Source organism: Pipistrellus kuhlii, unplaced genomic scaffold, assembly GCF_014108245.1.
Source record: "Pipistrellus kuhlii isolate mPipKuh1 unplaced genomic scaffold, mPipKuh1.p scaffold_m20_p_7, whole genome shotgun sequence".
Taxonomy (NCBI): Eukaryota; Metazoa; Chordata; class Mammalia; order Chiroptera; family Vespertilionidae; genus Pipistrellus; species Pipistrellus kuhlii.
Window position 1 is genome coordinate 23,057,619 of NW_023425573.1, and position 69,693 is coordinate 23,127,311.

The window sequence follows — 69,693 nt, forward strand, 5'->3', positions numbered from 1 at the left end:
GACACCCTACTTATCAGATGCAGAAACTGTATGAAGGTGTCAGCCATGAACCTATTAAATTCAGAACAGACCCAGATGGCTCTTGTGTTTATTTACATACTGATGTAAATTCTTTACCCTTCAACTCAGATCAGACTATCCCTATGATATTTAACTATTACTTTAGCCACGCAGTCTTCCAACTTTCAAGGAACATAGTTGATACCCAAAGAGGGGTGAGCATTTAAAGGAATTTGGGCACAGATGTGGTCTCCCTTGGTCATCAATGGGAAGCAACTGTCTGAGTTGGAAGGTTGGATGGGCTTCCATTCTCATTTATACCTCAAGCTTTCGAAGGTGCTTTTGGAATAAACTATCCTTCCACCTTTACTTTGTGATTTAAGTTCATTATAGACATTTCCATTATCACTTGCATTTTTTTTAAGTACAGATTTTTGTTTTCTGTTATTTTGTTCTGTTTCCCCCCCCCCTACTTTCTATTTATGATAGAGTTGGATCAACAGAAGGAGTAAGATTAATGAGCATCTCAAGGTAAGACCTCAGTGAAAATGAAATCATAAAGTAGTTAAGTGAACAATGTTGGCATGTACTTTAAAAAGAGCCCCAAGTGGTACATTAAATACACTTCTCTTTGCTCATCCAACAACTGAGTAAAAGACATAAGTAAGGGCCTCTGTATCTATTAAGTTGTACCTTTTAGTCTGTCTATTTTTAAAGAATTATCTTTAATATTGCTTCTAATCTTGAATCTTATTTTCCTTCATTCTATGATATACTACTTTGAGATCTTATTCTGGTTATATTAACAACATCTGGAATGTTCTTTAAGCTAATAAAATATTATTAAAGAGCTTAGTAGTAGATGTCATTCTATTAAAATGTGGATTTTTAAGACACAATTTAACTTGGGTATTTACTTTACTATATAGTCTTGAAAGAGGTTATTTCATTTTCTTCTGTGAAGGTAGTTTTATAAACAGAGAATTCCTGATAACTTGATAAATTGCTGCAGACAATAATGTAATCTGTGGGAGAGGAAATATAAAAATGGCAGAATTGAGACTTGCATCAGATGGCCAATTTGGTCTCATGACGTCGATGAGCCTTTATAGCTTCAGTTTCGTCAGGCCTGTCCTTGTACTTCTGTGTTAAGCAGGTTTCATCATATGCATCTGGAAAGGTTTTAAAAATATATCCTAGGCTCCACCTAGAGAGATTCTTTTTCTGTAGGCTAGGGGTGGAGTCAGGTAATCTATTGTTTTCCTTAAGTGTCAAAGGTAGTTGGATGTTTCCGATTTAGAAATCCCTGCTCAAATATAAGTTCATGTTATCTCAAAACAGCTTATTTTTTAAATACTTGTTTTTCAGACCCACACAATGTAATCAGTCAGAGTTCAGTGTATAAAGTGAAAACCACTGAAGCTATTTTAATTAGGAAAGATTTTTAATAAAGGAAATTACCGTATTTTTCGGACCATAAGAAGCTCTGGACCATAAGACACACCAGTTTTTAGAGAAAGGAAATGAAGAAAAAAAGATTCTGAAACAAATAGTGTCCTAAAATATTTTATGTGCATTAAAACCCAACATCACAGTCATAAACACATGTAATCAACCCTGTAAAGTAAACAGCAGCATTTAGAACCATTTTATAGCCGGGCAAGCACACAGAGACCACACAGAGCCGGGCAAGTAAAAAAACTTTTTTTTTAAAAGTATATGTGTAGGCTATATTTGGACCATAAGACACAGGGACTTTTTCCCCCCACTTCTGGGGGGAAAAAAGTGCGTCTTATGGTCCGAAAAATATGGTAGATGTTAGAAAATTATTGCAAGGTCTGAGAAAATGGGTTTCAAGTTGGGCCTTCAGGAATGATTCTAAAACCATAAAGAATTGAGCCACCAGAATTTTAAAACCATAGAATTAGATTTCTAATTCTAAAACCATAGAATTAGAAATCTAATTCTACGGTTTTAGAATTCTTTATTCTAAAACCAATTCTTTATTCTAAGAATTGCATCCACCACTAGGCTGGATGCAAGACTCTTGACTGAATCACCAACAGCTAGTGATTCAGTCAAGGGTCTTGCATCCAGAAAAACTCATGTTTTTGTGCCTTTGCCATGTAACAAAAGTAAAGCTGACCCTGCCATCTTTCTACATCTCAAATCTTGAAATAGTATATCTAATAGGAAGATAACATTAGAACCTTAAATTCCAGGTGAAAGGAAGTTTGCAAACGTTGCTCTAGTTTTCCAAACTCTCCAAATAGAAAAAGAAATGTAATATGAAGGTTGAGTGAGCCAATTTGCAATATCCATCACATAGATGCCTTTGAGAAAACAAAGGAATCTTTGGTATCAAGGGCATTTATATGAAGTAAAACAAAGTCATTTGTCTGAGTCTTGTGGGGGAATATAAATGAGTATGTCAGGAGGCATGCAAAGGGATTTGGAATTTCATCCTAAATTACGGAGGGATGAATACAGTGGCCAGGTCTATTTAGAAAGGTCATGTTGATTACAGGACATAGGCTAGGTTAGAGTAGACCTGCATCCACCAGTTTCCAGTTGGGGTTACTATGAATAAGCTGCCACAAATATTCTTATAAAGTCTTTTTGTGGCCCTAACTTGTTATATCTCTTGGATAATAGTGTAATTGCTGGGTCAGAGAGCAAATGTATAGTTAGCTGTATAATGGACTGCCATACATTTTTCCAAAATGGTTATGGCATTTTAAACTCCCACCAACCAGGCTTGGTGTTCCAGTTGCTCCATCACCTTGCCAACATTTTATTTTTTGGTAGCCATTCAGGTAAGTGTGCAGTATATTTTTTTGTTTAGTTTTATCTCTTGAATATGTAAAGCATGATCTTTGATTTTAAAAAAGTTTTGGTTTTTTATTAATTCTGGAGACTTAGTATCAATCAATTACAGAAATTAATGCCTCCATGTGATTTTTTTTTTCTCTTAAGAACAAGAATTTGCTTCATACCATTGAGACTCTGAAAATCATTATTGGCTTTTACCTGAGAGTTTTTTTGAGTTACACATAGTTTAAAAAAAAGTAGGCACAATGGAATACTATGCTGCAGTGAAAAGAAGGAGTTCTTATCATTTGCAACAGCATGGATGAAACTGGAGAGCATTATGCTAAGCGAAATAAGACAGTCAGAAAAAGATAAATATCACATGATCTCACTAATTTATGAAAAATAATGAACAACATAAACTGATGAACAAAAACAGATCCAGAGACAGAGAAGCATCTTTCAGACTGTCAAACCTCAGAGGGAAGGCAGGGAAGGGTGGGGTAAGAGAGAGAGATCAACCAAAGGACTTGTATGCATGCATATAAGCATAACCAATGAACACAGACACCATGGGGGTGAGGGCATAAGTGGGGGGATTGGGGGTATTGGAGAGATAAGGACACATATGTAATAGCTTAATCAATAAAAAAATTAATTTAAAAAAAGAGGTAGAGTCTGGACTAACAAAACAAACCAAGAAACTAAGTTAGATATTACTTATTCACTCTTTTTACAGGTATACAAAATGAGGCTCAGGGATCTTGGTCAGGCATATACTGAGAACGTTCTAGAATATCTAGTTGATTATTCCTGACTTTAAAAAATTAGCATGGCTGATGAGGATAACAAATGTGATCGTTTTGAATGAAGTTTTAACCTCTTATTTCATTGACTCAACTGTAACTGACTAAGAAGGAGACATTCATCAATTAGGAAATGCCTTGTAGGGGCTGACAACTGAAAGGGTTAAAGCGTGGAGGTTCTTTCATTTTACACATCTCAAACATCACTTTTTGAGAATGTTAGGACAAAATTTCTAACAACAAATATTCCCTTTTCTTGTCAATTTTTTGGAAATTTCTTCTTAAAGGAATAACTTATCTGATACTCACATATCTACCATTCAATATTCAGATATTGAGATAAATTTGCAGTGATTTATGAGCATAAGGGAGCTTTCTGAATTAACCAATTCATGGGAACACTTTCCATACGTCAGTCACTGGGTAGTGCTAGGCAGCTGGAGATGATGAAAAAGTCCATTCGTGCCCATCAGATGGGCAAAGGTTGGTGAGTTTCTGGATCAAAAGGAATTCCCACAGACATCATACAGGTAAAAATGTAAATCATTACAACCTCTTTGGAAAAACAGCTTGGCACTTTTCACTAAAGCTGATCGTGACTCATCTGTTCTCTCTCACTCATGAGAAATGCATGCACAGGTGTATGCCAGGATCCTTGCCCAGGAATGTTTCTAGCAGCCCCAAACTGGTCCATCAACTTTGGAATAAATAAACGAATGGTGGAATATTGCATGTCATGGAAAACTAGACAGAGGGAAGATGCCATACAGCATCTAAATGTAATAGCTTGGAATCTTAAACACACCCTTGAGTGATGAGAAGACAAAAGAGAGCCGTCTTCAGAAAGATCCTATTTCTATAAAATTCAGAAACAGGCAAAGTTAAACTTTATTGCCTAGGAATGCATATAAAGTTGGTAAAAGTCTAAAGAAAAGCAAGGTTGTGATTAGTATAAAGGTGAGGCTGATGGTTATTTTCAGGAGAGTAAGCAGGGTGTGACTAACCCTAACTATTTAAGCTTTCAGGGAGTGATGACCTCAGAGGAGATTGGACAGATTTTTAAAATAATTATTTGATGTTCTGTATGTCCATTTTATGCACTTTTTTCATATGTTGCTATATGTGACATTTAAAAACCTTCAACACCTTTCTTAAAGGTTAAATTTATAGTCCCATTCTAAATTTTGATTGGTAAGGAGGTTAAACCCAGAAGCATGGATAATATTTGACTAACTGGGCTAGTGGTTGGAGAAGGTGACGGCCTGGATAATCTTGGAGGAACAGTGGGAGGTAAGAAGAGAAAGGGGAAAAGCATTTTAGTCAGAGGTAAGACTCAGCCTTTTTTAATTTAATTTTAAATTAATTTATTTGTTTTTATTGAATTTATTGGGGTAGCATTGGTTAATAAAATTATATAAGCTTCAGTGTTATAATTCTGTAATACAGCATCTGTATATTATACTCTGTATTTGCCACCTAAGTCAAGTTTCCTTCCATCACCATTTATCTCCCCTATACCTTTTCCTACCTCTCCCCCAGCCCTCATTCTATTAATCTGTTAATCATCATACTATTGTCTTCTCTATGAGATTTTTTCCATTTTCTTAACCTCTTTACCTTTATTATCTAGTCCCTCCCTTCTGACTGCTGTCAGTCTGTTTTCTGTATTTATGAGTCTGTTTCTATTTTGTTTGTTTATTTTGTTTATTAGGTTCCATATGTAAGTGAAATAATATGGTATTTATCTTTCTCTGACTGGCTTATTTCACTTAGCATAATGCTCTCCAGGTCCATCCATTCTATCACAAAGGGTAAGATTTTCTTTTTTATGCTGAGTAGTTTTACATTATGCAAATGTATCACAGTTTTTTAATCCACTCACTTACTGATGGCCACATAGGCTACTTCCAAATTTTGGCTACTGTGGGAAAAGGGAAGAAGCAAAGAAGGCCTTAGAGGACCCTGATGGTGGTGGGAATGCAGACTGGAGCAGCCAGTTGTCCTCAGAAAATTAAAAATTGAACAAAAGTGTTGTGACCCAGTGATCCCACTTCTGGAAATATAGCTGAAGAAAACTGAAGCACTAATCTGATAAGATATACACACCCTATGTTCATCACAGTGTTATCTACAATGGCCAAGATAGGGAAGCCACACAAGTGCCCATCAATAGATGAGTAGATAAAAATTGTGGTATATTTACACAATGAAATACCACTTGACTGTTCAAAAGAAGAAAATATTACATTTATGACAACATGGTTGGACCTAGAGGTTATTATGCTAAGTGAAATTAGCCAAAGACAAATACTGTTTGATTTCACTTGTATATCTTATGAATCTTTAGATTCACTTATGAATCTAAAGAAGAAGAACAACAGAATAAACAAGACAGAAACAGATGCGCAGATGCAGAGAACAAACTGATGGTTGCCAGAGAGAAGAGGAATTGGGGACTGGATGAAAAAGGTGAAGAGGTTAAGAAGTACAAATTGATAGTTACAAAATAGTCAGATGGATGTAGAATATAGCATCTCTCTCTATATATATAAAAGCCCAGTGACCTAACAGTGGAAAGACCACAAGGATTGGTTGACCAGTCGCTATGACGTGCACTGACCACCAGGGGACAGATGCTCAATGCAGGAGCTGCCCTCTGGTGGTCAGTGTACTACCACAGTAGGAGGGCCGCACGGCTGACTAGGATGAGTGACTGCTTCTGCAGTGGGCCAATCTTCGCAGGCCACACCCCACACCAGTGCATGAATCCATGTGCCGGACCTCTAGTAGTCAATATATTGTAAAAACTATCTATGGTGCCAGGTGGGTACATGAATTGTCAAGTAAATTATATGATTGTCTGACCAGTATACCAATACAAAATAATATTGAATGAAAACAGTAACTGAGAAATAAAATAAAGTATGTTAGAAGCTGGATTGATAAGAACATTTCCCTTCAGGTGAGGGAAGAAGAAATAGAAAAGAGAAGGAAAAAACAGAGTTTCAGTAGAAAAAAAGAGACAAAAAATTGATGAAAACAATGTCTAACAAGAGTGTGAAAGTTAAAAGTTCATGGGTGAGAACAGAATGAGGCTTATTTTAAAAAGAACAAATATTTATAGGAGATCAGAAGGGCTCCAATTTCAAATATCAACAAAACCAGGTAATGGGAAAACCTTTAGAAAAGAAACAAGCATGGTGTGAGAGAAGTCCTAATAATTAAATCATTTAAAATGCTAAGGGAAATAATCAGCTAAAAGGAGCCAAAAACATTGAAGAGTTATGATGCCGGTGAAAAAGAGAAGGAAAAAAAAAGGATATAAATGATTAGATTTTCTGAACTTCAGGCTTCTTTGTATCTTACTCAGCTAAAAATATAAGAAAAAGGGGAGAGAAGAGATGTAAAACAACACAAAATCACCCATTTTGGGTCACTCGGAATCATTGAAATGGGGGAAACCAACTGTTCTAGGAAAGAATGGGGAAGTTGGTCGAAGTCGGAGGAGGGCAGGAAAATAACGTAGAGGAATGTTAAAACCATGAGCTCACTGTTCCTCTGGGGTACGACACTCCCTCAACTGGAAAGGTGAGTTCCACCCCAGGTAGAGGAGCAGCTCAGAAGTGAGGAAGTGACCTCAGGACAATCTTGCTCTGCTCTGGGGCAATTTGTGTCTGTCACAATTTCACTCAGTCTGCCACATCTTGACCTAGTTGAAAACTGGGTCAGACTTTTTTTTTTTTTTTTAAACGGAAACCTAAAAACCACCCTCCTTTAAACATATTCATATTTTGCAGTATTTTCTAGGTTCAGTTTCTTTTCTACCTTTTTGGAGATGCTTAAAAAAACCTGCGTGAGCCTCTCAAAGACCCTGGACTGTGTGTCCATTCAGAATTGGAAAGAACCCAGGGATTGACTTAAATGACATTCAGCTCATTTCAGTTGTGACATGTTTTCTTCTCTGAGCAATTATGGAGGCCCCGGGTGAACTCCATTCTGGCTCCAAAATTAATATAAGAGGCCGAAGGAAGACAGCATGGCCAGAGCTGGGGTAGTGAAGAGAGGTAAATAATAGATGAGACTGCAGAAATAGGTCAAGGGCAGCGACTTCTAAGTAGCATTAAGGAGTTTGGGAGAATTATAAGGAGGCTGGTAATATGCTGAGATTAGCATCTTGAAGCAGAGTAGCAGGGACTAGAATGGCTGCTGGAGCAATGGGGAAGAAATTGGCCTGCATGTACAGTTAACATGGGAAGCTGCTCATTGATGAGCAAACTTCATCCTGGCCTGGACCATGAATGCCATGCTCTTTTCCCCACTTGCCTGGCTGGAATGAGTATGATCCCTGAGGAAGTTCGTCAGATAACATAGGAACTACCCAGTTAATTTTGAATTCCAGATAAACAACATAATTTTGTAGCATTATTATATCTCATGTGATATTTAGCACATACTTATATTCAGACTAGAGGCCCTGTGCACGAATTCGTGCATGGGTGGGGTCCCTCGGAGTGGCCTGTGGGGATTGGGTCAAAACTGGCAGACCAATGCTGCCTGCTACTCCCGCTTATCCTAGCCCCGCTGTGCCTGCCTTGGGCTGGTGCCCAGTCAGTTCTGATTGGGAGAGCCCTGCATCTGGCACCTGTCCAGAGGAGGGAGGGAGTGGGCCATGATGCGATCGGCCCTCTGGGCGGGTGGTGGGTCGCCCTTGCTGGCCTGGGACCTGGATCCATCCCATTGAAATTCGAGCTGATTGTTGGGAGACATCTAGCTGCGGGTTTTATATAGTTTCTTCCCTGCAGAGTGTCTAGGAAGGGGAAGCAGCTGTGCTGCCTGAGGCCGACTTCCAGGACACTGGCAGTGCTGCTGAGATTGTGCAGGTGGCGCTGGTTCCTTGGTGCCTGGCCAGTTCTCCAGAGATTGGACCTATAGGACTACTTAGGGAGTGAGTGGTGCTGCCAGACCAGTGGGCTACCCTAGACGGGTAGGCCAGCTAAGCAGCACTCCCACTGTGGGAGTGGACTGACCCCTGGGGCAGCTCCTGCATTGAGCATCTGCCCCCTGGTGGTCAGTGCACATCATAGAGTTTGGTTGTTCAGTCTTTTTCATATATAGATAATTAGTGCTATTTACGTGACGTGCAAAGTTTCCTGAAGCCTCTTGTTTTTTTTATTTTCTAAATCTGTCAAACCTGTCCTCAAGGCAATATCCTTGGGCACCAAGAGTAGAAGGAGGTAGAACCAGATGTGAAAAGGAGTCCTGCCTCTGTCTCAAAGGCTGTGAGAGGACTACACAGGCCGCTGCCCTGATTTCAGGACTCTGACCTCTAGATTTGTCAGAGAGTAAATGTGCTTTCAGCCACTAAGGTTGTGGTCATTGGTTACAGGAACCACAAGAAACTAATACGTAGTCTAATGCTTTGAAACATCTTTTCCTCTTTTTCTTCCTTTCCCCCTTCTTTGTCTACCCCATTCACACAGAGAATGCCACATCAGGAAAAGACACTGGAGCTAATCAGGACCAATTCTCTCCTTTTCAGATGAGGAAACTGAGGACATGATCACCTCTTAATTCATTTGTACAGTGACTCTCAGCATTCTGTCCTTGAAGCTACACACTCTCTTATACTTTCTCTTCCTCATCTTCCTCTTCATCTAATATCTCCCTGTTCCCAATTCTTTCCAGTCTTTCTGTTTCCAACCCCAATTCTTTTATCCATTATTTATCCTACTTCCTCCTTTTCCCCATCCATTTGTTTATTGTCCGTTTATATATCCATCCTCTCTCCTGCTTTGTCCATATTTCCAAAAGAGCACTTTTCATATTTGCTGGTCCCCACTTTCCAAAAATACTTAATTATTTTGTTCCTCCTTTCATTATGGTGCATCACTAATTATAGATCCATTGGAATAAATACATTTATTTGCACAATGCAATACTTCTAATTTAGTTATAAGATTTCCATATACAAGAAGCATCTGGAGCATTTTGGAGATACTCATTTAGTAGGTGTGGAGTATAGCCCCACCCTGCACCTACTATTTATATACTGTTTAAGTACTTTGTATACTTTCTATATTAGTATATTGCTTAATTACATTGCATACATTCTATATTTATATATACTAGATGCTGGGTGCATGAACTTTGTGGGGGAAAGGGAGTGTCCCGCAGCCTGGCCTGTGCCCTCTCTAAGTCCAGGAGCTTCAAGATCAATCACCCTGCAGAGGAAGGCCCTACTCACTTTCTGCAGCCTGCCAGTTGGTGGCCTGGGCCTCCCTCTGCAGGATGATCATGGGGCAATGGCGGGGCCCCTAACCAATCACATCGCACTCTCCTTGGCTGGCCTGGCACCAGTAGGTGTCATAGTGTGGTTATCCGGACAGTCATTCGGCTGTTTGGCCATTCGGTCGATTTGCATATTACTCTTTTATTATTATAGATGTACTTTGTATGTTTGTATATTATTTAAGTACTTTGGATGTTTGTATATTAAGTACTTTATATATTTGTATATTGTTTAATCCTTTGTATATTTGTATATTGTTGTTTAAGTACATGGTATACTTTCTCTGTTTGTATATTATTTAAAAACTTTGAAAAGCACTTTGCAGAAACCACCTGTTTCCCAGGCTCTGTGATTTCACAGACTGGTTTTTAAAAAGGGGTGGGGGATTTACAGTGAAGGGGTTGACTAATAGAAAGTTACTAATTCTTTATTTTTTCAAAACAAAGTCATTAAAAACAAGTGAACAAACACGCCATCACTTCATTAAAGAAAAGACATTTTCACACCTTGAATATGAAAGGAGCAATTTCAGATAAGGGAAACTCATCTTAAGAAAGCACAGGAAGTAAAGTTATGCTGATCATCTAAATGTGTGTGTGTGTGTGTTTTTAAAGAGAATATATTAAAGATATAGATAGATAAAAATAAATACAACACAACATTTTTATTTGAGTTTCTTTGAGTGTATTTTCCCCATCATGCCAGCTTGTCAATTTGCACGTCTATTTTTGGTGTGGTGTGAAATGAAGTGACAATATCCTATTTCTTCCTAGATTTAGTTTGGATTAGTTATTGTTGAAAATCTGTTCTCACATGCATGTGTTAACAGAAATAGACACAACTTTTACTTAATTTAAAATATTCTGGATAAAGAGAAAGAAGGAACCTTTAGAATATAGCTATTCCAACTGCTTTTTCTCACTCTTTGGGACAAAGCTGCTCCTAGTGGTGATTTGTGGATTTGAAAGGAAAGAACCAGAGGCTGCAGGGCTCTCTTCCTTCCCTGAAGCCACTTGTGCCCAGGGCTGGCCCCAGAGCTGAGTGCCAGCGTCTGGGACTAGAAAAGAGAAGTCTGGACCAGGGCAAATGTCATCCCCAGTAGATGCCACATCTCAGACCACTGTTTGGGAGCCAATCTGTCTTGGTTACCTTTGGAAAGGTGACAAAAATTTGGGGACTAGTGGTTCTCCAAAGCACATCAGAATTACTCAAATAGCTTAGAAATGTATAGAAATGTGGTCCCGCCTTAGTTCTATAGAACGAATCAGAGTTTCTGGGATGGTTGCCTTGGCATGTATATATTAAAACCACAGAAGTGATCTGACACCCACCCTCATTAAGAACCTGTTGTGCATCAGTGAATCTCACCAATGGCTGCCCACAGTGGTTATTTGGGGAGCAATGCCTAGGCCTCACCCAGACTACTTCTATCAGGATATCTGGGGAGGAGGGAGCCAGGGCATCAGTAGTACTTAAAGGCTCCCTAGATGATTCTCATATGTAGCCAAGGTTGAGAATTACAGGAGAAAATGCCATATCCCACATAATTTTGTCTATCATTTTAGGAGCCCAATTAAGGAATCCCACACAGGACCCTGAAGTCAATAGTCAGCCACCTCTAGGTGACATGTGATAAAAACAAACAAACAAAAACTCCCCAAAAAACACACAAAAAAAACATGGGCTGTCTTAGGAGGCAGAGCCTGAGAAAACGTTGGAATAGTAGCTAGTGTTTCCCAAGCACTTCCTGAGTGCCTTGTCCTGCTCTCTGGGTTGCATGTATTGTTGTTTCTCACAAGGACACCAGGTGCCTGGCACTGTTACTGTATCTTTATTTTACAAGAAGAGAGGTGAATTCAGTTGCCTAGACCCATGTAGTTGGGTCGTGATGCTGCCTGACTCCGCACTCGCCCTTTTTACCAGAATGCTGTGCAGGAGGGAGCAGTTGGGGTGAGAAAGGGTTCAAAGAGGATCAGTAAGGAAGGCAGCTAGCTAATGTAGAGGCTTGCAACCCTTTGGCAATGAGAACGAGCCCAAGGAAACCCTTGCTCATGGCAGGGTCTGAAGGAAAAGAGCCCTTGGGAACATCCATCGAAGGAAGGAAAATTGGTGCATGAAGGAAGCTGAGACTTGGCCAAAGACAAACTCTCTTATCCTGTTCCAACAAGTTCCCAGTTCTTTGTACCCTGAGAAGGGGGAAGAAAACTTGCTGAATGTGAGGCATGTAAGTCATAGTGTTCTTCTGTGATGATCTCTCCTATTATCAAAGAAAAGGCATCGGAATTGAAGGCACAGTATTAGACTTGCGATCACTAGGAAAAGGGCAGTAACAGCCCCGTTCCTTTGTGCTGTTCAGACATTTCTACGGGAATGGAAAAGAAAAAAGGAGAAGAAAAAAGAGGGAAATGTTTTCAGAGGGCACAGTCATGATGAAGAGGGGACTGGAAGGTGTGATGTGAGGAACGAGCAGGGTTTCAAGGTGACCTGAAGGACACGGGACTGTATGGGAGAAGAGGTCCCGTCTCAAGGGGAGAGTGTTTATCTTATTAGGAGAAAGCTACCCCTACCTGCCTTGAGAAGTGCATTCTTTTACTGGAAAGGACCGAGGCAGGCTGAACAATGACCCTATGGAGGTGAGGGCCTTGTCAGGCTCTGGCATTTGTGATAATTCCTCATGCTCTGAGCAAGGGCTACTGAGCAGGGGCTTATGCTCCATGGGCTAGGCACGAGGGCCACAGTGCTGGACACAGGCGTGGCAAGAAAGGAAGAGAGAAATAAACAGCTTTTCTCCTACACTGACCATCACTTGCCCCCAGGACCTAGATGCCAGATTATTGAGCACCGTGCTTCCTATTACATTTTAGAGTTAACGTCTCAATCTCTTTTTGTTCATATGCCCTATATTTTTATCTGACTCTCGTAATGCCTCCTTTTTAACCATATATTTCAGCCATTTTTCCTCTTTTGTCTTCTATTCTTCTCCTTACCTCCATTAATAAATGGATGGAATTAACACCTTTATTAAACAATATCTATGTACTACCTTTGCATAGGTATATACTTAAATACCTCTTCATTGTTTTATTCCTGGTTATATTAGAAGAATCAAATGAATACAGTGTGTAGATATTTAAGTATCACACATAACTTTCATCAGGCTCATGACATATTTTGCTAAAAGAAAATGGGTTTCACCTTGCTGGTGTAGCTCAGTGGTTGAGTGTTGACCTATGAACCAGGAGATCCTGGTTCAATTGCCAGTCAAGGCGTATGCCCAGGTCGCAGGCTCCATCCCCAGTAGGAGGCATGCAGGAGCCAACCAATCAATGATTCTCTTTTATCATGAACATTTCTCTCTCTCTCTCTCTCTCTCTCTCTCTCTCTCTCTCTCTCTCTCTCTCTCTCTCTTTCTCTCTCTCTCTCTCTCTCTCCCTCCCTCTCTGAAATCAATACAAATATATATTTTTAAAAGAAAATGGATTTCTTCTCTAAACCAATTCTCAAAGGTGAACTTCCTCCCTGGGAAGGTCTGAGCAGTTTAGAGCAGAAATACATCACGCATTGTGTATTTTGTTACTGGATGATGAATAGCTTTTTTGTTCTACTCCAGGTTGTCAAGCTCTGAGCACTTGTCGAACAATAGGCCCAGCAGGACAGATGGCCCCGAAAGCTAACCTCACTTTATTGTTTCCAAAGTGGTGGTTTCCACTGTGAAGAAACACAGTTTGAATTTTTATTCTTTTTACCTCTTAAAGTTAAGTCATGGGTGAATTTTAAGAACAAACCTTTCAAATAGTTTTGCTTTAACATGAAAGCAGAGAGCATGTAATAACATATTTTAGGAATTTTAACTCGGGAGGTGCCTTAAAAAACACACACAAAAACAAACAAACCAAAAAAACACACACGCTAGGCAATTGCTGTTAAATAGCACTTCCTGCTTCAAGGGAAAAACAACCCAAGGCGCCAGGGAGAGCGGGGGTCTTCAGGCAACCTGGTTCTACCACCTATAAACTGTTTAACAAAGTCCTCCGGGGAGTCAAAGTAGTCCAGGAGTTTTAGTGTGACATTGGCCCTGAATTTCAAAGAGGGCTTTGCCCAGATAACTTGCTGCCTAAAAAATAAATAAATAAATAAATAAATAAATAAATAATAAAATAAAATCAGATCTCAGTTGGAGTGATATTTCTCCTGGTTTCATGCCCCCTTACGTAATATCACAAGTTCTTTTATTATCATTTCTACAATGTTGGATTTTTTTTCCACTCATTCTATCTCCGGGAAAGATATGATCAATTACCAAAGTGCCAAACATGTGTCGATTGTTAAGGGATGAGGAACTAACTCTGGTGCTGTGTGCCAGGTACTCTATTAGGTGGTTTACACTCACCGCCTCACTTATTTTTTCAGTAATTTTCCCACGGAGGGGTTCTTCTTTCACCCGGGGGGATGCTGAGGCTCAGCTCTGAGAAGGTCAGGAAGTTGCCCACCTTCTTGTAAGATTTGGTGGCACAGTATGAATTGAAACTCCCATCTTTCTGACTCTAACAGCTCTGAAACTTCTATTGCAAGTGAAAACATAGCCCAAATTTGGCTTTAAATGCCTCTTTCTCATTCTGTTTCAGAGAGGACAGGGAGGCGAGGTCACGTGGGAAACCTGAGCTGACAGGATGTCTGGAAATGCCGTCTTTGGTTTCTCAGCCTCCAGCTTGCATGAAGGCCCAATTCGAGGGGTTTGGATGATCTTGGGGAAGCCAGTATCTGATTCTTGCCACAGACACACCTTTGGCTATGTAACAACCATGAACACCCTTCTTTAAGGATTTATCTTTCAAACCTCAACAGCCACAAAAAAAATGCTCCCGTTATTGTAATTGAAATCATCCCTCATGCAAATGAGAATGCATTCAACTTTGCCCCCAAAGAGGGAGACCCAAAATGTCATCTTTTGCAACATTCACCCCTGATGTTGGTCTCTCCTCCTTTAGTTTAATTCCAATCTTGAGTTGTTACAGTATAACCTGTGGACCAAACGATAATAAAGAGCTAATATGCTAATTAGACTGAACAGCCAAACGACCTTCCAGATGTCTTTCTGGGTGACCTTCCGGATGAAGATGGGGCTGTGAGGGCCAAGCCCCTTGCACAAATTTCATGCATCCGACCTCTGGTGTAAAGTAATAGGGAAAAGGAAGAGAGAAGATAAAAATATGATATAGCATGTCACTGGAGGGCTAGAAGTAGAGATTTTGAGTGAAAATTCCAGGGAGGAGTAAAAAAACAGCACTTCGGTGCTGAGCCAAGAGGTGAACCAAGTTGGTGGCCAGCTTAGCCATGACCTGGGAGCAGGCAAACAGAACCCCTGCACAGAGCTGATGGCTGTGCGCCTCACAACTGTAGGCATCCATGATGCTAGAAATTAAATGTGGGGAACTCTGTTGAATCTGCTGCAGGAAATCCACTCTGCTTCCATGGCTGAGTGACTAAACTTGGCAGCCTCAGCACTGACTGTGCCCGCCCCCCCCCCACCTTAACTCTGCTTCCGGGTGGCATGGGAGCCACCTGCCTCATGGGAGTTGGGGGACATATGGAACCTGAGCTTTGAGGACATCTGCAGTCTCCAGCAAGTGCTAGGACACCTAACAGGGAGATGAAATGGAGCTGCATAAGCCCACCTGCCAGATCTGCCAAAGTGGTAACAGTTTTGGAAATGAAAGGACTTATCAGCTGATTAAATAGGAGGAAAAGGGGAAAGAAAAGTCTAGGAATGCTGAAGAAGAGCTGGCTTGGGGAAAGGATGCTGTTACTTAGGTCAAGTTGGAAACAGCAATGGGACTAAATCAGGAGAAAGAGTGGAATAGATTAGAAAGACAGGAGAAAGTCAAAGAAGCTTCTAGAAGGAAAGAAGCACGAATGGGGTCAGAGAAAGAGAAGGGAGAAGGAAGACATTCAGAATGCCACTATGGGAGAGCATCTGAGATATACTCACTACACCTTCCTGGCGTCGCCCACTGTGAGATGCTGGGCAAGCAGGGGACTCAAGTCCTGGGGGAAAAGAACAACAGCAATGACAACAATAATAATAACACCATAGGTCTCAAAGTATTTATTTTTAAAGTGTTTTTTTAATATAATATATTCCCATGGAAAACAAAATGAAGTACAGGCAGTTTGACTTTCTCATTTTAAAATATTACTTTTGACAGCCATGTGTTCAGTTCAATCGACACACGTGACGACAAAATCCTGGGTATCATTGTCTTTGCCAGACTTTAGAGTGGGACATGCAGGGACTGTGTCCTGGCGAGCCCACACAATCTCATCTCAGTGAAAGTGTTACAAGCAAGTCTTCATATGCAAGTGAAGTGCTACATTCTTAAAAGAAAAGGTAGGATTTTAGATTTTCTTTAAAAAAAAAAAAAAACATTTAGACTAAAAGGCAAGCAAAAAAGTTGGTTTAAGTAAAAGAACTATTTACAAAGGCCATAAACATACCCCTGGAGCATATAACATTGTATGTTAACTGTGATTTAAAAAGGAAAAAAAGAAGAAAAAAAAAAACAAGACAAAAAATAAACATCCGGTTGTAAAAAAATAATAAAAGAATTAAAGGCCATAGAAAGGGAGTTGGAAGCTCAAGTTATTTCATCCTCTTGGCGACTCAGTTTCTCATCTATTAAATGGGGACAATAGTCCTTATTTCATAGAGCTTTTGTGAAGATTAAATCAGCTAATACTTTGTATAATACACTTTACCCACAGCATGGCATAGACTGAGCACCTGGTAAATATTAAATATCATTGTTCCCATTACTAGTAATTTGTGTTATTAGCAAGGCTATTTAAACCACATGTTTTGATTTTTTTTATAGCTATGCCACCTAAAATTATCATTTTTTAAATTATGTACTAAAAAGTAATGGTTTTTAAAAATCTCTTTCAAATATATTTAAGGATTACAAAAGGTGTCCCTTCATCCCTCCAGGGCCTCTGGGGCCAGGGTTAATGAGGCCAGAGCATGGGCCAGATCTCTCCCTACTCACCCTGCCTGGAACGGCTTAGTGAGCTGCCCAGACTAACCCCTGAATCCAGAAGAACACAGCAGCAACATACAAGAAAACTTAAATGCAGTAGAAAACAATAAGTAAATCTAGCTCACCAATTATTTTTCTGCAGCAGCTTTCAAATTATAAAACCTCAACAAAAATTACAAAATTATAAAAAAATAAAACAAACAAAAATCTGTCTTATGTACTGTTTTGGTATATTGGGGGGATGACCTTCAAAAACTAGTTTCAGGAAGCCAGAAGGAAGGCATGTACTCTGTGCACACCCTCAGCTTCTTTGTCTGACCCTCGCTCTGGACTTGGAAAGGGAGCAAGGTTATTGTACAACATGTGTACACTGCTGCCCCCTAGCGCAAGTAGGTTACTTAGCAGTTAAGTAACCATTACTAGATTGCAAAAATCTCTTGAAGTGATATTATATTTTGATTACATAGTTTGATATATTTTGCATCTATGTATTCCCTAGTTAGATAATTCAGTTATAGAGGCAGATAACTGCAGCATATTTTAAAAAAATATATTGTTATTGATTTCAGAAAGGAAGGGAGAAGGAGAGAGCTAGAAACATCAATGATGAGAGAATCATTATCGGCTACCTCCTGCATGCTGCCCACTGAGGATGGAACCTGCAACTTGGGTATGTGCCCTTGACCAGAATCAAACCCGAGCCTCTTCAGTCCATAGGCAATGCTGTACTCACTGAGCCAAACCAGCTAAGGCTAACTGCAGCATATTAGTTTAAAGGAAAAAAAATGGGTGCCTAGATACATCAAGGGGTATGCAGTGCACTCATATCTATATCTACAATATATCTATATCTATATCTATATCTATATCTATATCTATATCTATATCTATATCTATATCTATATCTATCTATATCTATATCTATCTATCTATCTACTATCTAAAGCCAGTGTCTGTGAAGACCAGGGCAACCAAACGACTGGTCACCATGAGGTGTATTGAGCATCTCTTGGTCCCTCCCCCGCGGCTCACAGGATCTGATCGCAGCAAGGCAGGTGGCAGGCACGCGGAGCAGCGAGTGAGGCGAGCAGTGACAGGTGGCTGGGCAGTGCTTCGAGCAGCAGTGGGCTACTGTGTGTGATTTTGCACTCTGGTATTTACATAATTTTATTTGTACAAGAATCCCACAATGTAGATATTATTATTGTCCCAACTATAAGTAGAGGGAACTGAGGCTCTAAAAGTGACTCTGCTAGTAAGTGGCAGAATGATATTCAAACTTCAAACTCCTCTGACTCATTTTATGTCATCTCTAGGCCATACTCCTGCCCTAAAGAAGTCACAGAGTCACCCACAGCACCAAGTTTGACTCTCTGCAAAGCTAACCTAATTGCATTACTCCATCTTTCCCCCATTTCTTCTCCATTTAATAGCAGCTTGCAAGCAAATACAGTAGAAATAGAGTACGAACCATATAGGGAAGTTTGTTTATTTATTATTATTTTTTTCATGGCAAATAGGGACATTTAGAGGGGTAAAGGCTTTTGTGTGAACAAGATTATAAACATCAGCGATCCTTTGGGCACTCGTGGAGGACTGCAGTGGCCCACTGGATTCAGGGGGCAGTCTGGGCAGCTCACTAAGCCATTCCAGGGAGGGTGAGTAGGGAGAGATCTGGCCCATGCTCTGGGAGTGCCCCATTAACCCTGGCCCCAGAGGCCCTGGAGTGGTGAAGGGTCACCTTTTGTAATCCTTCAACCCTGAATGGATGTAACCAAAACCAAGGTTTGGCTGCCTGCCACCATGGAAGTCCAATTCATGAGACAGGTGCTAGTGAAAAAGGAAAGAGATTTACTTCGGTGTCAGCCACCTGTGAAAGTGAGGGACTCTTGTTGCAAATCCCATCTAAGTGCAGGCAGAGGTTTTTGAGGAGGGAGAGGGAAAACAGAACAAAAAGATCGAGGAGAGGGGATTGAAAAGTTCTGTAGGTGCAGACCAATACAGTCCATTTTTATAAGGACCTTGAAATTGGTCAAGTGATGGTCTGCTGTGCATCATTCTGGTTCTATGATTGAAGGTCAGCAAATCTTGGAACTGGGATGGCAGAAGGGGGAAGTCTGTATCTTTTAAAATATATATATATATATATATATATATATATATATATATATATATATATATATTATTGATTTTTACAGAGAGGAAGGGAGAGGGATAGAGAGTTAGAAACATCAATGAGAGAGAAACATTGACCAGCTTCCTCCTGCACATCCCCTACTGGGGATATGCCTGCAACCAAGGTACATCCCCTTGACATGAATGGAACCTGGGATCCTTCAGTCCGCAGGCCAATACTCTATCCACTGAGCCAAATCGGTTTCAGCAGGAGTCTGTATCTTTTGAAGATAGTTCCTAGCATTCTTTTACAAACATGCTATTTATCTACTAGGTACACATTAGTCAGATCAGCATTTATAGAAACAATGTTAAAAGAATGGTGGGGTGGGTTACAGTGACATTTTTGTAATTTTCCCAAAGACATAGGTTCAAGTGAATTTACCAGAAAGTGGCCAGAGGCAGTCTTTAGGATGGGGGTTTGAGGCAGAAATGGGTTAATATGGATATTTTAGAGTCTGTGATATGAAACCCACATCCATCATGTATGCTTGTATGAAATGAAATAAGCATGAGGAGTATGTGATTCTAGCTTGATAAGACTTCAGAACAGATGGCATGGAAGGTTTATCAGGTGGAAGGAATGACGAGAATAAAAAGCCCAAAGCATGAACAAGCTAGTTGGGTGGTATGCTAGAAATGAATGGAATGAAAGAAAATGATTTACTGATGAGTAAGCAAAGGTTAGAAAGATAAATGTCTTGCTTAAAGGTCATTGATGAGAAGGCCAAGATAGGAACGTCTGTCTTCCTACATGTGATCCACTGCTATTTGTCTTTCCACCTTTATTCTCTTGTGAAAACACACAGACAGTACAAAATCATGGAATCATAGCATCAAGAGAGAAATGAAACCTCTTTTCTAGTCCTGTGTCTCATCCAACTTAACTTTGTATTCTATAGTAATCCTGGCAGCTGGTCAAACTGCCTCCTCAACCAGAATGCTTCCTGTGCTGGAAGTTCTCAGTACTTTTGGAGTCAGCCAGGCCCCTAACTAGATGGACACAGGTCCCAAAGTTCTTCATGTGAGTCCTGACCTCTACTTGCCCATGATCAGTTACTTCCTCTTCCAAATGGATCCCCAAATTCTCAAGCATCAAGCATGATTGGATCACCTACTAAGCACCAGGCATCAGAGGTGGTGTTGTATCCCCACCAGGTCCCCATGTCCATGTTCTTTGAACTTTGTTCAAGTCCTTTTAACCTCCCTTATTCTTCTCTGGAGGGCCTTTGGACTTGTTAAGATATAGAACCCTCTTCCCTCTTCTAAATTCTCACAGCCATTTCTTTAAGAAGATGATTTATTTGGATACACAGAGAAAATAGTTATGTCTTAAGGAATGTAAGCTAGTTTTAATATTTAAACTAATTGTTTTAACACTAATCAACAGAACTACTAAGGTACACCTAGATTATCAGCCTAGATTATCAATTTAAATGGAAACAATATGCATATACCCTTTTCCCAATCTCAAAAAAATAATCTTAGGATAACAAAAATGTATTGTCATCTCCACCATCCTTGATATGTGTGGAATGTTTATGAATGAGCAGAAGTCAACAATACCAAATCTATTAATTGGACTCTGCAATCATTTCTTTTCAATGAGGAACTGCTACAGAAGGGAACTTTGCCCCAGATCACATGGCTGGTAAATGGTAGAGCCAGGCTTCAGGTAAGGTGTTCTGCTCTAAGGGATTACGACAAATGGCAAAGTTACTGCTTATTGGCCCTACCAGTGTGACCTGAATGTGGTAGCCATCAGTGAATATAAATGCGGTCACACCTAGAGATGGGCCCCTCTCCATAACTTCAATAGTTCCAACCCCTTCCTCCCCCCTGAAGTCTGATTCTTTCTATGAATGATTTCCCTGGAATTTTTTTTCCTTCAGAATTGGGTCCCTTATAAACCTGGAACGTGCCTGGCACTGTAGGGCCTCAATACATATTTATTGAATGATTCTATTAGTGGCCTCTGGCCCCACCAGTCAATGGTCCCAGGTAAGATCAGATACTCTGTGGGTCCTTCAGTAGGGTGGGGGCAGGCACAGGAAGAAGATAATAGTGATGTACCATAAGTGTGCTCCTGAGCCTTTCTTCTTGGGAGGTTGCACAGCTGACCTCTATTGCCAGGATCTGGGCATCTAGATCTCCTCTCTTTGTCTTTCTCTCTGGGAGGAAACTGTACCTCTTTGCTTTTATCTACTACTTTCCATGAGGACCCCAAAGACAGCTGACAGTTTGGCATTGATTGATGCCATGGCTCTCTTCAGGAACAGCCACGTCATATGGAAACCACCAAGTCCCATTGTAGCTGGAATTGCTCTCAGTGCCAAATCTGAATCCCCAGGCTCATTCCTGCTTCCTTCCTTTGCCCTTCTCCCCTCTTCCTCTCTCCCTCTCACTTGTAGAAATCCCCCACCCTCTACCCCCGCTGGCCGTTTCTCATCACTTTCTTTCCCAGGGACCTTCTTTCCTTCCCATTGTTCTCTCTTGGTGCATTGGAGAAGCTAAAACTCAATTAGCTAGAGAATTCCACTTTCTTCCCACGCTGTTCCTGAGTCTTATTCACATCCTGGGATGTGGCAGAGCAACCAGCTTACTGCCCCGAGCAATCAAGGAATACTGTTCAGAGTACATGAAAGGGTATTATAGGGGAAGGGCACTCAATTTCTCTCAGTGCTGGCCAAGTCGATGTACCTTATTAAAACTACAGCAATTTTTTTTTTTAAACTTCACCATTCATTAGAATTACCAGAATGCTTGTTCAAACAGATTGTTGGACCTCACCACCAGCATTTCTGATTCTGTAGGTGGTGGGGTGGGGCAAGGATTTGCATTGCTAACAAGATGATAACCTAGGCTGTTGGCCTAGGGACACACTGTGAGAACTGAAGCCCAGAGTGGTTTCAATGCTCTAGATTGAATTGGTTTCGGGAGAAAAGTTAATGCTACTAATTTTTCATTTTCTGATTGTTTGAGGCAGTTCTCAGTAGGAAGAAACCCAAAACCAAATATTCCAGTTATCTGTTCAAATCAATATGAAAGGCAATTGTTGATGGAGTGTGCCAATGTTCTATTCAGCAGAGAATCCCATGAATTGGTGAAAAGTATTATACAGCTTTTAGGAAGGTCTTTACAGTAACCCTGTGAGGAAGTTATACTAAGTCAACCACTCAATGGTATGAGTGCCCATCACCTGGGTAAAGTAGGGATTTTGGTTTGCAGATTTCTGTACATCATTCATAACTGAACTGGGGCCAATTCAGAATAAAACAATCACTACTCAGTTGAGAGATTCACATAGAAGCTTCTCAAAAGGAGTCAATGGTGAATTAACTAAGCACAGATTAATGTCAATTTAAGTCAAGGCCCAAAAAGAAATTTGCCTGCTCTCATGAACTTCATTTGCTTCTCTTTGGATCACCATTTCATATGCCTACAACCCCACTGCTTTCCTAGAAAAGGGGATGAAGGACTTACACTGGGTAACTGAGGCAAAGATTCTGGGCTGGTAAGTTAGGACAGAAGGAGTCCTATTAGCAGAGAGGGGCCTTTCTTTCTTGACCTTGACAGTTATTTTGAACAATCATTTCCTACTTGGTTTGCTCTGATGTTTCCTTTTGATTCCAGGCAGGTAATGCCTTGTGGGCAGGAGTTCCAGGGAATTGGTTTGTCCTTTTCAAGGTATTGTAACTGGTGAGATGATGTCAGGTTGTCCTAATATTGGTGATATTAAATCTGATTGTGTGGTTAAATGGTATCTAACAGATTTCTCCACTGTAAAGTTACTACACTGAGAGGCCAGATTATTATGATCTCTGAACGCATAATAATCTGGCCACTCAGTATGTGTGTGTAAAATATTAAAGGCCTGGTGCATGAATTTGTGCATGGATGGGGTCTGGCCAGCGTGGCCAGGGGGAGGAGACATGGGCAGTTGGCTGGCCAGCCTGCTGGTCAAACTCCTGGTCAAGGGGACAATTTGCATATTAGCCTTTTATTATATAGGATATACATTGAGCGGCCAGATTATTATGCATTCAGAGATCATAATCATCTGGCCGCTCAGTGTATTTTTCTAATTTTAAATGGCATTAATTTTAAATGACACAAACTTAAGCGATAACATAGGTGAACAAAATCTGCTAAAGAGTCCCTTGTTTCTATAGATGAACTCTTTGCCTCTCTGTACTTGAACCTTTTCCAGCTTTTTAATGATTAGAGGGAAATTTTGAGGTAGAAGGTATGTTAGATTGCATCGGGTGGCAAGAGATGATTTTTATGTGCTGCCCATCTGTATTACTTAGTAACAAAGGCTTTCCAATATCCATCATCTCTCCAACCTCTCGAGTGAGTTACATGTCATTGAGTCAGCTCCCAAATCTGAATGAGTGATGTTCAATGTCCTGTCCATAACTGCCTTGTTCAGCTCCTGTGAACTCATGCTATGGCTTCTTTTAGGAGTCAATGTCTCTCATATTTGGTTTTCTTCCTTTCCTGCTGCCTTCTAATCTCAGCATCATTGTCTTTTCCAAAGAACCCTGCCTTGTCATGATGGACTCAGAGTAGGACAACCTCAGTACTCTCTGACTCCATGAAGTAATAAGGCTCAGTTAGGTGCTAGCCTGTCTTGAAAATTTCAAATAGTTGCTATTTTTTTCCTTTCTATAGAGAAGGAGGAGGAGGAGGAGAGGAGTGGAGGAGGAGGAGGAGGAGGAGGAGGAGGAGGAGGAGGAGGAGGAGGAGACCAATGTGGCTCAAACCAGGAGGTCACAGTTTGATTCTTGGTTCAGGGTACATGCCAGGGTTGTGTGCTGGATCTCCAATAGGGAGCATGCAGGAGGCAGCCAATCAATGATTCTCTCCCATCATTCGGGTTTCTATATACCGTATTTTTCGGACCATAAGACGCTCCGGACCATAAGACGCACCAGTTTTAGAGAAGGGAAATGAAGAAAAAAAGATTCTGAAACAAATAGTGTCCTAAAATATTTTATGTGCATTAAAACCCAACATCACAGTCATAAACACATGTAATCAACCCTGTAAAGTAAACAGCAGCATTTAGAACCATTTTAGAGCCGGACAAGCACACAGAGACCACACAGAGCCGGGCAAGTAAAAAAACTTTTTTTTTAAAGTATATGTGTAGGCTATATTTGGACCATAAGACGCAGGGACTTTCCCCCCCCACTTCTGGGGGGAAAAAGGTATGTCTTATGGTCCGAATAATACGGTATATCCCTCTCACTCTTCCTTCTACTCTGAAATCAATGAAAATATATTTTAAAAGAAGAAGAAGATAGGGAAGGTCTTTGTTTCACAGTATTTGGCAGGCCATAATATAGAGTAATTTAGTAGCATTTAAAAAAGTCACATGTATTTTTTAAAAAAGTACATTTTATTGATTTTTTACAGAGAGGAAGGGAGAGAGATAGAGAGTTAGAAACATCGATCAGCTGTCTCCTGCACCCCCCTACTGGGGATGTGCACAAAACCAAGGTACATGCCCTTGACTGGAATTGAACCTGGGACCTTTCAGTCTGCAAGCTGACACTCTATCCACTAAGCCAAACTGGTTTTGGCAAGTCACATGTAGTTTTATAGTTGCCTGCTTCTCTTCATTAAAAATTACTATGGAATATTCATTTATAGCACTGACAACAATTTTCTTTTAAATTATATTTTAAAATGTGGAGTAAAACAAGTGAGTAAGTCAATTTAGAGAAGTTGAAAGGACAGAGAAAAACTAGATATGGAGATAAGAAGATAACACAGGAATTGCTTAAGTTTGGGAAATTCCGAGTTTGGAACTTGGAGGTCAAAAACCTTAAAGGAAATTGACACTCTGACTATCCAACTGTCCACAGCGCTCCATGGAAACTCCAGGTGGCAGGTAGGGGATGATGCTGGCCCAAAATAGAACAGGCCCAAAGAGGCCTGGGAAGACTTAAACCTGTTTAAGAGTTTAGGTGTAGGCTTCCAGGTACAGGCTTCGGACACATCTCCTTCCCGTCCTCCACTGCTCACTAGACCTAGACCTGGGGTAGTGCCTCACCTTCTCTAAGCCTCAGCTGTCTCATTCTTGCGATGGGTGGTAATAAGCGGTGCATAGCTCACACCTTTCTTAAGACCACGAGCACAGGCGTATAACACATGCAGTGTACGGCACTGCGTCAGAAAAAAACCAGGCTATTACAGAGTCATTTTTCTTTTGTGGGGACAGGGGCAGGGCACGTGGAAAACGACACAGGGATTTTTCTCCCACCCCTGCTTTTTGGAACCCCATGGGTGCAGCCCAGGAGGTGGTGGCGTACCTGCCATTATGAGGTCACCTTTCCGAAGGCCAGGAGGGGACCTCGCCCCAGGCAAAGAAGGATGCGGATGCAGGTGGCGGGAACGCGGGCAGAAGCGCCGTCCCGGCCCTGCACCCTGCAGCCCCGGTGCACCCTGAGCCCCATTCATCCTGGGAGCCCAGAGGCAGGTGCTGGGGACTTAGAGGGCCTGGACTCAAGTAGCGCTCCTGGAACCCGGCCCCAAGCGCCCCACCCCCAGAGCGCGCCAGGTGCCTGCGCATGCGTCCTGGAGTCTCCCTGCTGTTTGGCAGTTTCCATGGCTACGAATCTGATCCGTGAGGGGTCCGGGAGCAAGAAAATGAAGCTCAAGAGCCTCCTGCTCCGTTATTACCCGCCAGGTACGGGCGGGTGCCCTCCGCCTTCGCTTGGGACCCGGACTCCGGCTCTGGGCGCTGGGCGGGTGTGCGGTGAAGCGGGTGCGGGGACCCTGAGGGCGGCTCGGGGCTGGAAGCAGGGCGCTCCCCAACATCCTCACTCTTTCAGATCCTGGGCTCTGTTCCTCCAAACTTTTATAAGGAGTCCCTTAGGGAGTCTTTGAACTTGTAAACTGCTTAGTTGTGCTTTCTGATTAGTTAAGAGTGTGGCCGATGTTGGGGGTTGGGGGAGTAAGGGAGGGGGTGTTTGGGGGGGTGGCAATGGGTGATGTCCTGGGACATTGATCTCTGCAAGGGCAGACATAGACAAGGGCCTCATGGGGTTTTATGGTCCAGGCACAGTGTGTTGAGTATGAAAAGAAAAATGTTTGCTCAGTATACATTACTTAAGTGACTGCTTTGCTCAGGTGCTTTGCGCTCTCTGCCCTGGGGCCTTAAAGAAGGTCTCAGGCCCGGCTCCCAATGAGTTGATGAAATAAGCCCAGAGTGCTATAGATAAACTTGCCTAGTTCTCCTTTTTTTTTTTTTAATTAATTAATTTATTTTTTTAACAGGTGAGGACATGGTCGCCTTTACAGAATATTTGAAGTCCACTGGTCACCCAGCTTGTTAGGGACAGAAACAGGAGCAGAACTCTTGGCTTTTAATTCAGAACTCACTTTAAGAAAAATATAAAGTAAAAAGTATGAAATCCTTGCCCCAAGGCTGTAGATGACCATGCATACCTGCCCAGTTTAAAGCTCAGGTCTCTGGCAAACGGGGGCCTGGACAGCCACTTCCTCCAGTGGGAAGTCAGCATTGGTAGGGAAGACATTCACTTTCTCCCTCTCAAAATTCCAATTAAAACACCAGGACAAGGCTCTAGATAGGAGAGGTAGTAATGGGAAATGTTAAGTTACGATGAATGCCTTGTTCTCTTTAAGCATTCCACCACCTCGTGGTGGCCCTGCTTGCACAGAGTCTGGGGCTGGTGCCCACAAATAGAATGATAAATGAATGTCTTGCTTTCATTCCTTTGCTGTGGAGTGTAGGTCAACGTTGTGAGCTCTGGAATCAGAACTACTCTCACCCTGTAAAAATTCAGCGACCTGGACAATTTGTTTTGATCTGTTGAGCTGTCAGACGGTGATAATGGCACCCAGGTCTACTGGCCCTTCCATTTATCTCCCTTTCTGCAGAGTACACCTCCTTGAAAGAATGTTGTTTTCAATTTCTCTTCTCCCTTCTGTCTTGAACGTACTTCTATCCTGCATTCGTCTTCATTGTTCCACTGAAACTGCCCTTTTCAAGGTCCCCAATGATCGCCAGCATGGCTGAATCCCTGGCTGCATCTCAGTCTTTGCCTTTTTGGACCTGACAGTAGCTTTGGACCCATCTGTTCATTCTGCCCTCCTTTGGCTTCCAGGACACACTGTTTTATTTCCTGCCTCACCGCCACTCCTTGGTCCATCTTGGCAGTTCCTTTTTTCTTTTTCCTAATCTTAATGATGGAGTGTCTCAGAGCTCTGTCCTTGGCTTTCTCTATCTATACACATATGCTAGGTCACCTCATCTATTCTCAAGGCTTACAGATCACCCCGACTACCTAACTGCCCACCCGGTTCTCTATTTCAGAGGTCCAATGCTCATTGTATGTGGGCCTCTGTGGTCTTCCTCAACTAAGTCTCCATTTCTCCACTACAGCTCATTCCAAAACCTTGGACTCACCCTTGCACACATGTGGTCCAGTAGCAAACCCTGCCAGCTCACCTTTAAAATACAGTCATTCACTGCTTCACAAGGAGATGCATTCTGATAAAAGTGTTCTTAGGTGATTTTGTTGTTGTGTGACCATCACAGAGTGCATCTACACAAACCTGGATGGTCTAACCTACTACACACCTAGGCTATATGGTACAGTCTATTGCTCCTAGGCCACAGTCTTCACAGCATATTACTGTACAAAACCACACAAGTTTAAATCAAGCACAAGAGAACATGATGCAATCAAGAAACATGGTAAACACAGATGTATGAAACTACTGCTGGCACAACACAGTGTACTATTTTACAGCAAAAGCTTTTTTTTTATTTAAATAGAAAGAGTACATTCTAAAATAATAATGAAAGTGCAGCCAATACATAAGCCAAGCCAGTATCAGAGCCATTTATTATTATTACCAAGTATTATGTACTATACATACCACACTTTTGTACAACTGGCAGCCAGTATATGTGTTTGCACCAGCAGCACCACAAATGTGTGAGGAATGCATTGTTCTACAACATTACAATGGCTATGATGTTACTAGGCAATAGGAATTTCCAGCTCCATTATAATCTTACTAGAGGCCTGGTGCATAAATTTGTGCATGGGTGGGGTCCCTCCCTTTGGCCAGCAATTGAGGCCGATGGGGGCCGTCTTGCCCAGTCCTGATTGGGGCTGATAGGGGCTGGAGGGAGGGGGAGGGAGGGACTGTGGGAGGTTGGTCAGTCAAGGGGAGGGATCTCGGGAAGTTGGCTGTGGGAGTGCAACTGACCACCAGGGGCAGCTCCTGCATTGAGTGTCTGCCCCCTGGTGGTCAGTGCACATCATAGTGACCCATTAACTGATCATTCAGTCTGTTGTAATGGTCGCTGAGGCTTTTATATACCGTATATAGATAGATGGGTCCACCTTCATATGTGCGGTCTAAAACATTATTATATGGTGCATGACTGGACAGAATTTAGCAACTTCCCACAACCATGGCTGACATTCTCTTTATTGCTAGAGTGCCTTGCCCCATTTTAGTTTATTTTCAACACAGCAGCAAGGTGACTCTATTAGAACATGAATTTGATTATGTTACTCTTGGCCCTCCAACAGCTTTTCATTTCACTTTAAGTGAAAGGACCATGATCTCTGAGGCCCTGCAAGATCCTTCTCTGCCTTTGCCTCCCTGACTTCATCTTGCTTCCTGGTTCAGACACACTGCTTTCCTTGGAAACACCTATTGTACCCCCCACTAGATCTCTGTAGTTGCTGTTATTTATTTAACATGGAATCAGTTCCCCTGGACATCTGTAAGCCAGCACACTTCCAACTTTTCAAGATATTCCATAGCTCATTCCCTGATTTATCTTTTCTTAGCATTATCTCAATTCAGCATCATTTTACTTATTTATCTTAGTCTCACCAACTAAAATAAAAGCTTTATGTCTATTTTGTCTATTGCCATACTCTAGCACCTAGAATTGAGCATGGTGAATAAATAAGCTCTTAAGTATTTGTTGAATAAATGAATGGGTTTAATGAGATGATGTGTGTTAAGTAGCATGCCTAGAACTCTGCCTGAACTGTGAATGGATTGTGTAGTGATCTCCCAGGTCCGCTCCAGCTCTAAAAGTCCAGGGTTCTAATAGTAAACTCAGATTCCAGTGAGGCTTTAGAGCCATGCTTTCAACTATTGCCTTAATGGTTATCTTCTAATGAGGACATAACGCTTGGCATCTGGACACAATTTCTGAATTCCAATCTTTGGTGAGCCGCGTATTATATGCAGATTTCCAAGCTACTCCTGAATAGCAGGTGGGTGGTGCAATAACATTATCTATTAGGGAAAAATCGCTCCCCACTGAGTCATCCCCATGCCACCTTTATCCCTTCTGTCTATAGAGCAATTTTTCTTCACCTCCTAATTCTCTCATTTCAGTCCTCCCACATTCTTTTGACTAATCAGGAGCATTGTCTTGTTGGCATCCATTGAATGATCCTTCTCCTTACTTAAATTCCTGATGACTAAAGACACAGAACAGCAACATGACTAATTAAACATAAGGCATTTCCTTTTTATCTTGGTCACATTAATCAATTAGTCAATTAATTAATTCACTGGAAGAGTCGGTATTGAATACATGCTTTTCAACTGACTCAGTTATGACAGCTTTTGTCTTTTATTGATCAGGTACAAGTCCTTAGGAGAAGGAGTGATAAATATTAATTAAACTGATTAATATTCAGGCCACTTTAAAGGTTTCTGTTGACTGAATATGACCCGGGTAAGGACTACTGACATCTTACGGAAGCTTGGCCTTTTAGTACATTGCAGAATTTGGGGGGGGGGGGGGGGGGGGGGTAGTGGCTCCTTAACTGTTTTGGGAATTATATCAATTGGATAATGATTTGCAACTAGAGGGAGGTCAGGAATATTTATACTGCAGGAAACATTACTGAGGAACTACATGTATTCAGAAGCATCTTTGTATATATTTTTAAAATCATCTTTGCAGCCTCTCTCACTCACTTTGGAGGTCAGTGATCATGGGAGAGGGACTATACTGCCTGATGTTTGTCACAATGGGAATGTCAATGTACATGTTTTATATTTTATTCTTCATTTTTGAGATTCCTTCTTTTCCCTTTTCAGCTGTTGAGTTTCACATCATGCTTGAAATGTCAACTATAAACACTAAGATAAAACTATGTTCTATTATTTAGACCATTTTATAATTTATTCTTAATTTAAAAAATTTCTAATCAGCCTAAAATACATTTTTGTACACTGTGTGGTAGAATTATAGTTTTATTACTTTTTCAAAATTTAGCTGATTATGAAATAATTATTTATTGAACAAACCATTCTTTTCCAATTAATTTGAAATACTACCTTCACTTTATTTTTAAAATAAAGGGATTTCTCATGTAAAGGTGATTCTATTATGCATCTAATTTTGCATCAGAACCATATTTTATTGTGACATAGTTTGTTATAATATAAAATTTCAAATCCCAAATATAAAATAATCATAATTACTTTAACTCCATAGATTAATTTGACATCTGTTAATATTGAATTATGGTTTATAACTATGACCTGCAAATTGTAGGGGCTCTTGAACCTCCTAAAATGGGGCCTCCTGGCCAAATCATTTTCCATAATAACAATAAGATATCATTTGCTTTCCCCCCTGCATTGACATTTGCACTAATGGTGCAGAAACAGGGAAAGATGAAACACCTGGTACCTTAGAACAAATCAAGGCAGTGGCCGCAGACTCGGATAGCGGTCCTCTGCTCCTCACGGATGTGCGCTTGCTTTAGTTCCAGTGGCAGGTGAGTTTTCTGAGGCCTTGCAATGCGTTCCTGGTCTGCTTAGTGTTCCTGGTGCTGTTAGAGCTTCTTCCTGCTCCATTCCTGCTGGTTCCACCTGCAGTGGCAGAACTATATCCCAATATTCCTGTTCTCACTGGGTGACCTGGGGATGGGGGACTAACCCTGGGCCTGGTTATGCCACAGCTCAAATACAGAGAGACATTGTGTTGGCACCTCGTGGTAGAGCAACATCTGGGATATCCTAGGACTTCATTGCTGCTCCTTTTGGAAGTGGATGAGACTGCCTACCAATGGCCTGGTTGTGAAGTAGGGTATGGAAGACCCTGAGACTTCCCTAGTGTTGCTTTAGTCTAGACCAGGGGTCGGCAACCTTTAAGACATAAAGAGCCACTTGGACCTGTTTTCGAAGGAAAAAAAAACACCTGGGAGCCGCAAAACCATTGCGACATTTAAAACAAATATAACACTGCATATATTGTTTCTTACCTTAATGCTGTATACCGGATCGTGCAGAAAAAGGGTTTTTTCACTTAACAAAAAGAGCTGCATGCGGCTCCGGAGCCGCAGGTTGCCGACACCTGGTCTAGACACACTGGATGGCTCCCTGGACTCAGCAGAGGAGCACATGTTGAGAAAACCTGGGACTTTTTGCTGTGTCTGCTGCAGGCAGACTAATGGAAACTGGATCAGCCCAGGCTTTCCCTAGTGGGTGAACTCTCGCTGGGGCCCCAGCTGTGGAGCAGAGTTTTAGGGCTCCTTATTAGTTCTTTGTATGCCTTCCCTTCTTGTGGACTTTTGGCCTAGTAAGCAAGTTGCTGTGGTTGTGGTATGGTGTTTGTTGTTGTTTGGTTTTTGTTGTCTCTGCCTTTTGGTGGTTCCAGGTGACACATTCTGTTGGTCTCCAGTTTGGGGATATAAGGTGATAAAAAGAAAATCTAGGGAATTTACCATATTGTCATTCCTTGAGTCTTGAGGCCTTTGGCCAGTCTACCTTCTTCTATACAACTCTCAATTATTTTATCCTTGCCTGTTGAATAATTTCAAGGGTATTTTATTGTATTTAGAGGAAAGAGCAGGTAAAAGTGAATTTACATGATCTTGTTTTAGAATTAGACATCAGTGCATATGTTTTGAAAAATTCAAGCTATTGAGAAATAAAAATGATCAAGTTGTCAAAGTAGATTAACTTTTGACATCAGTTATCATCATAAATGTTTTAAACAAGTTTGTTTAATTTTATAGGAATTATGTTGGAATATGAGAAAAGTGGAGAATTGAAGACCAAATCCATAGATTTACTTGATCTCAGTCCCAGGTAAACTAGCTATGCAATGTGACATGTATTTCATATCCAGTTTTTATTTTTTTAATATTTTTATTGGAAAACCCTGACATAGGGTGACGTATGGAGGAGCTGCATAAACTCAGACAATACACTGCTTTAAAAATGTTGTGTGGTGTGTGACTTCCTGTTTGTTTCAGTGAGTTCTACTTGAGTGTCTTGTTGAATGAGGAGGTAGAAAATGGATCATTACTCTGCCCTTCCCTCCTACCCCCTAAATAGACCCTTTTAAATAAAAATAAGCCTTTTAGTTTAGAATAGTTTTAGAAAAGTTGTGAAGAGAAAGTTCCCCTATTATTATCATCCTAGACATCCAGAAGTATGGTATATTTGTCATAATCAATGAACCAGTATTGATGCATTATTATTTACTAAAGACTGTATTTTACTCAATTTTCCTTGGTTTTTGCCTAAACCTCTTTTTCTCTTCCAAGATCCCCTCCAGGAGACCACATGGCATTTAGTCATGATGTCTACTTGGTCTCCTCCTGGCTGTGAGAGTGTCTCAGACTTGCCTTCTTTTTGATGACCTTGACATTACTGAGGGGTACTGGTCATGATATTTTAAGAATATTACCAAACCTGTTATTTTCTTAGTAGATAAACATTTCACATGGCTGACGGCATACAATCTTCCTCAATAATTGCCATGGGGTGGAGTTGGGAGAAATTAAGTTTTGCCTCTGAAACTTGTGTGCTCAGAGGAAATCCCCCTGTGAGATCATATTGCCAAGAATTCATTTCCGTTAGGACGTCTTATGCAAAACTGCACTTGGAGAGATAGAATCAGAATAGAGATTATTCCTGTGGGAGCCCACACACTGATAAGGAGAAGCTGTTCTGAAAGGGAGAAGATAAAAGAGAACTAGTATAAAAATACTGCAATATGTGTTTTATCTACTACCCTAGGAGCAATGAATGATTTCCCACTGCCACTGTCCTTTTGCTTTGTCCTGATTAGTGGGGAGGAGAACAGAGTCTGTCTGCAAAGGGACTTCTCACATAGGAGACGAGCTGCTCTCGAGTTTAGAATAAACCAAACAGTTCCTGGCTGGTGAGAGCTGCCACCAGGTCTGGAATCTGTCTCAGTATGGGAACAGGTGTGGCTTGGATGGTAACAGTTACGATTCCAGGTGCCTGGCACAGAGGCCTCGGAAGGTATTTATTTTTTAAATAAAAAAATAAACGGTGGCTAAGACAATGTTATTTAATTTCATCTACACCAATCTCAGTTTAATCTATTTTCAGAAAAGACAAGACCTCAGATCAAATCAAGCCTTTTTGCTAGTTTTGTAAAGGGAACACATTACAGCTGTGTGTGGTTATGGCTGCAGGCAGAAAGCTCCATTGTTAGACATTCATTTTCTCAATCAGTAAATGTTGTATTTGCACCTTCTACATGTAAAGCTGTAGAGTAGAGTCTATGAGAGGCTATAAAGATGTGAATCATAATGCCCACTTTGTGGGCTTATTGTCTAGTTGGAGGAACAATTTTCATGAAACAGATGAACATCATGTGAGTGATGCAGATAAACTTGTAGGTGAGAGAATAACTTCCAGGTAGAGATTCAGGACAGTGCAGACTTATGTATAAAAAGTGTAGATCTTTAGGATGCTGTAGTCATCTGAAAGAGTCAATAAATGTCTCAAAGTTTGTTTTAAAAAAATATGGGTCTTATTTCTAGTTCTGCCCAAGAATCTGGAAGTATTCTGCACATAAACACACTTGCATTATATATGACATAGTGGATTTACTATATTAGAAGATAACAATTATAATAGAATAGGATCACAGTTGGGATATACTGGTTAACCATCTGATTTCTTGAGATCTCACAAGGAAATTTGTATTGATTCATCACATTTATTGGAAACTCCCAAAAGGCATTATGATGTTTTTAATGCTCATGAAAGTATAATTTTTTTTGATAACGAACTGTCTCAGATTTTATCAAAGGCATAATTATAAACTGTCTCTGGTTTATTTCCATTCCAAATACTCACTCTAATTCCAATAGGTTGTATTTCTTGAGAGCTGGGATCATGTCTTTTGCTCTTGCAGTGCATAATCCACAGTAGGTTCTCAGAATAGAGATTATAGTAAAAGTTAATGGGGCTGGTAGTCTAGTAGCTCAGTGCCTTGCACAGAACTGGAGCTCAGGAAGTGTGCATTTAGGATGCTCATCAGAGTTTGGGTTTCTGGGAAGTGGATGCTGAGACAGAGGTCGGTGGTTACTGCTCAGTGACACCTGTGACAGACCAGAGGGTGAAGTGAATGGGGCAGGAGGAGGCACATGCCATGATGATGCAGATTTCACAGTGGCCTCTGACAGCCTAAAAGCGGAGCTCCAGAGTTGAGCTTGCTCTTTAGGGGAGTTTCTCACGCGCCAAAACAGCCAGGTTTGTGCACTGCCCTTTGCTCAGCTCTGGGCTGAGGGCCACCATGAAGAACAGGCCCTGAGCTCAAATGCTGAGATGGATTCTGGAGCAGCTCAGCTGGAGGCTGTCCAAGAACTCATCACCCCTCGCAGCTGGGTCACTGGGCCTCAAGGATGCGTGCTGGGTAGTGTGCATCTTTGACTCATGTTTTGCAAAATTACCCCATTTGGATGCTTTGCAGTTCATAGTCATTGATATTTGCCTTGATTTAATATAATTCTGGACCAGCAAAATTGACCAGAATTGGTATAGATTATTGGAATACTGAGGAAAACCATGAATCTACCCTTTTCAGACCAGTTCTCTTTCAGGGAAATCATGTTGTAGCCAATACCATAATCAATAAAAAAAAATAAAAAAACAAAAAAACACAAAACAACAACAACAATAAGACAACAGAGAAACCACAATCTAAAAAAAAAAAAAAAAAAAGAAAAAGAAAGAAAAAAAAGAAGTAGTAATAAAAATCACCATTATGCTTTGAATGAATGTTTATTTTTGGCCAGGTACTTTCTCTTTCCTTGAAAATATTTAAAGCCAACACTTTGGGTTGATGGGTTGGAAGAGATCAACCAACAACCAAAGCATTTGTATGCATATGTGCATAAGCCATGGACACAGACAATAGGGTGATGGGGGCGGGTTAAAAGGAGTCAATGAGGGAAAAAAGGGGATATATATATATATATATATATATATATATATATAATTTTTTTTAAAAGAAACTTTCTGGACCTCAGTGTTTTGTTTTGTTTTTCTTTTAATGCAAATGTAGTTATTATAAAAGTATTAAATTAAAAGGTTGTTACAGAATTAAGTGAGAGAACATATGTAAAGTGGAAAGAATAGTACTACCAGGAACATTCAATATAACTTCATTTAAAAGAAAAGAAGGGGAAAATATATAGAAGAAGCTCATGCTCAGATCCAGGGTGTCCTTGACCTTCTTTTGGTGAGCACCTCAGGATCTTTGCACACACTCTTCCCAGGGGAGAAGTCTGAGGAAGTGAAATGGGTTCTTCAGAATCCCAGCTGCTGCCACCCCTGCCACAATGCTCTTCCCCACAAGCCCCCCCACCCCATCCCGAGATCTCTTGATAAAGATGATAGTGTTCTTGACATTTTATAAATGCTCTACTTTGTAAAAACAATGCAACTCTTCAGGTAATGAATGCAGGTGCGACTGTAGCACAGCAGAAATAACTTCTTTTTGTGGATCTTAGTACTGATGTCAGTGCGCTACTAGAAGAAATACAGAGAGCAGAGCCTCTAATCACAGCTTCACGATCACACCAGGTGAAACTCTTAATACAGAGACTACAGGATAAACTCAGACAGCACAGCGACCACAAGTTCGAACTTTTCAAGGTAATGTGTGCGTTCAAAATACAAGGTGTAACTTAAATGAATTTGTTGATATCCTATTAATTTGAGGTGAAATGCAAATCTTGTTTTTCTTCCCCTCAGTGTCTCACATGTATTTGCTGAGTCTCAATGACTGTTTGTTGATTGAATGAAATGCAAACATTTATTTTTTGAAGTTTAATAAAGATTTGTAGTAAATATAGCTGCTATTTATAATGATAAATTTAAAGGATTAATTTAAAGGAAGCTTTAAATTATTAAATAATTAAAGTTACTTTTCCATTTAGAGTAATATTAAGAAGTTGTATTTCATAGTAAATCAATATTTCAGTAAACTATTTATTGATATTATTGATGTAAAACTTTTAATTCAATGGAAATATGCTTATTTTCCATAGTTTTTTATTATTAAATTAAAAATATAACAAATTTAGTTATTTATTAGTTCAGGAATAGCTTATTTTTTATTAACAACATTTTATAGCTTCTTCTAGATTATTTCATATGAAAATGACTTAATTTTGTATGATTTAATTATAATTATAACAAACTATGATTATTATTTACATACTCAGCATATTCTATCTGATACAAAATATTAAAGCAGTCTTTTGTATTCTCATCCTTTCAATTTACTAAAAAAGGATGAGGTCATTCATGTAATATTTCTTTGTCCAGCAGGTGGCACTATTAAACTTCAAATAGGAGCTCTATAACTAGCCTGACCTTGTAATTTATCATTCAAAGAGAACAATTTTGATAGTGAAAGGAAATGTTATTAATAGTAGTTATACTCTGGTAATAGACATAACTTAGACTTTCCCAGCCTAATCGATCACTCTGTAAACAGAATATCTAATTTGCCTATATTTATCCAATAAATATTACTCATTCACTGTGTGCCAAATAATGTAGGGATTGAAAGATAAATAAAATAAGATACATCCTGACTCTAAAAGAACTTTATGATTAAAAAAGTACTAATACATTGTAAACATATTTAGTGTATTTCCTCTATAGACTGTTCATACATATGGTATTTACAAAACCATGTGTACTATGTTAAAGAAAATATTATAAATTAGTGCTATTTGATACTTATTTAATAGCAATAATTTATCTTAAAGGCAAGTTGATGGAAAACACAGATTATGGTTTTATTACTAACTACCAAATGTATTATTGATGATAATAATAGATGGTACAATATATTTTTTCTCATTTGTTCAGATATTGAATATTGTCCTTTTATTACATATAATTTTAAGATAAGCTTGCACATTTTTATTGGTTTGAAATTTAAAATTAATGAATTAAACTTAATTTTATTTGAGTTTAAAAATGGTATTTTCTTTCATTGAAGGTTCTCAGAGCACATATACTGCCATTGACTAACGTTGCACTGAATAAATCGGGCTCTTGGTAAGGTTCTCTATTTATTTAGAAAATAATAATTTTATTAGACTTCATTTTTCAGAACAGTTTCAGGTTCACAAGCAAAACTGAGCAGAACATGAAGGGATTTCTCATGTATCTCATGTTCCCCTCCCACTCCCTATGGCCTCCCCCACTGTCAACAACCCCAGAGGCGTACATTTGTTACAGTCAGTGAACCTACAGTGACACATCATTATCACTCAAAGTTCACAGTTTTCATTAGGGTTCGATCTTGATTTTGTACATTCTATGGGTTGTCAAATGTATAATGACATATACCCACCACTATGGTATCACACAGCAGTTTTACTGCCCTAAAACTCCTCTTACTTTTATTTGGTCTATATCTATATATTTCTATTTTTTATAATTTATAACATTCAAGGGGTAAACTTTTTAAAAGTAAAATTTGTATATATTTAAAGTGTACAATATGGTGATTTGGTATACATAGTGAAATAATTGCTAATCAAACTAAGATATCATCTTACAATTACCTTCTTTGTGTGTGAAGAAAGCACCTGATATTTATTTTTTTTACATGTTTCCCATAATCAATATGGTATTATTAACTGTTGTCACATGCCTGTAGATTAGATATCCAGACTTATTCATCCTAAATGATTGCAACTTTGTAATCTTGGACCAACATCTTCTCATTTCTCCCACTCTCCAGCTCCTGGTAATTCCTGTTCTACTCTCTGCTTCCATAAGTTTAACTTTTTTTTTTTTTTTTTTTTTTTTTTTTTTTTTTTTTTTTTTAAGATTCCACATAGAATGAGATTATACAGAATTTGTCCTTCCCTATCTGTTTTTTTTCACTTAGCACGATGTCGTCCATGCTCACTTTTGTTGTCACAATTGGCAGATTTCTTCTCTCTCATGGTTGAATTATATTTCATTGCATACATCACATTTTCTTTATCCATTCTTCTCTTGACCAACACTTACATTGTTCCCATTTCCGAGCTTTGGTGAATAAGCTGCAATGGACATGGGAGTGCAGATATCTATCTCTATGACCTCCTTACTGCAGTTCCTTTGGATACATACACCCACCCCCAGGTAGATTCACATTGCAGTTCTAATTTTAATCTTGGGGGGGAAATCACCATAGTGTTTTCCATAATGACTGCACCAAAACATTCTTGGAGAAGCTAGAAAGAAAATGCCTAGGGGAGAATTGCTGGGAGTCTTTCCCAGCAACTAGAAGGGTTCAAAAATCTGGGAAAGGCACTCCGTGTAAATTATTAAAGAGTCCAGAGATGAAACATAATTTTGGAATGCATTTTGGGGGAGCCAGAGAAAACTTAGCTAAAGAAACCAAGTTCTCCTGTCTCTCTGGACTCCTTGCTTTTTATTAACACAAATTGTCCTATAGTAAAGTAGATATATTGTACATATCAAAGGCCAGGGTTTAGTATACAGAATCCATAGTCAGATTTGGGGAAACTGCCTATGGCTGTTTAGGTGTTTGGCCAGCAGAAGGCAATAACATATAGATTGAAATGCCCTCAGCTGTCTGGCAGCAAGCAATCACTTATGCATCCTTTTCAGGTTTGGGGAAATGCCTTCAGTCATTTCAGATGATTCAGCCCTGCTAACATGCTGTTATTGGCTTCTGGCAGAGAATCAAAGACATAGTGCCTTGTCTACCTTCCTGTTTATTTGAGTTTAGATATAAGAATCTGTCTTCACCTTGTATAGTTACCACTTGACATTCAGACTCACCTTTCAACATTGTGCATTACTTTCTGTGTTAGAGAAATAGTGTCCCTCATAGAATATTTAAGAAATAACTAAGATACTATTATTTTACTTTAAAATATTAGAGGTCAATATATTACCCATTCATGTAGTAGAATAGTCATGTTAAAAATGGTTAAATATGAAGCATATATTCATGTGCCAGTCATGGTGAACCAGATGGGTAGAAGAACTAGCATGTATAAAATAAAAAATACAGTTCTTCAGAGAATGTGGGTGGTGAGGACAATTCAAGTCCCAGAGAGAGCCAGGGCTGCTGGCCTCGTGGACACGAGCAAAAGTTGAATTTTCCTCAAGGTTGTTAGAATGCCATTTGAAGAAGGTTAACAAAATAACGCCAATTTTGTTGAGAAAGACCAATGTGTGAGGACCATTTGTGAGGCAAAACCCATTGGAATATGGTTGTATTTGTTTAGGTAAGAAATGGAGACAATGGAGCGGGTGAGACTGGCCATAGCAGGGAAGTACTTGAAGCTTGAGGTAACAGCATTTACTAATAGATTGTGGGATGTGAGAGAAACTGAGAAATCAAAGGTGAAACTATGATTTTAGGGGCTGACCAACTGGAAGAATGATGCTATTTATTAATTAAGATATATTGGAATTTCTAAAAATGTTAGTGATTGTCATTATTTAGGTATACCTATTTTTATTATAAGTCTGGATGTTGCCAGGATTACTCTTTATTTTATTTAGTGACTTCTTTTAGGTTTGGGGATAAAATTGGAAAGTTTCTAAGGCAAAGAACTTATTAAGACAAAGGACTTTTTGATCCTATTTTAATTGTTTGTTCTGTATACACAATTTTCATGGAAAAAGTATGAGAAATGGGGCTATAATCTTGTAGGTAAAAAATGAGGTCTTATTAACACACAACTTTTCTCCGCTTGTGATTAATTGATATTCTTGTCTTAGCTTTATCACAGGAAGCTATGACCGAACCTGCAAAGTCTGGGACACTGAATCTGGAGGGGAACTTCTCACCCTGGACGGCCACAGGAACGTGGTGTATGCCATCGCATTCAATAACCCTTACGGGTAAAACACACTCACTCTCTCACTTCTTCCCTGTTAACCCATTGATTCACTTACTCAGCCCTTCCTCCATCTATCTTCAGGAGGGAAGGAGGAAGACAGAGGATGAAAATTTATTGAATGCCTGATACATGCTTTTAAATACCACTTCCAGTGCTTAAAGGAGTTTGGAGACTGGTATTTCTGTCCTCAATAAAAATATACAAAGTTCAAGTCCCTTTCCCAGAATCACACGGTAGTAGAGAGGAGAGCAAGAGTTAAACCTCAAGGGGGGCTGGCTTACCCTTGCAGCTCTCTGACAGGCAGCCCACTGGTGTTTGTAGCACCAGCTGATGCTTCTGGCTAATGTGCCATATACATTGATAAACATGTTTACTTTGTTTAGAAGTTCATTTGCAGTCTTACTGGGGAAAATATTGTGTATAGTAACAGGCTAAGTATAGTACCAAATGAAATAGAAGAATTTTAAAGCCAATCTGTTGTTCATAGAGGCAATAGACTACCAACGTTCTATTAGGTCTAGTAATACTTAATGTCGTTTTCTAATACTTTTTTAAATCGAATTTATTTAAACAATACAACAAAATTTAATCAACAATATAGTTGCCGTTGTTTTCTACTACTTGTGCCCAACGCTCAGGAAGCATTTTAATCCCTCTGTTGTAAAATTCTTGTGATTTTGATGCAAAAAATTCGGTCAATGCATTTTTGAGGCATTCTTCATTATTAAATTTTTTTCCAAGAAGAAAGTTTTGCAAAGAACGAAACAAATGGTAATCGGAAGGGGCAATATCAGGAGAATATGCAGGTTGAGGGAGAACTTCCCATTCCAACTGGCGCAGTTTTTCAGCAGTGATTCTTGCAGTATGCGGTCATGGGTTATCGTGGTGAAGAATTACGCCCTTCTGATTAATCAGCACGGGTTCTTTTTCTCTTAAAGCTTGGGCTAACCTTTCCAATTGGGCACTATACACTGCACTTGTAATGGTTTGGGTAGATGGTAAAAGTTCATAATGAAGAATTCCTTTAAAATTCCACCAAACACACAACATCACTTTTTTCGCATGCAAGTCAGGTTTTGGCGTGGGCTGCGGAGCCTCATTTTTGTCCAACCATTGAGACCGCCTTTTCAAATTAACATACAGCACCCATTCTTCATCTCCGGTAACAATTTGCTCTAAAAACGGCAAACAGTTTTGACGAGAGAGGAGCGAACTGCAAATTGTGACTCTTGGATTACGGTTGTTGTCGGTCAACTCATGAGGAACCCATTTTCCAAACTTTTGGACTTTGCCAAGTGCACGCAATTGATTGGAAATTGTTTTTTGTGAACAATTTAAAGTTGTCGCAAGCTCTTGTAGGGTAATTTGAGGATTTTGCACCAAAAGAGCTTGAAGAGCTTCTTGATCAAAATTGGACACACGGCCTCGACCACTCTTGTCATCTAATGAAAAATTTCCCTCGCGAAATTTCTCAAACCAACGCTGGCATTTTCTGGAGCTAACTGCATCTTGACCAAGAGCACTACAGATGTTTTTTGCAGCCTCACTTGCTTTTCTTCCTAATTGGAACTCGTAAAGCATGCAGTGCCGAATATGCTCTTCATCTGCCATCTTCTTAGCCCTAGTTTTGCAACAAAAACCAAACCAAACACAAACTTTTTCAAGCAAAACTTGTTAATTGCACTTCACACGTTCTGTAGATACCACGTGTTTGAAGGTTATGTCAATACAAGTCAACGCCAAGCAAGATTTTAAACAAATGTTTAAAAACGACATTAATTATTACTAGACCTGATATATCTATCTTTCTGCACGACATTCGCCGATACCCATGACTCCATGCATGCTGGCAGCAGCTGCGGTAACTACGGGCATGCTCACCTTCCCTGCCCACTGGTTAGGTTCTAAGGTTACCAAGAGTTGGTCATATTTGTCCGTGAATCTGCCTATGTTGGTTGTGCTTTCAGTTATAATTATGTATTTAATTAAAATTTGCTTATAACCAAAGAAATGTGAATGTGAAAATGAAGCTGTTGTTTTCTATGAAAGCATAGAAAAGGTAAATATTGAAAAAACTTGCTAAATGAAGTTGTAGATGCGATAAATGCAAAAATTGGAAAACACATTGTAAAAAATTGAACAAATTATTTTTTAGAAAATATATATTTTATTGATTTTTTTACAGAGAGGAAGGGAGAAAGATAGAGAGCCAGAAACATCGATGAAAGAGAAACATCGACCAGCTGCCTCCTGCACACCCCCTACCGGGGATGTGCCCGCAGCCAATGTACATGCCCTTGACCGGAATCGAACCCGGGACCTTTCAGTCTGCAGACCAACACTCTACCACTGAGCCAAACCGGTTTTGGCAAAATTGAACAAATTCTTGCAGTCAGGTTGTTCTGCAAGTATTTTTAAGTTTAAGTTCTCATTCCATTTTAAAGAAAAAATGGGAAATTGATGGGGGCTTGACAGCTAGGGAGGGATTGCGGGAGGTTGGCCGGCCAGGGAGGGATCATGAGAGGGCTCCAGGGCATGTCTGGCCCTCTCTCCCAGTTCCAATTGGCCAGACCCCAGCAGCAAGCTAACCTACTGGTTGGAATGTCTGCCCCCTGGTAGTCAGTGTGTATCATAGTGACTGGTCGAGTGGTCGAACAAGTGGTTGACTGATCGGTCAGACACTTAGCATATTACACTTTTATTATATAGGATTGTTAATTTTCTTTTGTTAGTAATTTTCTAAACTAAGTTTTTTATCATATTCATTGAGTAACTGGAACCTAAGTTTAGCTGCATGCTACTATGAATGCCAAATTTGTGAGACAGGGGCAGGTGAAAAAGAAAGAGATTTATTTATTCAAGTGCTGTTTACCTGAGAAAATGGGGGACTCTTGTCCAAAGCACATATTCACATCTCAGTGCAGGCATATCTTTTTATAAGGAGGGAGAAGGGAAGCAGAACAACCAGGTCAAGGGAGGGTCTTTGAAAAGTTCTCTATATGCAGACCAACTGAGTCTATTCTCATAAGGACCTCTAAACTGGTCAAGTCTAGTGTGCATCATCTGGTCTTTGTCCTTTTGGTTCTGCACCATCCTGTTCTTATTGATGAAGGTCAAAAATTATCTTGGAACTTGGATGACTGAAGGTCAGAGTTTGCATTTTCTGAAGTTAGTTCCTGGGATTCTTATATAAACACAAGCGTCCCAGTGCATGAATTCATGCACCAGTGGGGTCTCTCAGCCTGGCTTGTGGGATCAGACTGAGACAAGCTCTCTGACATTCTTTGAGGGGTCCTGGATTGCGAGAGGGCACAGGCCAGGCCAAGGGACCACACCGGTGCATGATCAGGATTGGGGAGGTACATGAGAGGTTGGTCAGCTGGGGAGGGACTGCGGGAGGGCTCCAGGGAATGTTTGGCCCATCTTGCTCAGTCCTGACTGGCCGGACCCCAGCAGCGAGCTAACCTACCAGTTAGAGTGTCTGCCCCTGGTGGCCTGTACACATCATAGTGAGTGGTTGAGCAGTCTTAACATACCATTAGAATAGTACTCTTTGATTGGTTGAATAGCCAACTGGTTTACCGGACACTTAGCATATTAGGCTTTCATTATATCGGATGCTGTTTATCTACAAGCTACATAGTAGTCAGACTCTGCATTTACAGAAACAATGTCAAAAGCTGGGGTAAGTTCCAATTCCCCACTATTACAGTTGTACTAATTTGAAAAGTATTTTTAATCTTAAACATATATCTTTAATGTAAAATATTTAAAATGAAACAACCTGATGACATTAAAAATTAGACCTTTATTCTGTTACCAATGAAGCAGATATAGGTTTGCTTCTTGTTTTAAAAGTTAAGCAAATTTCTGAGCAGGTAGAGAGCCATGTATTAATATCTTAATTCAGTGGGTCACTGAACTGAATTGAATTGGAGTTCAAAATCCACATTTTTTTTTTTTTTATCTTAGTGACAAAATTGCCACTGGGTCCTTTGATAAGACTTGTAAACTGTGGAGTGTAGAAACGGGAAAATGTTACCATACCTTTAGGGGTCATACAGCAGAAATAGTGAGTACATTTATTTTATTATTTTTTATGTTGTTGTTCTTTGTTTTATGTTTCCATTCTTTTCTTTTGATAGATTTCTTCTTTTTTTTTTTTTAAGAGCAGTTTAGGTTCATAGCAAAATTGAGGGGGAAATAGAGAGATTTCACACGTACTCCCAGTTCTCTTCCCTCCCCTCAACCCCCATGCAAATAGCTTGTCCCATTATTAATATCTTTCACAAGAGTGGTACCTTGCTTACAAATAATGAAACTACACTGACACATATTACTACTTCTTTTTAATATTCCATTATAAAAGTGGTGGTTTTATTTTTATAATTAATTAAAAAATTCTAACCAGTATTTTTATTCTCTATAAATTTTGTGTAGTGGCATTGATATAATTTACAAACTACTCTAATTTTAATATCTTATAGATTCCTGAATTGACTAAGTAGACATATAATATATAATAAGAAGTACATTAGTACAGTAGCCAAACTGATTTTCTCCCTTCCTTCCTTCCTTCCTTCCTTCCTTCCTTCCTTCCTTCCTTCCTTCCTTCCTTCCTTTCTTCCTTCTTTCCGTCCTTCCATCCTTCCTTCCTTCCATCCTTTCTTTCTTCATTTATATTTCTTTAGAGAACTGACTTGAGTAGGGTTGATGAAATTCTTATGATAGTTTTAAAAATAATTTCTATATCTTGTAAAATAGACTGTTTTCTAGATGTCACTAAAACTCAAATTTGTATAAATAGTTTGATACGCTAAACAACTTTTACTTTAGTGTGCCCTTGTCCTTGGCCAATTCTTTGATACATCTTATAGCAATTAGTGAGATAATTGGCACTCTATGGAACAAGTGATAGTTTTAAAAAAAATAAACACGGTATTTATTTTAGGAATAAAATGTATTTATACTTATCAAAATTCATTTTGAAACTTTTCTTTATAAAATTAACAATTTAAAATACTATATTTCTAAAACCCCTTTCATTTCATGTAATCCAGGTGTGTTTATCATTCAATCCTCAAAGCACATTGGTGGCTACTGGAAGTATGGACACAATGGCCAAACTGTGGGACATTCAGAACGGAGAGGAAGTATTCACTTTAACCGTATGTTAACAGTGTTACTAATGCCTTTTAGAGTTTTCCATTTTCGTCAGCCATTCCTTAGGATAAGTCCATTGTTTGTGTTTGTTTTCACTTGTATTACAAAATTAGCTCTAAGTAGACAATGGTTTTTAGACCTAAGTGAGAGAGTGTTCTCATTGGTGTATCAGTAATGAATCTTCTAGAGAAGGTGGTGGCTATTCTCTGAGACTTGGCTGGACGTTCTGGGGAAGCCAGATGAAGCCAGATTTATTTTAATTCACTTCAGCCTAGAAGACACACCTATTACAGCTTAAAACTATTGCCATCTCTTTGGCTAACAGTAAAGTAGGTGGAGGCTGGCACTTTTAGGAAAAGGCAGAACTGGGGAAACTTTCTAGCAAGTTTGTCAAAGGAATGACTGTTAGCATGCTTCTCTGAGACCCCCCCAGCCTTCTGTATCACAAAGTCCAAAATGACAAGAGGCAAGCGGCAGAAGGTGAGCAGGCCAAAGGGCACTTCCCCAGAGTGAGTGCTGGTGGTGTATCTGCACAGGGCCCTCTGTTTGTCATCACTACAGACTAGCACCTTCGCCTCACCTGCTACCCTCCACTCCTTCCCACGGACCCGAAACTACCCAACAAAAATAAAGCAGCTATCTATGGCAATTAATATATAGGACCAATTGAATAAAAGCAAATCCAGTTTTCTTATTCTTTCAAAGTATAGATGTGTTAAAAAAAAAAAAAAAAAGAATAGAGGGTCCCTTTCCTAGGAGAGCTTTTTCTTGAAAAAGTAACAAAATAAATAAATAAAAATGGACTTAAACAAGAAAGAAAAAATTACAACACTGTTTTCAACTAACACCAGGAGTTTTTCTTTCTCAACTCAGAGTGCCTGGTCTTATTAATAAAAGTATTATTTTTTTTATCTGTGTTCTCGTCATTTCTGCTGGTCTTTGCCTCTCCCTCCCAAACTTTTGGAGGGCTGAGCCCTGCTCTGCATACTCTTCTCCTGCCAGAGAAGAACACACTTGTTTTGTGTGTTCAGAATTTTAATGTTCCGCTACATTTGATTTTTGTCATGTGGAATGAACCAGGAATTTAATTTGTAAATGAATGTTTGTATTATTTTAAAAAGTAATTATGTGAATGTACTAAAATAACTAGGATAATGAGGGATCTTCTCCAAGTAGAATCTACTGCTGAGGGGCTTTTCTCATTGTCTCAGTGTGAGTCATTGGACCTAGACCTTCACAAGGTGAAAGTCAGGCCAAAGGCTACATCATTATTGATCAATTCACATTAAATTAACATAAACATTTCTTTTTTAAAATTTATTAACTTCACAAACTTTTTTCTTTTACTCATCACCTATTATTAGCCCCTAAAGCATATAGGCCCCTGCTTTCCCAAAACGCGCTCTCTTCCTTTCAAAACCAAGAAAGCAAGCAAACAACTTTATTGAGTGAAAATGGAGTTGCTTTAAGTGTCTGTCTATTTTTAGTGAACCTAAAAAAAGTATGTAGTTATCACCAAAATCTAGTTTTAGAACATTTCCATTACCCCCAAAAGACACCTCATGCCCATTTGTACTCACTTCCTATTCCTATCCCAATGGACCACTAATCTTTCCTCCTCTATATGTAAACTAGAGGCCTGGTGCATGAAATTTGTGCACGGGAGGGGTGTGTCCCTCAGCCCAGCCTACACCCTCTCCAATCTGGGACACCTCAAGAGATGTCCTACTGCCAGTTTAGGCCCAATCCCACCAGGACTGCTGACTCCCAACTGCTTACCTACCTGCCTTCCTGATTTCCCCTAACTGCTTCTACCTGCCAGCCTGATCACCCTAACCATGCCATGCCAACCTGTTTGATGTCTAACTGCTCCCCTGCCATCCTGTTTGCTCCCAGCTTCCTTCCTCTACTGGCCTGGTCACCCCTAACTGCACTCCCCTGCAAGGTTGATTGCCTCCAGCTGCCCTCCCTTGGAAGCCTGGTGACTCCTAACTGCCCTCCCCTGATGGCCATCTTATGTCCACATATAGGCAGAATATTTGACCACCTGGGGGCAGCCATCTTGTGTGTTGTAGTGATGGTCAATCTGCATATTACTCTTTTATTAGATAGGATAGAGGCCTGGTGCACAGGTGGGGGCCAGCTGGTTTGCCCTGAAGGGTGTCCTGGATCAGGGTGGGGGTTCCCTTGGGGCATGGGGTGGCCTGAGCTAGGGGCTTGTGGTGGTTTGCAGGCCAGACACGCCCTTTGGTGACCAAAGCAGAGGCCCTAGTATTTGGGGTTTATTTACCTTCTGCAATTGAAATTTTGTAGCCTGGAGTGGAGCCAAGCCTCCTGCTCGTTCTGTGGTTGCCGCCATTTCTGTTTGGATTTGTTTACCTTCTATAATTGAAACTTTGTAGCCTTGAGTGGAGGCCTACGCCAGCAAGGAGTGGTGGAAAGCTTGGCTTCCTCCATTGCCTGGGAAACCTAAGCCTCCCTCCTGCTCTCTGTGTCTATAGCCATCTTGGTTGGGTTTACTTGCATACTAGCTCTGATTGGCTGGTGGGTGTGGCTGGTGGGTGTAGCAGAGGTATGGTCAATTTGCATATTACTCTTTTATTAGGTAGGATTGCTTTGTCTTTTCTGGCATTTTCTTTTAGGCACTGATATTGTGCATTTCTAATACTTGCTTTACCTAAAAGTATGTGTGATGGCATCTGCTCTCCTTTAGGGACATGCAGCTGAAATCATCTCCTTGTCCTTTAACACTTCAGGAGACAGAATCATCACTGGGTCTTTTGATCATACAGCTGTCGTGTGGGACACTGTGACTGGAAGGTATTCTATTTATATAGATATATATATATTTTAAATTATTGTTTGATTTTTTTTTTGAGAGAGAGATAGAGTTAGATATATGATAGATAAATGATAGATAGATAGATAGATAGATAGATAGATAGATAGAAACAATGATTTGTTGTTTCAGTTATTTATGCATTCACTTGTTGATTCTTGTATGTGCCCTGACCTGGGAGCAAACCTACAACCTTGGTGTATCAGAACAATGCTCTAAGAGAACTACCCAGCCAGAACCAGTATTCTTAATTTTTAAGAATTTTTCCTTCTTGATCAGAGGGTTAAGAAGACAAATCTTTGTTGTTTTATTGGTTTAATTCTAAATGTATTAACTGTGTTCTAGACTCTATAAGAATAAGACACACTTATGTATTTCATTTTTTAACCATATTTTTAATCCACAAAAATAATGTGATTTCTCAGAATTTTGAACAAAGAATGTCAATTAGCAACATAACAGAGGAATGTTAGCAATACCCTGGCTATATAGTGATTATTTATCTTTTGTACAAGTAATCAAATTTCAATGGCTTATCATTATGGTAGGCATGGATATCATGAGTAAATAAAATCATATCTAATTTCCTAAATTTAATTTGGTACCAGAACTTCAGTTTCCTTCCTAATTATTTTTGGCTCTATTTTCAAAGAAGTTAACTAAGTTAGCTTATTTGTGTTATAAAACCCCACTCTTGAGACTTGTCTGTATTTTGATAGAAGGGTTAATCATCAGGGATACTCATCAGGGTGAAGTCTACAAGAGAGAGCAGACACTGACAGGTGGTTTCAGGGCTTCACACATCTGCTGTAAGAACACTTCCAGGATTTCAGGCTACCTTTCTTTTTAACCTATGCCTTTCTGGTCTTATGTTAAAAATATTGCTATCTTTGACTGTTGAAATGAAATTAGTAGTGGACTTTTTTTTGAGCTTCAGTAAAGCCATCTTTGTTTTGTCATCAAAGAGTTTATTTTGTAGAAATTAGAATTTATATCTTACACAAATAGGTTTGTCATAATTAATTGTGCACATCTGCTGCGTCAGGCATCTTTGAATCATTTCCATTTTGCAGGAAGGTGTGCAACCTAATTGGGCATTGTGCAGAGATTAGCAGTGCCTTATTCAACTGGGATTGCTCTATGATATTGACTGGCTCTATGGACAAAACCTGCATGGTGAGCTCAAGAAATACCTTGGTTTTATAATTCTCATGTCTGCTTCCTTACTGTGTCAAATACTCATTGCAACATTAACAAATTTCAAAGGTGTTATAAAATTAAGATATTAATTTATAAATAATAATTGATAAGTTTTTAATTTTCAGTTTTTGATCCTTCAAGTTTAGAGAAATTATGATTTAGTAAGACAATTTTAATGGATTCAAATATATTAAGAGGTTTTATTTTTTAAAAGGCACATTCTTTTTGCTTAAGTCCCTCTACTCATTGATTAAACATTGATTAATGTTAAACAGTGAAGCTCAAGAAGTTTTAACCAGTGCCTTCCTGACTTTAAGTTTCTGTTACTAAGAGCTTATACGATGGAATTATTTGATTATGTATCAAATGTATTATAATCTTAATGAACTTCACATTTCCTGGCATTGTAGTTTTAGATAAAACTTCTTGATATTGACACCTTTCTGATGAAAAGAGGACACACAGGTTGAAGTGCACACTTGGAGATTTTTTCCTAATGTGCTATCAGATTTGCATTACCTGATCTAAGTGTCTGCTTTTGGTTTCCTCTGTGTCCAAAGTGTGCCTTTTAGCTGGTTGGCTGTGGTAGCTTGTCAGAATCAGGGTAAAATAAACAGAACATGTAAAAATCATACACATGATTTTGGCACAGTTAATTCACACCATAAGAATGATATGAAGAATACTTCTGGCCGTCTTTGCATTTTGGACCAAAAGTTACAGTCCTCACCTTCTTCCTCTTCCTCCTCCTTCTTCCCTCCTTCTTTTTCTTCTTCTCCTCCTCCTCCTCCTCCTCCTCCTCCTCCTCCTCCTCCTCCTCCTCCTCCTCCTCCTCCTTCTTCTTCTTCCACTTCCTCTTCTCCTTCTCCCTCTTCCTCCTCCCCCTCCCCCTCCCTTTCCTCTTCCCTTCCCCTTCCTCATCCTCCCTCTCCTCCCCCCCCCCCTCCTCCTCCTCCTCTTCTTCTTCTTCTTCTTTAAATAATTGCAGTTGTGGGATGCTACAAGTGGAAAATGTATGGCTACATTAACAGGCCATGATGATGAAATACTAGACTGCTGTTTTGATTACACTGGAAAGCTTATTGCAACTGCTTCAGCTGATGGTAGGTCATCTGTTCATATATTTAACTTATGGAGGGACTTATGCTTTACTTAATAAGTGAGTGATTCTACACTGTAGGTCATCCCTTGATGGCCAGCTATGATATTGTAGAAACTGTATCCCTATGATGCCACTGTATGTTACTACACTATGTCTGTATTATATCATTGATAACCACATGTAATGCTATGCAATGTCTGCATCACCTCTGTGACAACCACTTATGATTTTATACTAGGTGTTTATCATCTCCTTAATAACAATATACAATATAATGGTACATTCTGGGTCATCTCCCTGATGTCCATGCACTATGCAATACAATGTCAATCTCAGCCACTTGACCACTGTCAATGGTTCTACAATAAATCTGCATTATCTCCTTTAAGACCACATGTGCTGTCCACTATGTCTAGCAAATCTTTATGATAAACATATATAATGCTCTGCTATATATCATGCTCATGAGTACCACCATGATTGTATATTATGTGTTTCTTATTGATAATCATAGGCTGGTGCTACACGATGTGCCTCAATTTCATGAATACCACATATGATGCTACAAAACATCTATGTCATTTCCCTGTTGATCACATATGCCATTATATTATTTTGCTGGTGATTCATTTTAGCTACCCAGTTTTTATTTCATCATTGACTCCCTTTTAAAATTACATTTGCTTACTTATTCTCTTGCTGGGCTTTTCAAAGGTAATTCTTTGACATTACCTATAAGTTATTTTTATATCTTGGAATATAAACCCTGTGAATCTGGACAATTTTATTTTTCAAAGTAATTACTTTTTCATTTTCTCACAGATCTTGGCTTTTAAAAATTATCTTTCAACTGTAACTAATTTGCCCTTTTCATTTTTAAATATCATTCTCATTTATACAAAAAAATCCTTATATATATATATATATATATATATATATATATATATATATATAAATACCTACTTTGTGCCAGGAAAAAAAAGTGAACAAAAGAGAGAAATCCCTGCCCTCATGGAGGAGGAGACAATGACCAATGCCATGCATATGTTTTATGTGGAATGTTAGATTAAACAGAATGTTAGATTGTACAGTATGTTAGGAGTTGGTCAGTGCTATGGGGGACAGGAAACAAGTAGGGCTAGAGCACATGTGTCAAACACAAGGCCCGCAGGCCAAATCCGTCCCGCCAGTCCTTGCAATGTGGCCCGCACCGCGCTGTAATCACTGCACTCCGCTGCGTTTCCATCACAATGACAGTTTATGACTGTTCAGTAAACCATTCGGCCCACGATTTAGGCTAGATTTTAGATTTTGGCCCCTTCTCTGATTGAGTTCGACACCCCTAGGCTAGAGGATCACAATAGATGAGAATAAAATACAAGCTTGATTCTTCTAGTTTTGTTTTTTTCTATGATCTGCTCTTTTCACTAGAAAAGTATTAGGCCAATTTCTTTATTTATCTTGGTCTTTGCTCCTCTTAAAATTGAACCTGTCAACAAAATGAGTTACCTGGGCAGCTACATCTGTTCCTATATATTACTCTTTCCTTCCTCTTTGAAATTATGCTCAAGGCTTATTTTTTTAAATCTCATTCATATTTCAATCTTTTTTTTTTTAAATTAAGGTTTCATACTATCTTATTTCTGTGTTTTCTGAAGATTAAGAATGCTTTTGTGCTAATTCAGAGTATTACACTATGTAGGATATTCTTTTTTCTATTATTAATAAACTCTTAAAACAAGTTGGTCACTTTCCTTTAAGGCATTTAAAATGTCCTTCTAAGGAGCAAGTTTTATATTTTAACGAGAGGCACAGTGCATAGATTTGTGCACCAGTGGGGTCCCTTGGCCTGGCCTGTGGGGATCTGGCCGAAACCAGTTCTCTGACATCCCCGAAGGGTTCCAGAATTGTGATAGGGCACAGGCCAAACTGAGGGACTCCACTGGTGCATGATCAGGGCTGATGAGGGCCAACTGGCCAGGGAGGGACTGCAGGAGGTTGGTTGGCTGGGGAGGGATTGAGAGAGGGCTCCACAACATGTCTGGCCCATCTTAACCAGTCCTAATTGGCCAGACCCCAGCAGCAAGCTAACCTTGCGTCAGAGCATCTGTCCCCTGGTGGTCAGTGAGCATCATAGCAACTGGTCAGAGTCGACCAGTTGACCAGACACTTACCATATTAGGCTTTTATTATATAGGACTAGAGGCTCAGTGCATGAAATTTGTGTACACGGGCATGGAGTGGGAGTGGAGGATTCCTCAGCCAGGCCTGCACCCTCTTGCAATCCAGGATTCCTTGGGGGATTTCCAACTGCCAGTTTAGGCCTGATCCTGCCTAAACTTGAAGTCAGACATTCCTCTCAAAATCTGGGACTGCTGGGTTTTAACCACTCTGCCTGCCTGCCTGATCACCTAACTACTTGCCTGCCTGCCTGATCACCCCTAAACATTCTGCCTGCTTGCCTGATTGCCCCTAAACACTCTGTCTGCCTGCCTGATCACTCCTAACTGCCCCTGCCTCAGCCCTGCCACTGTGGCTTCATCTGGAAGGACGTCCAGAAGGCTGTTCAGCTGTCTAGTCTAATTACGCTTTTATTATTATAGATTATATTAATTCTAAAATAGCAATTTTTCATTTTGTCTACTGCCTCCTGAGTTGACATTGTCAGAAAGGTAAGTAAAAAATTAAAATATTTTGCTTATATCTGAATGAAAATTGTGTCCAAAACACCCTATTCTTGCTAATTTTACTCTATTTAATGCTATAATTTGCAATAAGAAAGTATTCTTTTCCTGGCCTGACAAATGTTAACTTTTTTTCTGACAACAATTGCATTAGTGCTGTTTTTTCTCTCTTCTATGCTTATTTAACTTTGCCACTTTTTAATTCTAAAAACACATGTATTTTTTCTTCTATTTATCCATCCATCCATCCATCCATCCATCCACACCGCATCTATTTATTGAATGGTACTTCTAGGCACTGGGGACACAACAGGGAGCAAACCATTCTGTTAGCTCTTTCTGTTGAAAAGGATTTCTAGTATGTATTCTTTGTTCATTGTGTGGCAGCCACTGTTCCTTCTTAGAGTGGCTGCTTGTGCCTTCTGTGGCCACAGACTCATATTAGGTACGATAGTAGGCTTTCTGCTTATTTCATCCCCAGCCTCTCAAGACTTGTTTTCATTCCCTCTTTCTCCCTTTAAATATTTTTTCATTCTGAGTTACTGCCTATTTGCCTTTTCTATCTTGAAATCCATTATCTCCTGTGATAAGCTCAGGCCTAGAGAGGCACTCCTCACACTCTTCCCCACAGTGGGGCCAGCTTGAATTTGAGTGGCTGGCTCTCATCACAGAAGACAAACTTAGCAGACAGCTGTGTGTCAGAGTGGTAAATGTTTAGATAATTCAAGGCATGTGGTTCAAAGTTCTGTATTTCAGATGAATTTATATATGTATCCCCACTCCCCTCAAAAAAGGAACAGCAAGAGTTTTCAGTGCAGCCACCAGAAAATGCATTACTAAGTTGGAAGGTCATGAAGGTGAGATTTCAAAGGTGAGTTGCTTTATCATTTGGAACAATTTACTTACTTAAAAAAATAGCATGTTTAGTATAAGTATTGCCACTGAGCTACTAAGGTTTGTCCAACTATCTCATTCTTTTTAGAAATTAGATACTTAAGTACATTATTTTTAAGTGTGTTCTCACACTCAGTATAATAAATCATTTCTAAAACTTTTCATAAACTATAAAAGTGTTTTCCTCAGCCATCAGCAAAAGATCTAGCGAGATGAAAATACTTATTAAAGCTATTTATGAAGCTTGTGAGGTGATTTTCCTGGTTCTGCTGGACACACAAGGTTATATTGTGCAAAGAAAGTATCAAGTCTTCTGTAAATTAGGTGCAGTTGAGGCAGTATTTCATGGAAATATTTAACATTCAATAAAGTTTAAAAAGACCTATCTTGAAACTCTAAGGCGGTAGCTTAGAATTTTGTATTAATTTTCCCAAAATCTTATTTACAGAGCAGGGCCATCCAGGCTGTGATCTGAGGTTTAGATGTGTCCTCAAATATTTCTAGAGAAGGCTGGGACTTGGTGATTCTCACCTCCTAGCACAATTCCTTGATCTCAGGTCAAATTTGCTCCTTCCTTATAAAATATCAGCTTCACGGTTTCTAGTCTCTGAAGGCTCCACCTGGACACTAGAACCACCCCTGCCATGCTCTCTCCCCTCCTGCTGCTGGTGGCCATTGTGAGCATAGCAGGCCTGGTCTCCAAGAAAGTGTGGAGAACATTCTCTTCATAGGCTGGGAAGCTTTAGGGGCTGGCAAGAAGAGGGAAAGGGCAAGTGTGGACATGAGAGATAGGCTGAGGAGAGAGCTGGGTCATATTTCTGAATGTCTGGCTTGATAGCTATCGACATGTTTGGCATGTCCCACTCAACAATTGCACTTCTATTTTTGCATGAATCTGACTATAAAGAGTTCTAAGTGTCTACATTATTGCATTTTATGCTTCAGTGATATATTTCTTCTTGAATTGCCACCTAATAAGAACATGTCTACGGAGTGCCAAACTAAGGTTCATATTCATTCATTCATTCATTCATTCAGCAAATGCTTTTTGAGAGCTTCCATTGTGCTAGGCATTGCTCTCTGCATTGGTGACACAGTGATGAAAACAAAGACATGGCTTTGCCTTTATCACACCTTCAGGCATGGAGGAGGTGGGCACCAATCATTGCCTTCTGATGATTTAGAGAAGGTTATGAGCACTGTACCAAAAAAAAAAATGGAAAACCAACAGTTCTCTTTGACTGCTGCTCAGGTACCATTAGACAATGCCTGGCACATGGGAGACACATAGAACGTGTTTATGGAAAGTGCTGCACTTTGAGTAGCAATAGTCAGAACACCCTGTCTTGTAGGCCCTGATATTCACTTATTCTGTGATACAGACTGTGCTTTTGACCCCAGAAAATTTGGGTTGCAGAGGCAGCTTAGGGGTTTGGGTATAAAGGAGCCTGATCGGGGTTCTCATCTACAGCAGGGCCCTGCGTCTTTGTTTGCATGGAGAAGGCATCACCACTTTTTGGAAAGAAATGGAATATTCAAACTAAAAGAATGCTTTGGTCTTTGTCCTTAGAATTGTGTGTGTGTGTGTGTGTGTGTGTGTGTGTGTGTGTGTGTGTCGGGGGTGGGGTTGGGGTGGGGTGGAGAGGAGAGCGGGAATAGACAATATTTCTGTCCAGATTTTTCCCATCATGAAGGAACTGTTTTGTGTAAGAATACATACCAGACTGGGAACGTGATAGGTGCTTAGTGATGTCCCCTTTTTGCTGATTAAATTTGTTGGGAATCTTGACACAAACATGTCATGGTTTTTTTCTTTCTTTTTTCGTAGATTTCTTTCAACCCCCAAGGGAACCGTATTCTAACAGGAAGCTCTGACAAAACAGCGAGAATCTGGGATGCTCAGACCGGCCAGTGCCTCCAGGTGCTCCGTGGGCACACGGATGAAATCTTCTCATGCGCTTTCAACTACAAAGGCAACATAATCATCACAGGTGGGGAGAGACCAACACCACAGACTTGTGTTTCATTTAAATCGGGCTGGTAGAGATGCCAAGTTGAATACCAAAAGGATTTCACCTTCATCCCTACCTCTCTTTTGGGATCCCTGGCTCAACTTGGGGGAAAGAGGTGTTCTATATCCATTATTTAATCTTATTTGCATCGTGGAACCACAGGAATGAGCTCTGCCACTGGCTGTAAGGCTCTGTGATTTTGAATTTTAGTTGCTCTAGGCAGAGTAAGAATTCTGAGCCTGCCTTGCTGGTTTCTGCATTCCCCAGGCATGGTCCGAATGGTTATTATCCAGTCCATGTCAGTTAGGTGTTAGTAACTAAAATAAGTTAGGACCAGGGTTCTCCACCGTCAGGTTTTGGCTCATTAAAATTTTATTCTTCAAGCTTAGTTATTTTTTTTCTTTTTCTTTTTTTTAAAATATATTTTATTGATTTTGTACAGAGAGGAAGGGAGAGAGATAGAGAGTTAGAAACATCGATGAGAGAGAGTCATCGATTGGCTGCCTCTTGCACACCCCCTACTGGGGATATGCCCGCAACCAAGGTACATGCTCTTGACCGGAATCGAACCCGGGTCCCTTCAGTCCCCAAGCCGACGCTCTATCCACTGAGCCAAACCGGTCCCGGCAGTTATTTATTTATTTTTTTTAATATTCCCTGCTAACATACATATATTTGAGGGAAGAAAACAGCTATTCAGCACCCGTCAACCATTATCAAATCTATTGTGAATTAATTTGGCAACATTTTTGTAAGAATCGGTTTGAGAATAAATTAATTTAAATTGTGGGAAGGAGAGGAAAATGACAAAAATTTGGTACGATGTCAGTATGGTGCCTCGGGAGGAGGGTTGGCAGAGGTGGGTGCTACAACAGTGAGGGTCAGGGAAGCCCTAAGCAGGCACTAAGACCCAGTCGGCCTAACTTGCAGTGATTCCCACCATGTTGACTAAATTTAAGAATTGCTTAACTGTCTAATAAGTTCAATGTTGCATATGCAAGGTTGGATTTGTATATTGGCTGCTTCGTAGTCATGTAACTTCAGGTATGCTGCAAATAATCTCCCCTCTGGTCTAAAATCCTCCCCCTTCTAAAACCCTCCTCCTTCTACTGAATTAATAAGTCCTCTAAAATTACTGATTACTTTCTGTGGGTTTATGGCTTTCAACTGTAACTTAACAGGTAGCTACTCCTAAGACAGGGCCATGAGAAGCCATGTATTTTATTGTGAATAGCAGGTCAGGTCTTTCCCCAGGACAAGGGCAGAGGTGGGGGCTATGATGACAGGCACAGGGTGCTCTGCAGGGCACTTCTGGGAAGAAGGAGACTCAGCTAGATTGGTAGAGGACCCGCCTTTCCTAATCCATGTGCTTCATGTGAGGCCAGCTCCCCATACCCCATTCCTCACCCAGTTTTCCCAAAGACCCAGGAGAGAGTGGGGAGGAATATTCATTATCTGTGCCTTGTTTTAGCCTGGCATTTACAATAGATCCCTGAGATCCTTTAAATATCTTCTTGATTTATTTAGTGCACCCCAAAGCACCAAGGCCAACTGGACGGCAGAGCTTATTAGAACCGGGGTGACATGCTTGTCTTGCCCACAACACAGCCGCCACTTTGTTTGATTTGATCCCCCTATTTTCATGGCTGACCCCAGTGTCCACCATGCATTTTTAATGGCATGCCTGAGGGTAGGTTTAGAAGCACAAACTGGAAGAGAATTGGCCAGCGTGGCCATTGCATTTTGAGAGCATAAGGTGTTTGTGGTGGAATGTGCGGTATCCACAGGCTTTCCCAATCCACGCAGCCCCATGCTTCCTGTGTTGACGTGACATGCCTGGCCTCAGAAGGAAACCACGCCAAGACCGTCCTTCCCATAGAGGGATGTGAAAGGCGACCCTCGGGGAGGGGGACTTCAGGTTGCTTCGGAAGAGTGCTGTCATAGAGGGGAGTGTAGGAAGGATGCAAAGTTCACATGTTGACTGATGGTGAGAAACACTTGTTGACATTTTGATCTGCGCTCCAGTGGTATGTACTGTTTTATATGCCAACACTCAAACCCGGGGATGTTCAAGTTCACTGTGGTTCTCCCTGGTGGCGATGCTTGAGGGAGAGCAGAGGGGATGGCTGGCATCTCAGGTCCCCTCCAAATATAACATACCACGAGTTTGCTGCTGTGAGTAAGACGTGAACTTGCATGATTTAGGACTGACAGAATGATGCAAAATTAAAAAAAAAAAAAAAAAAAAAAAAGAAAGAAAGAAAGAAAAAGAAAAAAAAAATTCCCATTCCAGAAATACTCGAGCTGAGCGTCTCATGGGCTTGGCAGCTGAGCCCGGAGAAACTTGTACATGTAGCTCATCGATAATTGATAGTGACCCAGAAAATGTCAACTTGTAAAAAAAAGAGTGAAGGGAGTGACATAAAGAAAAAATAACTTTGTGAAATGTGTCTTCATAGGCAGCAAGGACAATACCTGTAGGATCTGGCACTGACTGAAGAAGCCGCGGCCGATGAGCACGCTCGCTAGGGATGGGAGCAGGGGCCAGGCGTCGCAGATGGCAGGCACGCTGCTTTGATATTTCATGTTTTCTTTTTCCCCCTGGAAGTCAGCTACTGATACACTGTCCTTCGCTTCACATTAAAACTGATGAAGAGATATCATTTTTTTTTTTGATATTTTAATGGAGATGACAAGAAACAGCCTACTGTTTGAAAAGTGTTGCTGGTTATTTAACTTCGTTTTATTTTTTTAATAACTTCATGAGACTGAAGTAATGAAACCAGAGTAATTTAAAAGCATGTCTCCTAGATTCTATGTGAAGGTTGTTACTGTGATTTCTATTAATAAAATATTCAGAGAAATTCTTTGTGAATTGTACAAAGATATTTAGGATGTGTTTTTAGGGGGACATATATGCTAAGAACGGGATTAAAAGTTTTATTGTTTAGTTAGTTATTTTACTTTTTTTTTTTTCTAAGAATGAGAAAGGTAGCCTTGGAATAGAAGGTTGCTCTTTCTTCTCTCACATTCAAGAATATGTTGAAACCGGTTTGGCTCAGTGGTAGAGCATCGGTTTGCGGATTGAAAGGTCCCAGGTTCGATTCCAGTCAGGGGCATGTACGTTGGTTGTGGGCACATCCCCAATAGGGGGTGTGTAAGAGGCAGCTGGTCGATGTTTTTCTCTCATCAATGTTTCTAGCTCTCTAGCTCTCTCCCTCCTCTCTGTGTAAAATCAATAAAATATATTAAAAAAAAGAAAAATAAAGGAATATATTCCCCTCTACTACAAAAAATGTTGAGGACCTACACCATATAATATTAAGGCAGCATACAGGGTAACTAAAATGGATCCCATTTAATAACAGATATATTCTGGATTCATGGATGAAAAAATGTAGGCAGGTTTGCTTATAAGGAAAAGTTAAATGAATAGAAGTTCAGACTATTAAACATGAAGTATGGGTGGAAAACAATTGTGGTACCAGGAAAAATAATCAAACACCAACATGATTGAAGCTGAATGTTTTACAAAGGCTGCTTTATGTAAAAGTACCTCAACACCTATTTTAATGGTAAAAGAAAAAACACTGGATAAAACCAGAGCAAGAGAATCGAAAGAATTATTTTCTATGTAATAAAAAATAGCAGGCATTGTGGCTTACTGTGTGCCAGACATTGCCCAACCACGTATGTGTATCATCCCATTTCTTCCTCTTAGCAGATAACAGTCCTGACTTTAGCATGAGGAAGGTGAGTCAAGGATATCCAGATATCAGGCAGTGAAGCTGGACTCAGAGATTGACCTCCATGACACTGTGTTCTTAGGTGAACAAGGCTTACTTATGGGAGGAGAGTGTCAAGTCTATGAGTAGGAAGGTTTGGGGTGAGAATCACTTTTCAGATCATCTATGGATGTTTAACTCTCAAGAAGAAAAAAATAAAAACAACATAAATAAAATTTCCATGCGGTTGCTAGAGGAGGAGGTTCAGAAATGAAGACAAGGAGAGCTTGAGTTAAAGGAAAGTAGATGAAAATTTTGCTACTTTTAAAACTCTAAAGAAGCAGCAAACACTGAATCCTCCCCACTGTCTTTGATGACTCAGGGAACGAGGTGGTACCATTTTGTTTCATCACTCCAAAGAGTCTGCCAACATTGGTTACAGAGAGCATCCTATGGCTCATGGACCGATTTAGGTGTAGGAAGCCCTTGGCCAGAATAATGGCTTGTTCCTCTAATTTTTATGTAATGAATAATTTTTTATAGAATATTTATGAAGGTTTTCAGATATCCCAACGTACTTAAAAATAAGTGTTTAAATACTTAATATTATTTTAAAAAAACCTATAATATACAGTTTCCTGTTGGTTCTCGGCCTATGGGTAGTGATGCTATTGGCTGGGAGGCACTCACCCCCGCATGTACTGCTAGGGGCAACCTCAAAGGCCTTTCCTCACCTGGAGCCAATGTGGCTGGTCTGTCCGTTGGGGCTCTTTTTATGATTGCAAGATGCACCTCAGCAATAGCCATCCGGGAGAGGGAAAAAGGGTGGGCAGACTTCGGCTTCTCCCTTTTTTAGGGGCAAGTGTGGGGTGCCTGAGGTTTTGTGGGTTCACTATTGGTGAATTTAAAGAGTAAGCATGGAATTAGTGCATGGAAAGGAAAAGTGGGGTTACTCAACCAGTCAGTTATCCAAGTTGCCCCAAAAGGGAAACCTCATGGGTGGGAGAGGCCTGTTCCTCTTCTAGCTGTTTAGCTAGTAGCTGGGTTGCACAGCTGGTGATGTTTATTCCAGATGGATGTCTTGGAAATGGATGCCTGGGCAATGCAAAGCTTAATGTCCCCCACTTACAGTGAGAAAGCTTATTGTCAGGCGCTTACACTTCAATAAGAAAGCTGCTGTCAGACACTTACACTGCCTATACCCACTTTATTTTCCTCTGAAGTATTGTAGGGTTTCATGAAGTATGTTTGGGGTCTGGAGTCAGGTTGCCTGGATGTATTATATATTCTGTTTTCAAACTCTTAATTGTTGGCAAGCTACCTCTCCATTCTGTCTCAGTTTTCCTCTCTGGAAAGTGGTAATAAGACTAGTTCTTGTTTGTAGGAATGCCCAGAACCTAATAAGCATGGTGGTGAATGTTTACCATTATTCTTATGCTCAATAGTTAGCAGTCATCTTTTTAAAAATTGTGTTTCCTATCTAGACAAAGTTTTCAGGAAGGAGCACAGTGTTATTTACTCATAATTTATGGTTGAACTATGTATCTTAGGGAGAATTGTAAATTGAGGTTTTATCAATGAAATTAAAATTTAAGTGCCCTGGGGAAATTTTTATTTTAAAGGTCCTCTGTCAAACAGAGGAACTGGGATGTAAGATGATCACTCTAGATGATTATGGTCTAATCCATCTCCATATATTTAGACTTCATATAGGATTTTATGAAAGTAGATCATTATAAAAATGAAATATGTTCTCTAACAACTCATATATAAAACTCAGTAGCTTGTGATTAAGCATAATGCCTGATTAAAAGATAAAATTCATGCTTTTTGAACTGAACGATGCTTTTTTTTACACATAAATCTTACATTGTCATGTAAAAACACACCCATCATCTTTTAATTAAAATTATAAGTGAATTTATTATCTTGTGTGTTTCCCACTGCTGCTTTTACCCTTAAAATAATTTACCTTTTTAGATCTCCAAAGGGATAATATTTGAAGTAAAAAAAAACAAAACCGAAAAGCTGCAATTAAGATATTTAAAGACATAGTCTTCAAAAGCAAGGAATTATAAACTGACAAAAATATAATCTTTTTCATTATCTTACAAGATTACTTTTTGATTTTGTTTAATTCAGCTTCACTGTTATCTGGGTTGGGATGGTATGGGCTACAAGTAACAAAATGCATAATCAGAACAAGGTTAGTCCCAAAGTTTTCTATTCAGTGGCCAGATGACTTAAGCATCTGAGATTTGGGGGCTTTCCCTCTGCCCTCCTTGTTGGCATCTGTCTTGGGCATCCTTCCTAGTTGCCAGATGGTTAACACATTTTTCTACACTTGATCTTAGCCAAAAAGCCGAGAAGCGATAAACATCGTTTTCTTAGTTTTAGTATATTGGCATCTCTTTTTACCTCATCAAGTCCAGGAGAGGGCTTGCTGCCCCTTCTGTTTCCATTTGCCCCATCATTTTAGCAGTTGTAGCCCTGCTACCAGTGGGATCATCTATCACTTTCCCCCTTTATTTTTCTCTATCTGCCCACCAAATCATAAACATTTTACTTAGCTAAAAAACAAATTTTAGCTAGCTCATCTTATTGCCATTTTAATCTATCATCTATAATATAATTGAATTATTCCCTCACACACACACACACAAAAAAAAAACAACAACAATCTTCTAGTTATTTGCCTTGGCTTTCTTTGCCCCACCAGATACTTTCTTTCTAAAATACAAAGAAAAATATATCCAAACATTTCAAGATTTGCATAAATTAGTTCATTTGGTAAGATAAATAAAGTAGGACTTAATATAGCCCTAATTTAGAGATGATAAAACTGGCTTGGGGAAGGGAGGGTGGTTTTCCCAAGATCATTTGGCTAATGGATGGCCAGACATGAACTCAAACCTAGAAAGTCTGTGTCCTATAAATAGCCCCATGAAGCTTTTAAATGGTGATGGGCTGCCTATGAGTTTTTCCTCGAGATTATGCACTGTCATGTTTGGTTTTTCTTTTGGTCTGCATTCCTTTTGAATCTCTTGAATAAATACATTTTAAAAATAAACATTATGAGGCATAGGGCTTTATTCCAATTAATAAGAGTTTGATTTTTGTATATTTGTTGTGCATCTAATTATGTTGTAATCTAGTCCCAGTCCCAGTTCCAAATTCACTCTTATCCCAACAATTATAACAGATTAGAAATATTTCTTGCAAACATCACAGACACTAAATAAAGAGGTAAAAAAAAAATAGCTTTTGGTGATATGAAGAAACAAATGCTCAGATTCTTATTGTTCATATAACAATGTACATAGTGAAAAGGCAGATACAATAATGATCTAGGAGCTGCATTCAGTGCTAGAAGGCCTATGTGAGATTATAAAAACAAGCTGCTCATTTGAAACTGGAAGATTTTCTTTCCTGTAACAATAGCCACAGTAAGAGGGGGCTCCACTCATTATTACTACGGAACTTATTTCACAAGTGCAGGTGTTGGGAATCGCTCTTTCCAAGACAAACACTCCTCCTAAGACAATGGAAACAAAGACAAAGACCTAAGTTTATAAACAGGCCTCCTATATATTAAAATATGTACTAGCAATTGCTTAATAAAATAGCCTAACCTTAACATAAAGACATATAAAATGAAGAATCTGAAACAAAAGCATTAGAAAATGTACAGGAAAAGAGACCACAAAGCCAGTAAAATGAGTTAATTTTGTTTATGAAATTGATGGTTTATTAGATGAATATACTTAAACAATAACACTATAAGAATTTTTTTCCTTTCTGATTTATGTAGCTGTGTTCCTGACTCTGAATATTTCTTCAGTGGTCATTATTTATTACAAAGGATAGCATTTTTAAATTCAGTTTGTTAAATCCAAGGCAAGTGATCCATTTTCCTGGTTTTCACAGTATTGTACAGGTTTTTTTTCCCCTCTTCATTTTCAAGAGACCAATTGCATTAGTTATCATACTAATACTCGCATGTAAATACTCATATATTTTTTCATTGGGAAAAAGACAGAAGCCATACAGATATTGGTGTTAGCTCACTGGGTATATTTGAGGTTGGATTATATCTTTCAACAATCATTTATTGTTTCTGAGACTCTAAGCTAGGAGCTTAGAGTCTCAGAAACAATAAGCAATGTAATTAGTTTTTTAGTGGACAAGCAGGTTATGGAAGTTTTTTTTTTAATATACTTTTTATTGATTATTTAGAGAGAGAGGAAGGAAGAGGGAGGGAATGAAACATCCAGGAAAGAGAGATATATTGATCTGCTGCCTCCTGCATACTCTCTGCTGGGAATCAAGGCCAAAACCACGGTATGTGCCCTGACCAGAAATGGAAACAGTGACCTATTGGTACATGGGATGATACACAACTGAGCCACATGCTCCAGGACAGGGGTTTCTTTCTTTTGTCAGTATTGAGTATATTTTTGAGACTGCTAGTTAGGTTTTGATGCTTGATATGATAATGATTATCAGATAACCAATCCAATTGACATCTTGGAAATGAAAAATAAAACCAGTAAAATGAAAGACGTGAATCCTAATAGGAAAACACTCTCTTATTTTGGCAAAATATCTGGCCCAGAAAGGGAAGACCCAGTTGGTAATTGATATTTTTCTTTTTTCTTTTTCTTTTCTTTCTTTTTTTTTTTTAATATTTTTTATTGATTTTGTACAGAGAGGAAGGGAGAGAGATAGAGAGTCAGAAACATCGATGAGAGAGAGTCATCGATCAGCTGCCTCTTACACACCCCCTACTGGGGATATGCCTGCAACCAAGGTACATGCCCTTGACCGGAATCGAACCCCGGACCTTTCAGTCCCCAAACCGATGCTCTATCCATTGAGCCAAACCGGTCCCAGCTAATTGATGTTTTTCAAATTATAAAACCCAGAAGGTCTAAAAAAAAGTTTTCTCTTAAGAATTCATGGTTTGATGCCTTCAAATGTTACTTTGGTTGAACAAGAGTAGTCTCTATTCAGGAAGGGCACTATGAGGGCTACCCTGCCATTTTAGGGTAAACCCCATGGAGAGCTATAGGCTTCTGGAGATCAATCATAACATCTGGAAGACTTCACCGTTGACTTGGCATGACTTAGAGTCTTTCACTAAGACTTTTTGCTACTTTTTTACATCATTCCTCTGAAATATCCTGGTTTTTATAAGAAATCCAAGGATGGATAGTGGCTTCCAACAGTGATTTTTAGCCTTTTTCATCTGGCACCCAAACTAATTACTAAAATTATGCACCATACCAAATAATATGTATTTTTGCTGATCTGATGAAAAATGGGCATAATTTGACTCATTCATACTGGGAGGCTATTGTTCTGTTGACTCTTGTCAATTTTTTTTTATTAAACAACCTAAGGGAAAAGAGGTTAATGCCTCTGAGTAAATAATCAGGTATTGCATGTTTTAAAACTTCCTGTGGCAAGTTGAAAATTGCTGGCTTAGAATATGGAGGAGAGTTTATAAAGGTGTGTGTGTGTGTGTGTGTGTGTGCGCGCGCGCGCGTGTGTGTAATGTTTTTTGAATTCTGCACATCAAAGCCAAACCATCATTTTCTCTCTTAAGTTTGGGTTTTCAGGTTGTATTACCTACAACTTAATGAGTTTATGATGATTTGTGGGCATGGAGGAAATGGGAACCCTAAAACAGTTATATGGAAACTAGAGACGCTGATGCACAAAATTCTTGCAAGAGTAGGCCTTCCTTCCCTCAGCTGCCAGCACCTGCTTCACTCTGGCACCCAGCACCGCACCGGGGACCAGGGCTTCCCTAGCAGCACTGGCTTTGTCTGGAAGGTCGTCTGAAAAGGACATTGGGAAGGACATCTGGTCTAATTAGCATATTATGCTTTTATTATAGATTGTAATTGCAGGGAAGACAAGAACAAATATTTATTTTACTTTTTGGGAAATGTTGGATGCAACTCTTTGAACAAAGTTGCCTCTGCTACTACTTTCTTGGGACTGTAGGGTCTTCATCAGGTAACTACTACAACACATCAGATACCTGTGTTTCCTTCTGAACAATGAAGAACACACTGTTTACTGCTCTTAGCAATGAAAAGAGAAAAAGGTTGCTGTGTTTTAAAAACAAGCTCACTGGCTTTTATTTATTCTCTTATCTCAGTAGGTGGCAGTATTTATCTTTTGGCAGAAACAGTCTTGCTTCTTAAAAGCTACAAATGAAAGGTATAAAGAGGAGACTTTATGACCTTTTCTGATCAAGGTTATATGAGGATATATAACAATGCTCAAGTGGTATGGCTTAAAGCTTAGGACCATCTTGCCATATCTGGGGCAAATGACATATCTCATTATACCTAAAGCACTGTGGAGACATTTTCCATCTATTTCTGAGGACACAGACCAGTAAGGAAGAAATAGTTCTATTTCTCTCTACAGATTTCTCTGCTGAAATCCATTTTACACTTAGTTATTTAGCAATGACTCAATCTATCTGGAATCCCATGTTTAATGATGTCTTTTAATATTAATATTTGATCAGAGTGTGACATGGATTTGTTTTTATGTTTGAATAAAGTTTATTGTAATTCTAGTCCTAGACTCGATTCCAATAATTATAGGCTGTTGTTCCTTGTGATTAAGCCCTAGTGGATTAAGAATCTAAGAATTGTGGGTACTTTAAATTTTATTATTTTAACATAACTGTAAACCAAAAGGGTCAAATTGATTTGTGTTTGGTTATTAAAGACAAAAAGTAAGTCTGACACCAAATTATTATACTAAAGACTACTTATTTATGAAGATGTCAAGGCAATTCATCCGCTGTCACTCTCATTGCAGCAGGTGTTCAAAGTGTTAAAGATGAGTCCATTCCATAGAGTAAAAGGATGCAGTATTGAGATAGTCTCTGATTGCCAAGTGTTCTATTCAGGTGGAAATGGAGTGACTTTCTACTTGGTCTTTAAATACATTTGGCAGTCCTTGGTTGGCAGCAAGGGGGCAGCCAGCAGTTTGAGACATTTTTTTTTTTAAAGGATTTGTTCACTGGTGTAGGGGGAAGGTTTTCTGTGGTAGCCATTTTTTGGAACAATTGGGGGTGGTGGTGGTGTCAGTAGATGTTTCATTGCGATTGATTAAATTGTCATAATGATCTTTATTTGAGGCAGGAGAGCCTGTCCTGATAGACACTCAGGGGTGACAGAAATCTGTCTTTAAAATATAGACTCAGGAATTAGAATACCTGTTTTAATATCTCGATCACTTCTTGGTTGTGGTATCTTGATAATTCAAACACCCTTTGACTCAGTTTTCTCAGCTACAAAATGGGACTAATAATAGTGTGGAATTTATATATTTTTAAAATATATTTTTATTGATTTCAGAGAGAAAGGGAGAGGGAGAGAAAGATAAATGATGAGAGAGAATAATTGATCAGCTGCCTCCTGCAAGCTCTCTACCGGGGAATGAGCCAGAAATCCAAGCATGTGCCCTGACTCGGAATTGCACTGTGACCTCCTTGTTCACAGGTTAATGCTCAGTCCCTGAGCAACACCAGCAGGGCAGGATGGTAGCTTTAAATAATTTAAGAAATACATAGAGAGCCTGATATATCAGACACAATTAAAGTGTAGCTAATATTATTTGTGGACACTGCTTAATGCCTTGGAACTAAAGAATTTAAAAATTGAGAAAGAATTTGTACATTTAATGCACACTTTCTCATTAATGACGATGGCTTTGGATATCTGTGCAGTAGACATAAAAAAAAAAATCCTTCCAATTCACCTTCTCCCAGGAAATGAAAAGGGAGTAAAATAAATGCAGCCAGTATTTTCAGCATACCTTGGATGACTTCTTATGTATTCGAGCATGTGAATAAAAATGTGGCTCAATTTAATAAACAAGTGGTCTTGGCTCTGAATCTTCCCAGATTTTCAGTAGCATCTCTTCTTTGCAAATCTGAACTTCTGAGTAAAACCCTGTCCAGCCCGCACAGCCATCAAAATCACTGTTGATGAGGAGAAAGATTCAAATATCACTAAGTGGAATTTCAAAATTCTTCCTAGAATCCCCTTTTCAGCACTTGAGAAGATAATTAGAAAAATTAAAGGGAATTTGTCAAATACTGAAAAGAAGATCTGAACATTAGACATACTCCACAGGGTGTTCTGGTGGTTCTATTAAAATCTCAGTGATTCATACATATTGCAAGAGTTGACAAATGTCCTCAAATTTGAATTTTAATTATTCATAGTGTCAATCAAAGAAGCCAGTGGCCTTCTGCAGACACAATCACAGGGACGCTGCTCCCTGGGGCCCCTCCAGTGCGGGGGCCTGTATGGTTTTTGGTATGTGTTTATGCCAAATGTATGAAAATCCTCTTAAATCTTTTGAGATGTGAGTCCTGGTTTAGTATTTTTCTTCATATTGATACTTTATTTGTAGGTCTACATCAGACACACTCTCTTGTCCTTAATTATGGAGATGGCACCTCCAGGGAATGCCTGCATTTTTGCTCAATGTAGCTACGGTTTTCCCCTATTTTCCTGAAGGAATGCATCATCCTGTAGTGGAGGGAGATGCTGGGTATTTTCCCCAGGCTAGAGGAAACGTGTCTTCTATGTATGCCTGAGGCAAAAGGACACGTACACTTTTTCCCTCAGATCATCTCCAACAGAAACTAGAGTAGCAGGTGCAGTTATTAACTATTGGGTTATTACCCTGAGCAAATAATTAGGCTGAATTATATGAAATTGTTAAATTTCTTAATCTTAAGAAAACTAAGTTTATGTGGTTCAACCTAAAATATTGCTGTAAATGTGCAAGGTGAGACTTCCTGTCCGGGCTCATCCTCAAACAAATCCCTGGTGGTGGCCCATCCTCCACCCCTCATTCTTTCCTTCTCATCCCCCCCTCCCTCCCTGCAGATTGGTATCTTCTTTCTGCCAAGGGCAGATGGCAGGATTCATACAAAGGTTGATGAGCTTGGAGTCAGTATATGATCCTGGAAGAGAAAACCACTTCACATGGTTTGTAACAAAGCGCTTAGACTTCGGATTAAGACAGTGCTTAACTTGTTGTCCTGTTGTTATGAATAAGCCATTTCATCTTTCTGAGATTGTTTCCTTACTTATAAAATGGAAATACAATAACAGAATGAAATACAGGAGAAGAAAAGGCAGCTCACAGGCCTGTGGTATAGTTGGCAGTTAATGAGTGTTCTTGACCGTCTCTTTCTCCATCAAGAAGGTGCCATTTCAAGGTTGGCATCAGGGCTGTCTTGTGTCATGGAAGAGAGGATCTTGCATGAACTGCCCTTCTTGACGTGGGCAAGGACAGCTCCTCTGTGTGTCTGCCTGCCGTGTGCCCGCAAAGCAGCCCCGAGCCTTCCCTTCTCAGATGTGTTTCTCAGCCACGAGCTCAGGTTTTACTGACTCCCTTGGGAAAAGCAGGTTGCCCGTGTTTAAAATAGCATCAGCTGTTTTTTCTTTTTGTTTTTTTCAAGAATAATTGAGCTAATGCTCAATTCTAATTTAGTATTAATAAAATTTCTTATGCATTGGCTATATGTACACACCTTGTCTCAGACTATCTTTTAAATATGTATAAGGTATTTTTAGATTTGGTTTGAAGGAGGAAAATAGAAATAGAAGAATATGAGTATATCTATATATCTATGTCTATGTCTATATCTATATCTGCATCTGTAATGTTAATGTAAAAAAAGCATTAAAACCTGTAAAGGATTTTTGTAAGTTT

The 69,693-nt window shown here is 39.6% G+C and overlaps 1 protein-coding gene across 1 annotated transcript; it reads left to right on the forward strand.

Moving 5' to 3' along the window:
* The first annotated feature begins 25,274 nt into the window (after positions 1–25,274).
* On the forward strand, positions 25,275–59,067 carry DAW1 (dynein assembly factor with WD repeats 1). Its single transcript, XM_045575480.1, is given in 15 exon segments — positions 25,275–25,559; positions 25,561–25,648; positions 25,651–25,812; positions 32,165–32,237; positions 35,927–36,071; positions 37,432–37,490; positions 40,188–40,310; positions 44,282–44,381; positions 45,370–45,477; positions 48,186–48,292; positions 49,385–49,487; positions 50,500–50,614; positions 54,092–54,168; positions 56,020–56,182; positions 58,663–59,067. Coding segments are annotated over 15 exon segments (1,743 nt in total). The 3' UTR covers positions 58,698–59,067.
* The last annotated feature ends 10,626 nt before the right edge of the window (positions 59,068–69,693 follow it).